General features: G+C 51.4%; 1 protein-coding gene across 5 annotated transcripts; it reads right to left on the reverse strand.

The window, feature by feature from the left end:
- Positions 1-10,852: 10,852 nt before the first annotated feature.
- On the reverse strand, positions 10,853-41,343 carry APEH (acylaminoacyl-peptide hydrolase). Of its 5 annotated transcripts, none has more exons than XM_039482385.1 (22): positions 40,989-41,342; positions 40,506-40,635; positions 39,289-39,415; positions 28,371-28,461; positions 27,750-27,825; positions 27,371-27,522; positions 26,911-27,048; positions 26,437-26,528; positions 25,950-25,990; positions 24,781-24,902; positions 24,193-24,316; positions 23,720-23,817; positions 23,499-23,550; positions 23,281-23,369; positions 22,627-22,762; positions 22,467-22,550; positions 20,846-20,926; positions 20,227-20,315; positions 19,765-19,955; positions 19,574-19,676; positions 11,541-11,647; positions 10,853-11,032 (listed from the first exon to the last, which is right to left on the reverse strand). In XM_039482385.1, the coding sequence occupies exons 1-22, from the start codon at positions 40,998-41,000 to the stop codon at positions 10,927-10,929; spliced, it is 2,241 nt and encodes a 746-aa protein (XP_039338319.1). In that variant the 5' UTR covers positions 41,001-41,342; the 3' UTR covers positions 10,853-10,926. The 5 variants fall into 5 exon arrangements, 4 of the variants coding, with proteins under 4 accessions (XP_039338319.1, XP_039338318.1, XP_039338321.1 ...); XM_039482384.1 differs by having other exon boundaries at positions 22,627-22,765; positions 40,989-41,341; XM_039482387.1 differs by having other exon boundaries at positions 22,627-22,765; positions 24,193-24,253; positions 40,989-41,339.
- Between the last annotated feature and the right edge of the window lie 29,694 nt (positions 41,344-71,037).

A 71,037-nucleotide genomic window follows, 5' to 3' on the forward strand; every position in this document is an offset into this window, starting at 1 on the left:
CTGCTCTCTCGCTCCAGTCCAGAACCTCCCACTCCTTCCAGCCGCTCACACTATATCACTTTCCCACAAGCCCCGCTTCTGTCGTTTTTCTTCGGTCCCGCTTCAACAGGCCGCTTGAGCCTTCTCTCATCTCTCACTCTGGGTGGATGCGGCTGGTCACATCACCAGTGTCCTCTCTCCTGAGCCCATTGTCCTTCCACTGGCCAGATCAGCTTGAATTCCGACATGTAGAGCCTCCAAGTCACCAGGTCACCAGTTGCAAGGATACCCAAAGTCCAGGTAATTGTCCAGGTTCCAGCTGCTAGGCGAGGGCATTGCTGGTCCCCTGCAACAACAAAAAAATCCCTCTCCCGCCAGCTCATTAAATGATTAACGCATAGGTAAACTGAGTACCACACTCTGCATGCAAACTATTGAAAAAAACAAGAAAATCCTTCACTTCGTCACAACAAGTAAATGTTCAGTAACAGCCACTACCTGGTGCATTGAATTTCCTGGTGGCTCGAGCGAGAGGAAAGTCGTGGGCTAGGTACAGTAGCCGCGGCGGTAGTTCTGGGATACCACCAGCTGCCTCCTGATCACCCACAGTCCCACTTCTCCTGGGAGCGCCTAGGGAGGCAGATCAGCACTGTATGTTGCTAATGCTGTTGTCAGCATTGCAAGGCATTTTATGAAGGATTAACAGTATGAATTGGGAACAAATGGCTCTTTTATAGGTGACGAAAGGCCAGAGGTTGGGAAGGAAAGGAGAAGAGACTAGATTAACTTGATGTTCCAGCTAAACCTGAAGATAAAGCGCTGACTCCAGCCCAAGGCCATTTCACACACGCTGCTACATGCCAAGAAAAAAGGGGGGAGTCCACCCCCCCGACCAGTCCTGAACAAAATTGCAGGGGCCCCGAAAACTGGCAAAACGGTGAAGGCGCGCGAGGGCAGGTATGCTTTGGAAACATTGAAGAGGCCACAGAATTCCGGTTTGGACGCGTACAAAAGCACAGAAAAAGAGGTCCCTGAACGAATCGCCGCTAAATAATCCTTCCTGTTGGAGATTACAGAGGACACTGGATGACCTATGCATGGGACAAGAATTCCCATCCACCGCTCCCCCTCCTCTTCCTACTTTACACCCATGCTTGGACAACCTCAGCTTCTGCATGTATAAGTATGATAGTGGTTTAGGGTTGGGGTACTTTCTTGCTTCATTAGAGTGACGTGGGAGCAGTCCCAACATTCAACACTGTTATTTTATTATGGAAAAAAGCTTTAAAATTCAGACATTTTGTGTGCTTTTCATCTCCTCCTCTAAAGATCCTGCAGCCTAAGCCTGATCAGCAGAGGCCCCAGCAAGATTGATAACATAAAGCTGTCACAAGCGCATTCCTGGTACAGAACTCCCTTCTCCCACAGGAATCTTTCCTAGCAACATTCCCCGAGGGATTTCGTTCTTTCTGTAAATTTGTCTGGCATTCAGCGGCTACCCTGCTGGCTTCCTAACTATCAGGATAGGCTACGCTCCCCAGTATCCAGGCAGGGTACCCTTTGCTAGCTCTGGCTACGGGTACTTCACTGCCACTGATCTTGCAGCCCAATGTCTTTGGGGCCCTTTCAGATGGATCTTCTGAACACGGGGGAACACAGAGAGCGACAGGTATACTAAAGCTTAGAGACCTGCGGTTCCAGGCAGTGGAGGGGCCCAACAGCCGAGAGAGAACATGGTCACCTGGAAAGGGCTGTCACACTGACGGGACTGATGGTACCAAGAGGTGGGCACGACCTGTGTGTCCATCACTACATGGTAGCAGCGGATGATTGGTGGATACAAACTGTAGACAGTTGGCTGCGAGCGCAGATGCTCTGAAGTGAGTGGCTGCCAACGATAAAATGAGGGAATTGAAGAACCAGTGTGGATCACAGAATCATAAACCTCCCCCAGTGCAACTTGAGACCCATGTCCCTTATTCTGTCTGCCACCACAGCCGAGCTACATTCTTTGGAAACCCCCCACCCCGGGTCAGGCAGTTGAAGTCTGCTACCCAATCCCCCCACTCTTCTCTTCTGCAGACTGAATAACTCAAGTTTCCTCAGCGTCTCCACATAAATCATGTACTCCAGTTCCCCTAATCATCTTTGTTGCCCTTCAATTTGTCCACATCCCTTGTGTATTGGGGGATACACAAAAAAGTGATAGTGAGACACTATCTCCCCTTTGACAAAGATAATCTATTTTTCCCCCCCAAAAAACAAAAAAAACCAAACAAAAACCAATATGAAATCTTTCATGCTATGAAAGACTCTACAGCCACTTTGCGCATATTGGGCACTTACCTGTCCCTCCCCAGGCGACAAGGGTAGCATCCTTACCAAAGGCCCAGGGCACAACAATATCACCGACTTCAGTCCAGACCGTATGACACTGGGAAAAACCACAACAGACTTCCTAGACATAGACAAAACCCAAGCTCAACCAACTACTTCGCACTATTGGATAACAAACAATTTTGAAGTGCTGGTCGGGCGTATATGCAACCACCCCTTGACCGCCACCTATTTGGCCATTTGGCTACCGCCTGCAGACTTGTGTGGCAAAGCTCACGCAAGACCGCTGGGTCCTGGAAATAGATTACTCCATCCCTTTCCTATTTTCCCCGCCCACCCTTTCTCCTTCCCAGTCCCTCTTAGGGACTTCTCTCACGTGCACCTTCTCTGCGTGGAGGTGGCTCATCTTATCCACCTAGATGCAGTCAAACATGTGCTGACACAACATCGGGGAAAAGGAGTCTACGCCCAAAAGAAAGGGGGAGGGTGGAGATCTACATTGGAGCTACGCCAACTGAAGAAGTTTGTACAGTTACAAACATTCAAGATGGTCACATTGGGCACAATAATACCCGCACTGCACAAGGGGACTGGTTCACTGCCCTCACCCTACAAGATACCTATTTCCATATATACAGTCATCAACCCAGCAGACATAGTTTCTGTATAACACTGACTCCGTCACCGAACATATTGGCCTCCCTACATTGGTAGACAAAAAAAAGGACCTAGACAGAGAACCTTCTATCCACACTCCCCAGTACTCATGCTAACCATGGTCGCATCCCAGATAGATTGCGGAGTGCACTTAGGCAACCACAAGGTACGGGCCCGCTGGTCCCTATCAGAGACGCGTCTGCACATCAGTCTGCTAGAACTTCGAGCTGTCAGGCAGGGAGGAGCACAATCTCACTCCCTAAGCACAATGACCATTAAACTATGGAATTGGTGGATACATCATCACATAAAAGTCACCACTTCCGCTGACACACTGAGCAGACACTTCTCCAAGAAACACGAATAGGAATTACATCCCTCAATACCCAAACAGCTGGCCTCCCACTGGGGCACTCCGTCGATAGACCTGTTTGCCGGTCCTCAAAACTGCAAATGCCATCTATTTTGCTCCAGAGCAGGTCTCTGAAACACACCTCATTCCTTGGAATATCGCCATGTACAATTTTCCACTGATTTCACTCATACACAGAATTCTACACACCATCACAGAGGAGAAGGCCCGGGTCATACTTATTGCCCCAGCCAGACATGGTATCCTTACCTGCTACGCATGTCCATCCATCCTCCCTGTACTCTCCCCGACAGACCACATCTCTTCTCCCAGAACTACAGTCAGCTTCTTCATCTGCAGCTCTGGAAACTCCATCTGATGGTGTTGTTCTTTCATGGTTTCAATCCCAGGAATTTTGGGATTTGTCTTCCCTTTGACAAAGATAGATTCTGGCTTCTATCCCACCAGGTGCAACTCATTTTACTGTTGTTAATTTGGCTCTGCTTTTTTTTTTCTGTCCTAGTTCACCCTGACTCCCAGTATCTTTTTGCCTTTTCTTACAAGGGGCAGCAGTACACATGGACCACATGCTCTCAGGGGTTAAGTGAAAGCCCATCTTACTTTTCCCAAGCATTAGCCCGAGACCTCGCTGACCTTGTTTTCCTGTCCGGGTCCACATTTGTCCACTGTGTAAATAATCTACTCCTCTGTTCCCCTTTGTTATCTGCCTCAGAAACTAATTCTTTAGTGCTCCTTACTGCCCTAGCAAAGAAGGGTCACAAGGCTTCTCACTATAAGCTCCAGCTCTGTCAAGCCTCTGTCACATACCTTGGCTTGCTCCTCTCCTAGGGTTCCCGAACACTTTCTCCTGCCCATGTCGAAACTATCGTTAGCTTTCCCCGACCCAGCGCCCTATGCCAGGTCCAAAAGTTTTTAGGCATGGCTGCTTTTTACAGGCAATGTATTCCTCAATATGCCTCCCTTGCAAAAACCTCTCCAGGAACTCACTCGGCTCTCTGTGCTTGACCCCATGCCATGGCCCCTTGAGGCCGACTCTGTCTTTGTTTCCCTCAAACAGCGTTTGGCTTCTGCCCTCGCTTTAGGGCTGCCTAACTATTCTAAGCCTTTTACCCTTTTCTGCCACAAACTTCTCACACAGATGCACACAGACATGAACCGCCCAGTGGACCCTGTTGCCCAAGGCTTGCCCCCTTGCCTGCGCTCTGTGGCTGCCGCGGCGTGCCTAGTCCAAATGTCTGAATCCCTTGTCGTCCACTCTCCTCTTACAATTGTCAAAGTTAGACTCAGGACTCACAGTTTGTCAGACCACTCTGTTTCATTAGCACAGCGCTCTGCTAATAACACTCAGATAATGTGAGCACCATGCAAGACACAAACTATCTTATTTATACAGATAAAAGGGTGAGCACTTAACAAGATAAGAAAGGAAGCAGAATCAGATACGTTTACCTGGGCTAGGCATGCATATCTTATTTCCTTACTAACTAACCATTACCGATCTTCTGTTAATGTTTCGCCATTAGCACCATTGTTTATGCCTAATGTTTCTTTTCCTGGCACCTGTATTTAAACATTTCTTATTTCTGCTTAAAGGTACATACAACATTTCTTTAATCCATTCTTATTTTTACAATATAATTCATTCTACTTTCACACGCTCATGGTCCCTCACTCTTGCTACAAGGTAACACAACCCACCTCTCCTCTGCCCACCTCACCAGGTGCGAACTTTTACTGCTGTCGGCTTCGTATATTACCTGAAGTGTTGTTCTCAGTTAAACCCTGCCACTATCCTTCCTTTGTATGATGATGGCAATGATGGTGATGGTGAACACCACGACTGCCTTGCAACTGTCTCTGCTGTCACCTCCCGCACCCAAATCTTTCTGATGTCCCTCTCCCTAATTCTGATCTTGTTTTGTTTACTGATGGTTCCTGTTTTCGAGACAACCAAGGTCATCTCCTTGCAGGATAGTCTGTGGTGTCACACTCTGAAACCCTTGAAGCGGCGCCTTTACCATCTGTAACCTAAGCACAAGTCGCTGAATTAGTTGCCCTCACCTGTGCCTGCTTTTTGGCAGAGGAACCACCCCCACCATTTACACTGACTCCCGCTATGCTTTTGGGGTTGTACATGACTTTGGCACCTTCTGGCAAGCTCTGCCGGTACCCCTATCAAAAATGACCCCTACATCGCTGCTCTCCTGGTTTTTTTTTAAAAAGCAGTTTTACGTCCGTCTGCTCTAGCTATTGTTAAGTGCCCTGGCCACTCGATGGCGGATACTGATGTTGCTAAGGGTAACGCATTTGCTGATGCCTTTGCTAAACATGCTGTTGCCATAGAACCTTCCCCAGATGCGTTTCTAGGTTCCCTTTCTGTTTCTATACCACCGCCGTCCCTCACTGACCTCACCATGCTCCAAGACTATGCCCCAGAAACCCCAAAAGACTCCTGAGTTGCCCAAGGTTGCTCTCTACAGCCTGATTCCCTTTGGCATTCGCCTACTCGTGCCTTTGTGGCCCCTTTTCACTCTACTTGTCTCTGGCCGCCCTGCTATATGGTGTTTCGCATGTTGGAAAAGAGGGGATGGTCTCTGTTGTAACTAAGGCAGGATGGTGGGCCCAGCATTTAAGCTCTTTTGCAGCCCGCCACTGTGATGCCTGTACCACTTGCCAAAGCCACAATATTGGTAAACCTGTAAAAGTGGCTCAGGGGTTCCGGGGCCTGCCCCAAGCACCATTCTTGTGTTGGCAACTTGATTTTGTACAAATGCCTAAGTGTTCAACTATATGAATTTATTTTGGTGTGTTTATTTTCTGGTTGGATAGAAGCCTTTCCTTGTCACAAGGCTGACTCACTGTTGCCAAATGTTTGTTAAATCATATTATGCCTGCCAAGGGAATTCCTGCCACTCTGTCCAGTGACCGGGGTACACATTTTATCAGACAACTTGTGACTGTACAGGGTTAAGCTGGTCAGCAGCCTTACCATTGGCCTTTATGGAAATATGATCCACTCCATCCCAAAGGCATAAATTGAGTCCCTTTGAAATTGTCATGGAATGCCCTCTGCGACCTATGGCTACCATTACTCCAGTCCCAGACTTGAACTTGACTCACAGTACCTTCCATCAATATTGCAAGGGACTAATGCAAACTGTGTCTCACGTCCATTCACAGGTTCGATCCGCCTGGCCGACAGAACCCACCTCTGACGCTTGCCACGACCTTGAGCTAGGTGATTGGGTCTATGTATGGCACCATCATCGAAAACATACCTTGGAGCCCCGGTGGAAGGGTCCTCATCAGGTACTGCTTACTACCCAGATGGCTGTTAAACTATCTGGCATCACAGCGTGGATACATGTTTCGCAGTGTAAAATGGCACCCCCCCCCCAGCGAACCAATCATCACCTCAGGACCACGCAGAGTCAATTTTGACTCCAGAAGAAGACAGAGGAACAGCCTGCAATACCTTACAATCTATGCTCTCGTAAGGGTTGCCAGAAGCAGGCGATGACCTAAAGCAAGGCCCAAGAAGAAGCAGTAGCGAGCCTGGTGCCTGCTACCTGGTGGATGTAAAATCGTGACTGTGGTTCCCTCAGTTGAGGTTGTCAGAACCAGAAGGGCCTTGCCTCCAACATGTGCCTCTGGTGGCGCCTGTTCCTCGGCTGCTGGTGTCTTAAGGTCTGGGAAGTCCACAATGATAATTCTTTTATCCAGCAGCAAGTGTGGATAGTTCAGACCCTTAATATCGCTAATTGCTGGGTCTGCAGCCCCATCCCAGCCCACTCTCAATCTAGTGTTATTGTCCTGGCAATCCCACTCAATTCCCCAGACTTCACTGGAGGACCTCATCCATTTAACAAAACATGGAACAGCAATGACACTTGGGAAGTGGTGGGACTAAATGTATCTAAGTGGATAAGTGTGGTGGTGGGAAAAGGTCATTGGTGTTGGGTGTGTAATGGGACAGGGTTGGATCTGGGAAGGAGCAGTTGCCTTCAGCATATTGTGGCCAATGGTCTATGAGATTATTCGAACAAAACTAAAAAGTGGCGGGCCGGGTATGGGGATGAGACTTTTTTCTCAACCTGGAATCAAACAGAGAAATCAATCTCATGTTCCCCCTAGAGCAACCTTAGTGAGAACAATGCAGTCTTTCAATGCCATGCAAACACCACCACTCCTCATAAGGAGAATTACCATGTGCCCTTTGGGGGATATTATTCCTCCTTTGAATGCACCTACATGGCAAATGGATGCAACTAACTTTTTCTGGCCTTGATAGGGCATCATTGGATTTGTGAGACTAAAGTGTATACCATGTTACCAGCTAACTGGTCAGATATCTGTTATCCCGCGCGGCTCGTCCCACAATTCTGAGTGCCAGAGTCCTTCCCACGAGAACACCTCCATAATTTCAGATGGAAAAGAAGGGAATTATCAGATGCCCAATAGTATGTAAATAACATAAGACCCTTAACCTGGAAAGAGGCTATTGGCAGTTCATTTATCCCATTTGGGGGAGTAATACACCATGCAAAAAGGCTCCTGAGGTTACAAGCAGTAGGTGAAATAATGGCAAATAAAACTGGATAAAGTTTAAGAGCCCTGGTCAAAGAAACAGTTTTCAGTTAATCTCCTGTTGTATCCAAAATTGTGTAAGACATCACGCAGGTAGCTGCCTGTCATAAACAGTTAGTTAAGGGTTAAGGTTTTTATCTACCCGTAAAGGGTTAACAAGCAGTACCTGTGGACACCTGACCAGAGGACCAATGAGGGACAAGATAATTTCAAATCCCGGTGGAGGGAAGTTTTTTTCCTGTTCTTTGTTTTTTGGAGAGTCTCTCTTGGGAATTAAGAGAGTCCAGACATCTTAATCAAGTCCTCCCAGGTTTCTGCAATAAATTCTTCTATTCAAGCTAGTGAGTATTAGCAAGGAACTAATATTCTGATACTTTTATTTCTGTATTTGCAATTCTGTGTTTTGCTATAGAATTTCTTTAAGTCTGTACTGTTATTGCTTTTACTGAGAAAGAAAGGAGGGGGAATTCTCTCCAGAGATTGATAAGTTTAGACCCTGTATATTGTTCCATCGTGGTTACAGAGACAGTGACTTTCTTTTTTATTCTTTAATAAATTATTTTCTATTAAGAACTTGGTTAATCTTTCCTTGGGTGGATTCTCAGGGAAAGGGGAGGAGGGAAGCATCCCTCTGTAGTTGGATCCCGGTATTTCTCCTAGGCAAAGGGAGGTGGGAGGAAGCAGGGGGGAATGGTTTATTTCTCCTGGGTGTAAGAACTCCATGGATTTGGGGCTCTTGGGATCCCCAAGGATTTTGGGGAAGGACTGTGTCCCAATACACGTACTTTATTGGGTGGTGGCAGCTTTGACCAGATCTAAACTAGGATTTAAGTTTAGATAAATCCATGCAGGTCCCCATATTGGAACCCAACAGCTCCAAGTGGGGGTGAGACCTATGACACTGCCCCAAACCAGAGTGCTAATATGATGAGCCTAAATATCACTGATGAACAAAGAGACAAAGAACAGTTGATATGTGGAAGCCAGTAATTGGTCATTGCGTAGCTTGACCAAAAGGAGGGATTGTGACAGTAGAATGAATTATATTGTAGAAGTAGAATGAATTAAAGAAATGCTGTATGTTCCTTTAAGCAGGAATGAGGACTGTTGAGATAAAGCCAGGAAGAGGAACATTAAGGTATTGAACAATGAGGCCACTTAAACTGATGGTGGGACATTAACAGGAGATTGGTGAGCATTAATAAGGACATGAGATATGTGTCTAGTCCCAGGTAAACTTATCAGTTCTGCGCCCTTTGTAAGCTTGTTAATTTCACGCCCTTTTATCTGTATGGCGCACACATTTTCTGGGTGTATTAGCAGAGCACTTTTACTCATAAACAGAGTGGTCTGACAAATTGGCAGGGCTCAGCAATGAGGGGCCAGGCCAGATGCTAGCGCAACTCCCCCCCCACGCACATCTAGATAGTGCAAGCAGGGGTCAAAGCACCCTGCTCAGGGCAGTTCTCTGCAGAGGGGTGTCACGCTGGCTGCACATGGCTCAGGGATGCTTTTTGTGGGGCTGAGAAATGGGGGAGCCACAACCCAGCAGGACACCTGGTAGGTGGGATGTGGGTACCCTGCTCGAGACCACCAGGGACAGATGGCTGGACTCAGCTGTCCTGTGCGGGGACTCAGTCCTGAGATAAGGACAAGGACTCGGAGCCAGGAGGGGCATTGACACCAGCTGTCATGGCCCTGGTGTGGCCAGGTTGGCCTATGGCTTTGCCTCTCAGGGCTGAAGACTTGCATCCGAAGAAGTGGGTATTCACCCATGAAAGCTCATGCTGCAAAACGTCTGTTAGTCTATAAGGTGCCACAGGATTCTTTGCTGCGTCTACAGAACCAGACTAACGCGGCTACCCCTCTGATAGAGGCCATGTAGTGCTAGTGCCTGTCCCCATTCTCCTCCCTCCCCAAGCAGCTCCAGCTGACTCGGCCCTGGGATACATGCCCAGCTGTGGTCCATGTACCAAGTGTCCTGCCCACAGGGCAGCAGCAGCTGCTGGCAGCAGGGCTGGGGAAATCTTGCTTCCTGCTACCACAAAGTGGAAGTTTTCTGCAGTTTTTCTGATGCCTGTGCATGCCTCAGTTTCCCTCTGTACTTTGCATTGCCGCCCTGTGGATGCGAAGGGGATGAAATGCCACTCTTGGGACAGAGAAGGAGCCATGAGGGGCAGGGGCAGTGAACCACCTGGAGGACCTGGAAAGATGCCCCAGGGATGTCACAATTAACTCCCAGCCCTGGGGCCAGGAGGTGGGGCGTCTGAAGTCAGCCTGGACCTGAGTTCGCTGGCCTAATATGTCAGGGATAAAAAACAACTGGGCAGTGCTCACCTGGGGCAGAGCCAACACCTGCCTGCAGGACACCATGGGTGGGTGAAGCTGTCTCAGCCCTGGCTGTTCCTAGTGACTCAGAAATCCTGCTCTGACTGGACAAGGCTGCTGTGTGTCACTGCCAACACTGGCTGGGTGCTGGGAGGGTGAGGGTGAAAGTCTCACCCAGGCTTCTGGCTCAGCAGGCCAGGGGAGGCAGGAGAAGGTGAGAATGTGTGGCCTGCCCTGAGGGAGGGGGGCCCCTTGGGGGCTGGCCACTGAGAGGTTCCTCCAGGGCCCGATCCTGGAGCTCTGAGACACCTGCCCATGCCCTGGCCTGGCAGGGCTGTGAGGCACCCCACGAAGGGGGCAGGCTCACAGGATGGGCTGTTCTCAAGGTGCAGTGTAAAGCCAGCCAGCTGGGGGAGGGGAGCGCTTGCATTGGAACACCTCCCACCTTCCTCCCCCAGGGCCCCTCCCAGTTCTGCAGGTGGCTCCTCCTCTCCCCACCCCAGCCCCATAGCCTGCTAGCGAAAGGGGCCCCTGCTGCGGCGGAGACCCAGCCCCTCCGCCCAGGGGCAGGCCACACCCTTGGGGATGAGGTGACTTGGACAAAAGATGAGCCGTGGGTTTATTGGAAACAGGTTACAGGGCTCGCAGATGCGGAGCACAGCCCGTCAGCACTGCAGGTGCTGGAGCAGCCAGAGCGCCATGTTCATAAAGCCGTCGGCCTCAGCCTCGATGCCAGAGAGCGCATGGCTGTTCCTAGGGTACATCAGCAGCCTGTGGAGAAGGAGAGGGCTTGGCAAGGTACCAGCTCTCCAGGACCGCCCCCCCCACACCTGGACACAGACCTGCACCCCCTGCCACCTCCCCATGGACCTCCCCCACCCAGCCAGGTATGCACCAGGACCCCCCACCAGCTCCCCAGGGACCCCTACCTGTCAGGGTACTCATCAGGACCCCCCATCCACCTGGGCACACACCAGGAGCCCCCGCTTGTCCAAGTATGCAACTGGGACCCCCCCCCCCCAGGACTCCTGCACCGAGACCCCCCCTGCCCATGTGGGATCTACCAACTCCTCGCAGCCATCTGAGCCTCCAGGAAGCTTCCCCCACATAACTCCAGCTCCCTCCCTTGGTGCCAGCCTGTCCATTGGTGATCCCAGCCCCACTGGCCTCACTACGCCTGAGGACCCAGCTTGTGTCCCTCCCACTCCAGCCACGACCCCTGCACCAATCAGTTCTCTCTCCCCAGCCAATCCCCACGTCCTGCCCCCCATGGACTCACCGGGTAGGAACGCCCCTGGCCTTGAGAGCACGGTAGTACTCCAGCCCCTGCTTGGGGGGGACACGCCTATCCTCTTCTCCCAGCATCAGGAGCACAGGTGCCCGGACCTGTAGGGAAAGCAGTGCAGAGACCTGGGTCCCACAGCCAGCACTGTGGGCCCACACCAAGATGAGGAGGGGTGTATGTGTCTCTGACCAGGGAGAGCAGGGCAGGGGCAGGGTCTCTGAACAGGGTGGGACAGGTTCCCTGGGGTGCAACTGGGTGGTGGCTAAGAACAGTTAAAGTTTGTTATTTTCTGTTTGCTTATTTCAGGAAAGGGAAATGTGGACAGAAAAGCAGAAAGATGGTGAGAGTGAAGCAGTTGCAAAATTGATGCTGTACAAACTGCAAGCAACAGAAAAAGAACATCAGAGACTTTTGGAACTAGAACAGGGTGCAACTGGGGTACCCCTAAGCCCTCTGTCTTACCAACCTGGGCTCCCTCTCACACTGCTTCTGTGACAAACTGCAAACCTCTCCAGGTATTGCACTCACACAGCCATCCACAGGCAGGGACGCACCCAGCTCAGTTACATGAATGCTTTTGCCAGCCACTCATGAACCAACAATAGAAAGACTTCAGCCTATTCCCCCCTGCTCCCCAGCCTAGGACCCCAAGCCTGGCCAGTGTAAATTCATTGCCCAGTCTGATACTTCTACAAATTAAAGTGGATGAGCACCAGCCCTTACAACCTGAGCAGATTTTCCAAGCACTTCAACCAAGATGCACTGTTTTAGGGAAAAAATTAAAACTTATTTCTTAGGTAATCAACTTTCATCTGTATGCTTACTGCTTACAATCACTTAAATCTAGCTTTCTGTAGTTAAGTAAATAAGTAAAATTGCAATATGAGTTCTAAACTAGACAGGATTTGAATCAAGTGGTGTCTCACCTCGACAGACAATACAAGCAGGTTACAGATCTTCCATACACAGGCTGGAACTTTCCTTCAGCCTGGGACCATCTCCCCAGTTCAGTCTTTTTCCTCCAGACGTACTTCCAGGTGTTGAATTGTGCGGGGAGAGAGGCCAGGTTGGTAAGCCAGACTGGGCTCAGCAGTACCCTACTTCCAGGTTGCACCCTGGGGAACTGGTCACAGCGAGCAGGGTGAAATGCAGAGTTTGTTGTTCTGAGTGAGATTTGCATTTCATACACTGGTATAGAGATTTTAAGTGTGGTGGCTAAGAACAGTCGAAGGGAGGGTTTGTTATTTTCTGTTTGCTTATTTCAGGAAAGGGAAATGGGGACAGAAAAGCAGAAAGATGGTGAGAGTGAAGCAGTTGCAAAATTGATGCTGTACAAACTGCAAGCAGCAGAAAAAGAATATCAGAGACTTTTGGAACTAAAACAGCTGGAAGTTGAGGCTCACTTAAGGGCTTTAAAGGAGAAGAAAGTAGAGGCTGCCAGAGAGGAAGCCCCAAAAATGACATTGGATTGAAAATCTATACTGAAGGGGACACTGAAGGGAAATAAAAAACAGTAACTGAACACATGCTGAGGTTCAAGGAGGAGTTGGAAGACACAATGGGTACTGAACAAACTAGACTATCTAAACAGAAGGCGTGGTATGATAAAAAATACTTGGAAATGCCTCCTTGTGAAGAAAGATTTGGTGTTACTGTTAAACTTTGTGAAAAGAGTTTGATGCTAATGGTTAACCTTATGACAAAGAATTTGGTTCTGACGGTAAATTCTATGAAAAGGTGTAACATGCATAATTTTTGGGAAACGCTCTTGGACATATTAGAAGTGGTAAATAAGAACACAACCTGTGTTAAGAAGCCATATGATAATGCTGCTTCTCAGCTAATACCCATAAACAGTCTTGAAGCTTGTCATAGTAGACATACCTGGTCTGCTGTGTGGAAGGGGAAACATCAATGGCTAAATGCCAAGATACCTACACTCTAGAAGACACTAATATGTGTCTTGAGTTAACACCACTTTAAAAAGCAAAATGGTTAACAATGCTGCATAGATTAAAAAAAAAAAAAAAAAGTTAGAGAAGGTACACAGAAATGTGCAAGAGCTCATGAGGGTACCACTGCAATGTTTAGCAACTATTGCGAGTTGTATGGTCAAAATCTAAAAAGGACCTTAGGCCCACTGCCTCCACATCAGTCAGTGACTAACCCTCCTGCAGTAACATAAGGGGGAGGTGTGACATATTGTGCTCAAAGCAGCGCCCTGGCACCCCCATATTCTCCACTGCCATATCATTATGATGTGTTTTGTAGAAAGTATACCTTGTAAGATATCATTTTAAAACATTAATATCCTGTTAGATTGTATGTGCTATCACTGTATGCATGGGTGGAGTTTGGGGGGGCAGGGAGGGGCATTGCACCTCCAAACTGCAAGCCTCGGGCAGGAAGGCACTCTGAATGTGCAATATAATGAGCTCTGCAGAGGAGACAGGAGACTTCTTCCATCTTGGGACCCTGAGGCAGGGAATCAGAATTTTGTTTATAAACAGTGTGATTTAATACGTGATTAAGATAAGAAAGGGCAGTTAGGATGTTTCCTAAAGTTAAATGATCTGTTTCAAGCTTGGTGAACTGCAAAAAGTGAGTAGCCTAAATGATAGAAAGTAATTGTAGATTTTTCTACAATTGTTTCAATTGTTGGATTCAAGAGGTGGTACAAAATTACTAATTTCAGAGGGGTAGCTGTGTTAGTCTGTATCAGCAAAAAGAATGAGGAGTACTTGTGGCACCTTAGAGACTAACACATTTATTTGGGCATAAGATTTAGTGGGCTAAAACCAAATTTATCAGATACATTCCGTGGAAAATACAGTATATACACACACAAAGAAAATGAAAAAATGGGGGTTGCCATACCCACTCTAATGAGACTAATCAATTAATGTGGGCTATTATCAGCAGAAGAAAAAAAAACTTCTGTTGTGATCAGGATGGCCCATTTCCAACAGTTGACAAGAAGGTGTGAGTAACAGTATGGGAAAAATTAGCATGGGAAAATGGTTTTTAGTTTGTGTAATGATGCATCCACCCCCAGTCTTTATTCAAGCCTAATTTAATGGTGTCCAGTTTGCAAATTAATTCCAGTTTGGCAGTTTCTCATTGCAGTCTGTTTTTGGAAGTTTTTTTGTTGAAGAATTGTGACTTTAAGGTCTGTAATTGAGTGTCCAGGGAGGTTGAAGTGTTCTCTAGCTTGTTTTTAAATATTATAATTCTTGATGTCTGATTTGTGTCCATTTATTCTTTTGCATAGAGACTGTCTGGTTTGGCCAATGAACTGATTTTTTAGACAAAGGAAATGCAGTAGATCTAATCTACTGAAGGCATCTGATACAGTTCCACATGAGACATTATTAGTTAAACTGGAGAAGATGGGGATTAATATGAGAACTAAAAGGTGGATAATTGTAACTGGTTAAAGGGGAGACTGCAACAGGTCATACTGAAAGGCAAACTGGGTCAGGCTAGAGGGAGGTTACTAGAGGAGTTCCTCAGGTATCAGTCTTGGGACCAATCTTATTTAACATTTTTATTACTGACCTTGATACACAAAGTGGCTGTGTGCTAACAAAATTTGTGGATGACACAAAGCTAGGAGGTATTGCCAATACGGAGGATAACCAGAATATCGTACAAGATCTGCATGACCTTGTAAACTGAAGTAATAGAAATGGGATAATATTTAATAGTGCAAAGTGAAAGTCATGCATTTAGAGACTAACAAGAATTTTTGCTATAAGCTGGGGATTTATCATTTGGAAGTGACAGAGGAGAAAGAGCCAGGTGTAGTTGTTGATCACAAGATGACTATGAGCTGCCAAAGTGATGCTGCTGTGAAAGAGGGTAATGCGGTCCTGGGGTGCTTCAGGTGAGGTATTTCCAGTAGAGACAGGGAAGTGTTAGTGACATTATACAAGGCACTGGTGAGAGCTCATTTGGAACAGTGTGTGCAATTCTGGTTGCCCATGTTTAAGAAGGATGAATTCAAACTGGAACAGGTGCAGAGAAGGGTCACTAGGAGGATCTTAGGAAAACCTACCTTATGAGAGGAGACTCAAGAGCTTGGCTTGTTTAGCCTAATCTATAGATGGCTGAGGGGAGATATGATTGCTCTCTCTAAATACCTCAGAGGGATAAAATACCAGGGAGGGAGAGGAGTTATTTAAGTTAAGCACCAATGAGGACCCCAGAACAAAGATATAAACTGGTCATTAACATGTTTAGGCTTGAAATTAGGCAAAGGTTTCTAACCATCAGAGGAGTGAAGTTCTGGAGCAGCCTCCCAAGGGGAGCAATGGGGGCAAAAAACCTAACTGGCTTCAAGACTGAGCTTGATATGTTTATGGAGGGGATGGTGTGACAGGACTGCCTACAATGGTGTGTAGCCCATCAGCGACTGCCTGTAGCAAAAATCCCCAACAGCTAGAGATGGGGAGGGCTCTGAGTTTCTACAGAGAATTATCTCCCAGGTATCTGCCTGATGGGGGTTGCCCACATGCTCAGAGTCTAACTCAGGGGTAGGCAACCTATGGCAAGCGCGCCGAAGGCGGCATGTGAGCTGATTTTCAGTGGCACTCACACGGCCCAGGTCCTGGAGACCAGTCCGGGGGGCTCTGCATTTTAATTTAATTTTAAATGAATCTTCTTAAAAATTTTAAAAACCTTACTTACTTTACATGCAACAATAGTTTAGTTATTTATTACAAGAGTTATAGAAAGAGAACTTCTAAAAACATTAAAATGTATTTCTGGCATGTGAAACCTTAAATTAGAGTGAATAAATGAAGACTCGGCACACCACTTCTGAAAGGTTGCTGACCTCTGGTCTAACTGATCATTATATTAATGGCTGGGAAGGAATTTTCCCCTGCGACAGTTTGGCAGAGACCTTGGGGCTTTCTTCACCTTCCTCTGCAGCATGGATCACTTGCAGCTTTAAACTAGTGTAAATGGTGGATTCTCTATAACTTGAAGTCTTCAAATCATGATTTGAGGATTTCAGTATCTCAGTCAGTGGTTATGAGTCTTTTACAGGAGCGAGTGGGTGAGGTTCTATGGCCTGCAATGTGCAGGAGGTCAGACTAGATGACCACGATGGTCCCTTCTGATGTTAGCAAGAGTATCTGAGTAAGAATATACATTACTATATACAATTATATAAACCTAACCAGTGTCCCTTAAGTGACTTGCCACAAGATGTCAGAACATGTTAGTATTAGAGCTGAGTGGGTCTAATGTTTATTTAATTTTCTTTCTTGATATAGGAATTAGTTACAGTGCTCCTATCAGATGATTTCTAAATTATCTGCCAAAAAAAAAAAACAACCAAAAAACAAAAAAAAACACCCTGGAGTTTTCAGTTACTTAAGTTGCTCCCCCATCCCCAAAAAAATCTGAAATGGCACCCCTGTGGGCTGGCACAGAATTTGCTCCCCCCATGCGTGGCCCTGTTGTCTTGACTGGAGCCACCCACCCAAATATAGAAGTCAAACTACCCCATGATTGTATGTGGAGTTATGAAGTTTTGAAATGTGTGTGTCACTGAAATATGTTGTGAGCTTGGGAATACCCACAACCAGCCTTTCAGGTGCCATAATGGAACAGCCAGACGCTGCTGATGGTCCCTTAAAGGAATCCACACTCCCAAGGACAATTCCAGTATACAATGGATACCTCTCAGAGATAGCATGTAGATAATGGAGACTGCTTGACCCATATCATAGCAAAGGATCTTTCCAGCAAGCTGGAAGAAGCTATAAAAGGGGGAAGTGACATCATCGCTTGGCCTCTCTCCCCCCACAACTCAACACCTGGAAACACATCTGGAGAACAAAGACTGAACTGGGGAGGAGGTCCCAGGCTGAAGGAGTCCCACCCTGTTTACAGAAGATCTGTAACCTGCTTGTATTATCTATCTGGGTGAGACACCACTTGATTCAAATCCTGTCTAGTTTATAGACCTCAGATTGTGATTTTACTTTTATTTCCTAGGTAACCAACTTTGATCTCTATGCCTGCTACTTAGAATCACTTAAAATCTATCTTTCTGTAGTTAATAAATCTGTTTTATATTTTACCTAAAACAGTGCATTTTGGTTGAAGTGCTTGGGAAATCTGTTCAGGTTGCAAGGGCTGGTGCACGTGCACTTTCCTTGCTAGAAATGGCAGACTGAGTAATGAATTTACACTGAATCATAGAATCATAGAATTCAAGATCAGAAGGGACCATTATGATCATCTAGTCTGACCTCCTGCAAGATGCAGGCCACATAAGCCGCTCCACCCACTCCTTTAGCAAGCGACCCCTGCCCCATGCTTCGGAGGAAGGCGAAAAACCTCCAGGGCCACTGCCAATCTTCCCTGGAGGAAAATTCCTTCCCGACCCCAAATATGGCGGTCATTACCTTCCCTGGTATTTACCCCTCTGATATATTTAAAGAGTGCAATCATATCTCCTCTTATCCTTCTTTTGGTTAAGGAAAACAAACCAAGCTCCTCAAGTCTCCTTCATACGACAGGCCTTCCATTCCTCGGATCATTCTAGTGGCCCTTCTTTGTACCTGTTCCAGCTTGAATTCATCCTTCTTAAACATGGGAGACCAAAACTGCACACAATGACCTCCAAATGAGGTCTCACCAACGCCTTATATAACGGGACTAGCACCTTCTTATCCATACCCTCTGGAAAAAGGTTATATCATATCATTGACCCATTGTACTATTTACCAGTGTGGCACTTAATTGACCTATTGACTAAGCCCGTTATCCTATCATACCATCTCCTCCATAAACTTATCTAGCTTAATCTTAAAGTCATGGAGGTCCTTCGCCCCCACTGTTTCCCTCGGTAGGCTGTTCCAGTATTGCACTCCCCTGATGGTTAGAAACCTTCGTCTAATTTCAAGCCTGAATTTCCTGACTGACAATTTATATCCGTTTGTCCTCGTGTCCACATTAGCACTGAGCTGAAATAATTCCTCTCCTTCCCTGGTATTTATCCCTCTGATATATTTAAAGAGTGCAATCATATCTCCTCTTATCCTTCTTTTGGTTAAGGAAAACAAACCGAGCTCCTCAAGTCTCCTTTCATACGACAGGCCTTCCATTCCTCGGATCATTCTAGTGGCCCTTCTTTGTACCCGTTCCAGTTTGAATTCATCCTTCTTAAACATGGGAGACCAAAACTGCACACAATACTCCAAATGAGGTCTCACCAACGCCTTATATAACGGGACTAGAACCTCCTTATCCCTACTAGAAATACCTCGCCTAATGCATCCCAAGACCGCATTGGCTTTTTTAACGGCCACATCAGATTGCCTACTCATAGTCATCCTACGATCAACCAGGACTCCTAGGTCCTTCTCCTCCTCCGTTACTTCCAACTGGTGCGTCCCCAGCTTGTAACTAAAATTCATGTTAGTCATCCCTAAATGCATAACCTTACACTTTTCACTATTGAATTTCATCCTGTTACTAATACTCCAGTTTACAAGGTCATCCAAATCTCCCTGGAGGATATCCCGATCCTTTTCCGAATTGGCAATACCTCCCAACTTGGTGTCATCCGCAAACTTTATCAGCCCACTCCTACTCTTGGTTCCCAGGTCAGCAATAAATAGATTGAATAAAATCGGACCCAAAACCGAACCTTGAGGAACTCCACTGGTAACCCCCCTCCAACCAAGGCTTCTGACCAGGGCAAGACAGTACAGCCCTGGGGGTCCTAGCCTGGGGAGCTGGGAGGAATTGGTTGGAGACTCTCTGTTGTTGGATCATTAGTGTCTGTCAAAAGCATTCATGTAACTCAGCTGGGTGTGTCCCTGCCTGTGGATGGCTGTGTGTGCGCAGTACCTGGAGAGGTTTGCAGTTTGTCACAGCATCACAGTGAGAGAGGAAACCCAGCTTGGTAAGACAAAGGGGTCAGTAGTACCCCAGTTCTAGATTGCATCCCAGGGAAGCCATCACAGGGGGGTGCAGAGTCTCTGAGCGGTGGTGGGGCTCCATACCTGGGCGATGTATTGCATGGGTGACTTGTGGAGCATCTCTGCCCAGTGGGAGGCATCCGGGAGGGTGTTGGGTGCATAGGGAAAGCCGGCCTCAGTCAGACACCTGCGGAGGCAACAGAGCCTGGCTCAGGGCGGGACCCAGGCTGCGCCTGGTACAGGGGGTGGGGAGGGTCTCAGCCCCAGGCACTCACCAGTCTGGGATGTCAGTGCCGCTGATCATGGAGGCCATGTTGACGACTGGGTTCCTTGCCACACAGGCCTGGTAGGTGCTCGGGTACTGGCCGATGAGGTGGCAAGCAAGGAAGCCCCCATGTGAGCCACCCACTACTGCCACCCGCGCTGAGTCTAGGGGCTCCTCCTGCAGCACCTGCTCCACGCAGTACTGCAATGGGATGAGATGGGCAGTGCCATGGGGCAGCCAGGGCTGTCTCAGGGAGGAGGAAGTCAGGCCTGGAAGGGGGCACCCAGGGTGGGCAGGGAGGGGGCAGACGGGAAGCGCTGGGATGGGGCCAGGACCTGACAGGCTGGCTGAGCCCACCTCTTACTACTAAGTTTCTGGGCGGCAGGTGCCCAGAGGGAACAGCCTGGTCCCCTGGCTGTGGGTCACACACTGTCCCAGCCCCTGTGGAGGAGGTTGGGGGGGCAACCACTACCTGTACGTCTTTGACATCCTGGCAGCCCACGTGGCCGGGCAGGGAGGCGACGCTGTCCTGGCCAAAGCCCAGCGAACCGCGGTAATTCACTGGGGAGAGAGTTCAGTGTGACGGGAGAGCCCCTTCCAGTCCCCCTGCGCAGGGATTCATGAAAGTACAGGGCTGGCTTGCCACAGCCAGCCCCCAGCCAGGCTCGGGGAGCAGGGTGCCTGCCAGGAGACCCCACCCCTTGCCAAGGGGCACCTGCAGGCCTTTGACGCAGGGAGAGGGGAGGAGCAGCCAAGTGCAGTGGGGCTGGGCCGGGCAGGGCACCCTCCTGTTGGCTGCCCCAGGGATGTTGATGGTGCCCGGGGCGCTGCCCCGAATGGCCATCCCCATGTTGGTGCTGCATTCTAGGAGCTCAGCCTCCCTGTGCCTCGGCCCAGCTGTGCCCTCAGCCCTCTCCAGGGGGCTCCAGGGCACCAGGGCTCCAGCCTTGGCCCAGCAATTCCTCCCCAGGGTTCAGTGCCCAGGGAACTGGCAGAGGCCGAGCACGGCCAGACCTAGGGCGCCCACAGCCACCACTTCACCAGGCCTTGGCTGCATTATGCCTGCCTCCTGTGGCTCCAGCAGGACTCACCCAGGAGCACGGCGAAGCCGATCCTGCAGAGCGCCGCAGGGTACAACATCCAGCTGGCCGTGCAGACGGAGTGTGGGCCTCCTGCAAGGTGAGGGCAGAGGAGTGAGGGGCTGGAGCATGGGGTAGAGCCCAGAGGGAAGGGGGTTGAAGGTAGTGTGTAGTGTAGTTGTTTGGACATGGTGTCTGGCAGGGAGGGGGAAGAGCTGGGTGAGCAAAGTGGTCATGCTGCTAGGCTCCCCCAACATACGACTGCCTTGAACAGGAGGCTTTCAGGGTAACATGGACTGGGGGGGGGGGGGGGGCGGCGGCTGGCCCCGCTCACTCCCTGAATGGCAAATGAATGACACTGTTGGCACGAGGGGCTGTCTGGGAACTGGGGACAAGACACGCTCAACAGGGCAACAGAGCTCTGGGGACCAGGGCAAAACTGGAAACTGAGACCCCCCAACCCTCCAAAACAATTACTACGGGGACAAAAAAAGAGTAAAAGAAGAGGGAAGGGGCTGTGGGATCGGGGGGCCCAGGCCTGTGGGGTGGCTGCGCTCCCCGTGGGGCTGAGTTTGGGGACCCAGGTCCACAGGGTGGCTGCACTCCCCGTGGGGCTGGGGGGTTGGGGAGGGCCCAGGCCTGTGGAGTGGCTGTGCTCCCTGTGGGGCTGAGGGGTCAGGGGCCCAGGCCTGTGGGGTGGCTGTGCTCCCCGTGGGTCTGTGGGGGTCTGAGAGCCCAGGTCGGTGAGGACGCGGTGCTCCCCATTGGGCTGGGGGGTTGGGAAGGGCCCAGGCCTGTGGGGTGGCTGCACTCCACGTGGGGCTGAGGGTTTGGGGGACCAGGACCATTGGGTGGCTGCACTCCCTGTGGGGCTGGGTGGGCTCTGCCCTGCATGCAGCCAGGGGACAGTTCTTGGTCCCACCTCTCCTGAGCTCTGTCCCTACCACGAAGGGTGCAGTATCCCCACCCTGACCCTGCTCCAGGCTCGGCCTAGCAGGTGCTGGTGGCCCACTGTGATGACGCCAGCTGTGCTGAGGGTGGGATCCTGGCCTGGGCCGGCAGGCATGTAGCTCCCTGCACTATTGATGGCAGGTGCCAAAGCCGAGCAGGGCTGCCACCCCATACGCCAGGCTGCAGTGCCTCACTCAGATCTGACCCAACCGCCTGCCATCCTCCTAGGGACCAGTGCAAGCTGCCTAGGGAAGGACTCTCCATGGACACGACCATCAGGGCAGAACCTTGCCCCCCCCCGACTCGAATCCAGAGGGACCCGCCTGTCAGCAGCTGGCACTGGTTGGGTTGGCGCTGCTCCCCTCCCCCTGCCATGGGGAAGTGGGGGAGGAAATGTGCTTGCCAATCAGCATCCAGTGAAGGGGCAGTGGCCTGCAGCCACCGTGACAACCTATGGCACAGGAGGACAGTTGGCCCCACGGCAGGAGGGGAACAGCTGCAGATTGGTGGGCATGGAGACACCCCCCCCCCCGAGCAAGGTGGAAGCACTGATGCGGGTCGAGGACAGCCAGATCTGATAGCACAACACTCAAAATTAGGCTTCAAAATTAGGCCTAATCAGATCTACACAGCCGGGGAAGGCAGGGGTCTTGGGGAGGGGCACACTGGGCAGGGGTCTCACCATGGGGCATGACCACCAGGGGCAGCTTCCTCGGCCCTAGCCCCTTGCTGGGCTGTAGCAGGATGGCTTCGAAATCGATACCCTCTGCAAAGGAAGAGTGTGATGTCAGCGCTGGAGCCAGCCCTCCAGGGCCTAGCCCCCAACCCCCGACGGCACTCACTGTACTTCGGGTTCTCCTGGTCCGGGGGGGGCTGCAGGGGCCGGATCACCCAGCTGATCTCCGGGATGGGGGTCACATCCTCCAGACACACCCAGTGCACCTGGGCCTCCCGCCCAGCCCTGGGGAGGAAGGCCACCTTCTGAGGGGGGAAAGAGCCCATCAGTGGCAGGTGCAGCATGCTCGGGAAGTAGGAACATGACCCTGCTGGGTGCGGGGGGGTGGGGTGGACAGGAGCTCGGGGGGCCTTTGCAGACATCTTCTGGCAGCATACGGGGAGGAAATGGCTGCAGCTGGCAAGGGGGATTGACAAGGAAAGACTGACAGCATTGAATGAGTAAGCAGCCTGCATGCAGCGCCAGTGACTGCAGCCCCCTGCTAGCCCAGCCTTGGGCTCCACCCTCCAGCTCTGCTGGTGCCCCTCACTCCTGTCCCACTGTCCCCTACTAGCCTAGCCTTGGACTCCACCCCCAGCTCTGCTGTTGCCCCTCACTCCTGCCCCACTGCTCCCTGCTAGCCCAGCGCCTGAGCAGGGAGATGCTTTGGGATGCTGGCTGGCGTGTGGTGTGGATGCAGCCAATACATTTTTATTCCTGAGTCTGCATGTGGGGTGACAGGTCATAGCACAGCCTCCCACTCCAGCCCATTCCCCCTTACCAATGTGGGGGGGCAGCTGGGGGTTGAGAACCTGGCCACCAGGAGATCCCGGTCAATGGTGAGCAGAGACCAGCTGCCCAGGGGGGCACCTGCAGAGGGACAGATGTCTAGGTCATGGTCTGGAGCTCACTGGAGGAGTCTGCGGGCAGCAGGGCTCCCAGCCCCTCCCACTGGGCAGCCAGGGACAGCGCGAGCAGAGCAGGCTGCTGGGTACTTACCTGTCGTCAGGGAGGTCACGCTGCCACCCAGCATCTCCACCACAAGCAACTCCTAGAGTGACACCAAGAGCTTTGTCAGAGCTGGGGCTGAGCCAGAGCCAGGGAGGGCCCAGCGCACCCCCAGTCTCTCTGCTCAGGGCTAGCCTAGGCCCCAGGCTCTGCGTATGCCTGCAGGCAGCATAGCTGTGGGGCTGCCCTGCCCCAGTCCCCCACCCCAGTACCTGTCGGCTGCGCTGAGCGGTGTCCAGGACGACCCTCTGGCTATCGGCTGCCCAGCACAGGCCCGGCAGCGCCGGGCAATAGATCCCTGTGAACGTTCCTGCAAGGAGAGGGCTCCAGGCTCAGCGCGCTGTCTTCTGCACACCAGCCAGGCTGACACAGGGCACACGCACCAATGGCCAGCAACAGGGAACCAAGCTTCCCACACAGCTCCTGTTCAGCTCCCTGCCCCCACAGCTCTGCCAGTGCCCCTCACTCCCAACCCGCAGCCCCCTGCCCCCCCAACCCTGCCGGTGCCGCTCACTCCCACCCCACAGCCCCTCCTGGTCCCAGCAGCCCTGGCCCCTCCTGAGCAGACAGCGCCACGTGCTAACTTTCACATGGGGAGAACGCCAGTCCCTCGGTGCCCAGCCTGCTTCATCATCCCGCTGCACAGCTCCTCCCTCATCCCCAGTGAACCTGGCTGGCTACTCACCCTGGCTGTGCCGGGGCATGACATCCAGCACGGTGGAGGTGATCTTCGTGTACCAGTCATACTGCAAGAGATGGCCGGGGGCACTCAGCATGGGACTCTGTTCTGCAATGCTGTCCCCTCCTTTCTGGGGGATCCAAGGCAGGGCTGGCAGCCGCTCATGGGGAGGCCCAGCACGCTGGGGAGCCTGCCCTGGGTTATCTAGACTCCAACAGGCCTCTCCCAGCTCCCCCCAGGCACCTGAGGAAGCAGCAGCACTGTGCGACGGGCACCATCTGGTGCCTTACTGGGGGGCAATAAGTGCGACCCTGTGGGGAGCAGGGGGCACCAGCAGAGCGAGCAGGGCCAGGCCCATGTATCAGGGTGACATGCCCAGGGAAGATGGTTCTCGTTGTGCCGCCATGGGCACAGACACTTGGCTATGGCAGCACTGGAGAAGCCCAAGCACCCAGCCTACGCAACGTGACCGATCACTGGTTCCCAGCAGGATGTGCCACTGGCGGACATGGCCCACACGGCCTTGGCTGGGTGGCAAAGAGCCTGACGCCCAACCCCTGGTACTGACTCCCCAGCCTGGTGGGACCCACTCACCACGCGGAGGCGGCTGCACTGCTGGTGGGGCCCGAGTACGCCATTCTCCAGGTACACGATGCGGCACTGGTCAGGGCTCAGGCGTGGGGACCACACAGCTTTGGTGTCATCTGACAGCAGCTCTGCAGTGGGATGGAAGGCCGGGAGAGGAGTGTGGGCACAGGCAGGATGGGGGCAGGTAGGGCGGAGGACGGGCAGGTGGGCAGGGTGGGGTAGGGCAGGGCAGGCCTCGGGCTGGATGGGGGCAAACGGGCAGGCAGCAGGCTGGGCAGGGGCATTGGAGCATGCAGACCGGGAAGCACACAGGCAGGGTGGGAGGCACACGGGCCAGGCACGGGCAGGACGGGGCACGTGGGTAGAGCGGGTACCACAGGCAGGGGGCATGTGGGCAGGGTGCAGGCAGAATGGGGGCACATGGCCAGAACGGGGACTGAATGCGCAGGGGGAGAACACAGGCAGGGCGGGGCATGGACACACCTGGAGGTACACGGGCAGGGTACAGGGAGGAAGGGGACACGTGGGCAGAACGAGGACCATGGGCAAGGCACGCAGGCAGGACAGAGTATGTGGGCAGAGCGGGGACTGTGGGCAGGGGGCACACGGGCATGGTGGAGAATGGGGAGAGCGGGAAGCACATGAGCAGGGCACAGGCAGGACGGGGACATGAGGGCAGGGCAGGGAACAGGCAGGATGGGGCAACGTGGGCAGGGCAGGGGGCATGTGGGCAGAGCGCACGTGGGCAGAGCAGGGGGCACGGGGGCAAGGCACCGCCAGGTTGAGGGGACGAGGGCAGGGGGCATGTGGGCAGAGCGGGGACCGCAGGCAGAACGGGGATCACGGGCAGGGCAGGGGGCACACGGGCAGGGCAGGGGGAGGACAGGGGCATGTGGGCAGAGTGGGGACTGCGGGCAGGGGGCACACAGGTAGGACAGAAGCACATGGGCAGTGTGGGGACCTCAGGTAGAGCGGGGGGCACCAGGGCAGTGCGCAGGCTGGATGGGGGCACATGGGCAGAACATGGACCGCAGACAGGACAGGGGGCATGCGGGTAGGATGTCGTCAGGTTGGGGGCATGTGGGCAGGGGGCACATGGGCACAGCGGGGACCATGGTCAGAGTGGGGGGCAGGCAGGCAGGGCACTGGCTCAGAAAGCAGCAGCAGCGACTCACCACACCTTGCTCCCGTCAAGTCCACATAGAACAGCGCTGACCTGGGAACCAGAACAGTGCAGCCGTCACTGCATGGGCTCCACAGCTGCCCAACCCTCCTGCCCTACACCCGATGGGAGCAGCCAGCCCCGCCCCCACTCCTGCCCCTGCTCCCAGCTGGCAGATCTGAGCTGCAGCTCCCCAGGCTGAGTCTGGCAGCCGCTGCCCCCCGCAGCCCCTCCCTTTGCAGTGGCCTCTTTCAGAGGCGACTGCAGCAGATGCCCGCAAGCTGGGGCCAGCTCTCGGAGCAGGGCTGGGTCAACCCCAGTCTGGCCCTCTGCCCTGGCAGAGCAGCCCCAGCCAGCAGGCGCCTCAAAGGGCATTTCTCTGAGAGGTCCCACTGGCCTAAGCTACCTGGATACGGCTCCACACCTGGACATGGGGAGGATCCTCTCCCCCGTGCCGGTCGCTCAGGCAGGGGCATCTGGCAGCAGCACAGGGCACTCACCTGCGGTTAGTGCAGTGCCGCAGGCCCAAGCGGAAGGGCTCATGCCACCAGCCTATGAACACCACACCCGTGTCACCAGGGGACCAGAAAGCCTGCAGGCAAAGTGGGAGAGCGCCAATGAGCAAGAGGGGCAGGGAAAGAGAAGGTGTGGGGAGAACCTGGTGGCGGGGGAAAATGTGTCAGAGGTGGCCCAAGAGCAGCTAGAAACTCTCCCACTCTGTTTAAGGGAATGAAGCCATGAGTGGTGCCCTCCGGAGAACCAAAGCATGGCCCCGCCCTGCTGGTTGGCGTCCTGGGGGGCAGATTCCCCTGCTGAGGCACATCAGCCCCTCATGGAAACTGGGTGACCTATGGGTGCTGGCAGGGGCAGCTGGCATGAGGGAACAGACAGAGAGGTATTTGGGGGCTGCTTTGGGCAGCTAGCAGGTGCCAGTCGGGCACTGCCAGTGCCTGGCTCCCCACACCCACGCTGACCTGCCCAGGGGAGATGTGCTCCGGGACACCCTCCAGCACCGAGACATTGCCACTCTCCACGTCCAGCACGCATAGGGCCGGGATGCTCTTGCCCACCAGCGCCTCGCCCCAGTCATCGTGGTACACGAACTGCTCCCCCTGGAACACAGAGCCATGAGTGTCCCCTCCCCTGACCCCCAGCCCTCCTGCTTTCTGCAGCAGGATAGCCCTGTGCCTCAGACCCAGGGCCGATCTGGCTCTAATTGCATTGCCAGAGCCCACAGGACAGCCATCCCCTGCCCCACAGGCCCAGCATCCCCAAGGGAAAGCAGGGCACAGTACTCAGTGGCAGAGTCAGGAATTGCTCTGAATCCCTGCTCAGGTCCCTAGCACCATGCCTGGATTTCCAGCAGGTTGTGGGGGTGGGGCGAGTGGCCCACCCACAGCTCCAACTCGGGACCTCCAGCTACGCCCCACACACCTTGACAGCCTTGTCGCGTCTCTCATCAGCACAGCCGCTGCTCAGCTCCGAGGCTCTGCTCTGGAAGAAGGACTCGGCCTTGGGCCGTTTCCTCTCGGCCACGTAAAGCAGGTGAGTCTCCGAGTGCGACCAGGACAAGCAGCCAAACTGATCTGGGGAAGTGCTGGTCAGACCCTATGGGGCGGCACAGCCCAGTGCCCCCACCATGGGCCCTGGGGACACCCTTCGCCACCCTCCCCACGCCCAGCCAGATGGCTGTGGGGCCTCCTTCACTGCCCTCCCCACGCCCGGAGAGCCATCCTCCATCCTGCCCCACGCCACAGCCCCAACCCCTCCCACAATTCAGGGAAAAGGCGGATCTGTGGGGACCCAGCCTCACCATCCTCATAGACATTGCCATGCTTCTCCAGCACCGTCAGGTTGATGCTCTTCACCTTGCGATTCTGATCCCAGATCTGGGGGAACAAAGACATCAGGGGCCAGGCCCCAGGACTGTGGGGTCATAGAGCAGATGGCAGGGGAATGGCAGCACAGGGCAGGGAGAACAGGCAGCTGTGCTAGGTATTGCTGGCAACAGCTGCCAGCTGGGGTGGCAGTTTGCCTGGCTGCAGAGTGGGAAGCAGGGCCCACCTTGCACTGGCTTGCTCCATCCACGAAGGGAAGGAGTGGGCTGGCCATGGCTCTGTCCATCCTGATCCACACCAGCCCGGGATCCCACGAGGATCAGGTCTGCTGGCCGGGCCCCAGTGTGCCATGAGCAGTGCCTGGTAAATGCTGAGGGGAGAGCCACAGGGATTCCCACCCCAGCGGCCTGCTGGAACTACAGAGAAGTTCTGAGGAGGGGCCGTCAGCAGTAGAGGCTGACCTCTTCCTTGAGTCCCGAGCACGGTCAGGCCAGGGAGGGACCTCAGCCCCAGACAGCAAGGATGCTGAGGGCTGCCCTCACTCTGCCCAGGGCTTTTCCCACAGCACCAGCAGCTCCAGACTCCTACTGACTCACCTCAAGGAACTGCTTCTCCTCGCCTTTGCCAGGGCTGGCTTTCCGCAAAACGGCCTTAAGTGCCCCACTGGGAGATTCCCTGCTCAGCTGCCTGCAGGGGGAGACAGGCTGGAGTGGGCCTGGGGGCATGGCGTGGCTTGGGGACAGGAGACACACGGCCAGGGCTCAGGGAGTCCATAGGATCCTAGACCCACATGTGCTAACCCACCCCCACAGGGGTGCTGGGAGGGGTGGAGCTGGGGCTTGTTGTGATAATTTGGCCTGCAATTGACCCTGACTGTGAGCTCAGTCGTGCAGGAGAGTGAATGTTCCCAAGCTGTCACAGTGACCTGTCATCCAAAACGGTGCAAGAAAATATGTACAAAAGTCCCCAAAGGACTGGGTGTTCTGGTCACACCTGGTAACTACGAGGAGGAGGGGACCAGAAATCAGTGGACCAAACCTGGTGTTGGAAATTTGGCCTAATTGGTGGTCAATGGGCTATTCTACCCCTCAGACTTGGGGGAAAATGAGGTGTCAGAGTTCTAGAACAAATTGATAAACTAAACACCAAGACCAGATGGTATTCACCCAAGAGTTCTGAAGGAACTCAAATGTGAAATTGCAGGACTACTAACTGTAGTCTGTAACCTATCATTTAAACCAGCGTCTGTACCAAATGACTGGAGGATAGCTAACGTGACGGCAATTTTTAAAATCGGCTCCAGAGGTGACCCTGGCAAATACAGGCCAGTAAGCCTGACCTCAGTACCGGGCAAACTGGTTGAACATGATTTGTTGGGGAATAGTCAACATGTTTTTTGTAAAGAGAAATCATGCCTCACCAATCTACTAGAATTCTCTGAGGGAGTCAACAAGCACATGGACAAGGGGGATCCAGTCGATATAGTGTATTTAGATTTTCAGAAAGCCTTTGACAAGGTCCCTCACCAAAGGCTATTAAGCAAAGTAAGAAGTCATGGGATAAGAGGGAAAGTCCTCTCATGGATTGGTAACTGGTTAAAAGATAGGAAAACAAAGGGTAGGAATAAATGGCCAGTTTTCAGAATGGAAAGAGATAAACAGTGGTATCCCCCAGGGGTTTGTACTGGCTCCAGTGCTATTCAACATATTCATAAATGATCTGGGGAAAGGGGCAAAGAGTGAGGTGACAAAATTTGCAGATGATACAAAACTACTCAAGATAGTTAAGTCCCAGGCAGACTATGAAGAGCTACAAAAGGATCTTGCTGAACTGAGTGACTGGGCAACAAAATGGCAGATAGTATCAGAGTGGTACCATGTTAGTCTGTATCTACAAAACAATGAGGAGTCCAGTGGCACCTTAAAGACTAACAGATTTATTTGGGCATAAGCTTTTGTGGGTAAAAAACCCACTTCTTCAGATGCATGGAGTGAAAATTGCAGATACAGACATAAATATATATTGGCACATGAAGAGAAGGGAGTTACCTTACAAGTGGAGAACCAGTGTTGAAGGCCAATTCAGTCAGGGTGCATGTAGTCCACTCCCAATAAATGATGAGGGAGTTACCAAGAGAGGGAAAACTGCTTTTGTAATGAGCCAGCCACTCCCAGTCCCTTTCAAGCCCAAATTAATGGCGTTAAGTTTGCAAATGAATTGTAGCTCTGCAGTTTCTCTTTAAAGTCTGTTTTTGAAGTTTTTTTTGTTGAAGAATGGCTACTTTTAAATCTATTAGCCTGGTCTACACTAGGCGTTTAAACCGGTTTTAGGAGCGTAAAACCGATTTAACGCCACACCCGTCCACACTAAGAGGCCCTTTATATCGGTATAAAGGGCTCTTTAAACTGGTTTCTGTACTCCTCCCTAACGAGAGGAGTAGCGCTAATATCGGAATTACCATATCGGATTAGGGTTAGTGTGGCCGCAGATCGACAGTATTGGCCTCCGGGCGGTATCCCACAGTGCACCACTGACCACTCTGGACAGCAATCTGAACTCGTATGCAGTGGCCAGGTAGACCGGAAAAGCCCTGCGAACTTTTGAATATTTCCTGTTTGCCCAGCGTGGAGCTCCGATCAGCACGTGTGGTGTTGCAGTTAAAAATCAAAATAAAGAAAGAGCTCCCGCATGGACGATGCGGACGTGATCGCTGTAAGGGCAGGCAAATCTGTTCTATCAGCGCTCCGTTACAGAAGATGAAATTCAAAATCATTTTTAAAAAATCTCCAGACAGACGCCATAGCAGGGGCTCAGCGCACTGCTGCGTGACAAACGTAACGGAAAGCCCAAGAATCAAATGGACGCTCATGGACTGGAGGACTCAAGCTATCCCACAGTTCCTGCAGTCTTGAAAAGTATTTGCATTCTTGGCTGAGCTCCAAATGCTTCTAGGGTCAAACACAGTGTCCGCGGTGGGTCAGGGCATAGCTCGGCAATTTACGCACCCCCCCACCCACCCCCAGAAGTGAAAGGGAAAGCAATCCTCTCTTGACTCTTTAACATGTCACCCTATCTTTACTGAATGCTGCAGATAGACCCGATGCTGCAGCACTCAACACCAACATCCTTGCTCCCCCCCGCCATGGGTGGCTGATGGTGCAATACGACTGGTATCCGTCCTCGTCATCAGCCTATTGGCACATGGGGCAGTGCAAAAGGACTGGTAACCATGCTGACTAGCATCGGTGAGGTCTATCAAGGGTGCCTGGCCCTAATTTTTCATGGTAGATGGTACAGTATGGCTGATAACCATCATCGTCATAGCAACAGGGGGCTGAGTTCTGTCAGCCCCCACCCTTCATGTGTAAAAAAAAAGATTCAATTGCCCCTGGACTAGCAGAGGGATGCTGGGCTCCTCTGCTCCACACTCCTTACTGTCCTGTCTGGACTATCATAGCAGCTGGAGGCTGCCTTCCACTCATTTCTCACTAACAAGTCAGTGTGTCTTATTCCTGCATTCTTTATTACTTCATCACACAAGTGGGGGGACAATGCTACAGTAGCCCAGGAAGGCTGGGGGAAGAACGGAATAAACAGGTGGGGTTGTTGCATGCGCACCCCCTGTGAATAGCATACAGCTCATAATTTCTGAAGGATCTGACACAGAGCAGCTGCACTCTCTGATACAGTGGTTCTCTAGTACACTTGCCCATATTCTAGCCAGGACTGATTCTATTTTTAGATACCAAAAAGGAGGGATTGACTCTGGGAGTCATTCCCAATTTTGGCTTTTGCGCCCCTGGCTAAGAGCAGCCAGGGGCACTTATGACAGCAGCAAATGGTGCAAAACGACTGGTAGCCATGCTCATCTTTTTACCAATTTATGGATTGGTAGATGGTGCAGTATGGCTGATAACCATCTCTGCTGTCATGCAAAAGCAAAAGCATGCTGCTGTGTAGCGCTGCTGAATCGCCTCTGTCAGCGGCATCTAGTACACATACGGTGACAGTCACAAAACGCAAAACAGGCTCCATGATTGCCATGCTATGGCATCTGCCAGGGCAATCCAGGGAAAAAAGGCGCGAAATGCTTGTCTGCCGTTGCTTTCCCAGAGGAAGGAGTGACTGACGACATTTACCCAGAACCACCCGCGACAATGATTTTTGCCCCATCAGGCACTGGGATCTCAACCCGGAAATTCCAAGGGGCGGGGGAGGCTGCGGGAACTATGGGATAGCTACGGAATAGCTACCCACAGTGCAACGCTCCAGAAGTCGATGCTAGCCTCGGACCGTGGACGCACACCACCGATTTAATGTGTTTAGTGTGGCCGCGCGCACTCGATTTTATACAATCTGTTTTACAAAACCGGTTTATGCAAATTCGGAATAGTCCCGTAGTGTAGACGTACCCATGTTGAGGGAGATTGAAGTGTTCTCCTACTGGCTTTTGTATGTTACCATTCCTGATGTCTGATTTGTGTCCATTTATTTTTTTATGTAGAAGACTGTCCAGTTTGGCCAATGTACATGGCAGAGGGGCATTGCTGGCACATATCTATTAGATGTGCAGGTGAATGAGCCCCTGATGGTGTGGCTGGTATGGTTGAATGAGCCCTATGATGGTGTCGCTAGAGTAGATATGGGGACAGAGAAAGCAATGGGGTTTCTTACAGGGATTGGTTCCTGGGTTAGCGTTTCTGTGGTGTGGTGGGTAGTTGCTAGTTAGTATTTGCTTCAGGTTGGGGGGCTGTCTGTAAGCACGGATTGGCCTGCCTTCCAAGGCATGCGAGAGTGGAGGATCATTTTCCAGGATATGTTATAGATCGTTGATGATGCGCTGGAGACGTTTTAGCCAGGGGCTATACATGATGGCCACTGGTGTTCTTTATTTTCTTTGTTGGGCCTGTCCTATAGTAGGTGACTTCTGGATACCCGTCTTGCTCTGTCAATCTGTTTCCTCATTTCCCCAGGTGGGTACTGTAGTTTTAAGAATCATAGAATCTCAGGGTTGGAAGGGACCTCAGGAGGACATCTAGTCCAACCCCCTGCTCAAAGCAGGACCAAACCCAACTAAATCATCCCAGCCAGGGCTTTGTCAAGCCTGACCTTAAAAACCTCTAAGGAAGGAGATTCCACCACCTCCCTAGGTAACCCATTCCAGTTCTTCACCACCCAACTAGTGAAAAAGTTTTTCCTCATGTCCAACCTAAACCTCCCCCTCTGCAACTTGAGACCATTACTCCTTGTTCTGTCATCAGGTACCACTGAGAACAGTCTCGATCCATCCTCTTTGGAACCCCCTTTCAGGTAGTTGAAAGCAGCTATCAAATCCCACCTCATTCTTCTCTTCTGCAGACTAAACAATCCCAGTTCCCTCAGCCTCTCCTCATAAGTCATGTGCTCCAGCCCCCTAATCATTTTTGTTGCCCTCCGCTGGACTCTGTCCAATTTATCCACATCCTTCTTGTAGTGTGGGGCCCAAAACTGGACACAGTACTCCAAATGAGGCCTCACCAGTGCTGAATAGAGGAGAATGATCACATCCCTTGATCTGCTGGAAATGCCCCTACTTATACAACCCAAAATGCCATTAGCCTTCTTGGCAACAAGGGCACACTGTTGACTCATATTCAGCTTTTCGTCCACCGTAACCCCTAGGTCCTTTTCTGTAGAACTGCTGCCCAGCCATTCGGTCCCTAGTCTGTAGCAGTGCATGGGATTCTTCCGTCCTAAGTGCAGGACTCTGCACTTGTCCTTGTTGAACCTCATCAGATTTCTTTTGGCCCAATCCTCTAATTTGTCTAGGTCCCTCTGTATCCTATCCCTACCCTCCAGCGAATCAACCACTCCTCCCAGTTTAGTGTCATCTGCAAACTTGCTAAGGGTGCAGTCCACACCATCCTCCAGATCATTAATGAAGATATTGAACAAAACCGGCCCAAGCACCGACCCTTGGGGCACTCCACTTGATACCGGCTGCCAACTAGACATGGAACCATTGATCACTACTGTTTGAGCCCAACCATCTAGCCAGTTTTCTATCCACCTTACCGTCCATTCATCCAGCCCAGACTTCTTTAACTTGCTGGCAAGAATACTGTGGGAGACTGTATCAAAAGCTTTGCTAAAGTCCAGAAATAGCACATCCACTGCTTTCCCCTCATCCACAGAGACGGTTATCTCATCATAGAAGGCAATTAGGTTAGTCAGGCATGATTTGCCCTTGGTGAATCCATGCTGACTGTTCCTGATCACTTTCCCCTCCTTTAAGTGGTTCAGGATTGATTCCTTGAGGACCTGTTCCATGATTTTTCCAGGGACTGAGGTGAGACTGACTAGCCTGTAGTTCCCTGGATCTTCTTTCTTCCCTTTTTTAAAGAAGGGCACTACATTAGCTTTTTTCCAGTCATCCGGGACCTCCCCCGATCGCCATGATTTTTCAAAGATAATGGCCAATGGCTCTGCAATCTCATCGGCCAACTCCTTTAGCACCCTCGGATGCAGTGCATCCGGCCCCATGGACTTGTGCTCGTCCAGCTTTTCTAAATAGTCCCAAACTACTTCTTTCTCCACAGAGAGCTGGTCACCTCCTCCCCATACCATGCTGCAGAGTGCAGCTGTCTGGGAGCTGACCTTGTCTGTGAAGACAGAGGCAAAAAAAGCATTGAGTACACTAGCTTTCTCCACATCCTCTGTCACTAGGTTCCCTCCCTCATTCAGCAAGGGGCCCACACTTTCCTTGACTTTCTTCTTGTTGCTAACATACCTGAAAAAACCCTTCTTGTTACTCCTAACATCTCCGGCTAGCTGCAACTCCAAGTGTGATTTGGCCTTCCTAATTTCACTCCTGCATGCCTGAACAATACTTTTATACTCCTCCCTGGTTATTTGTCCAATCTTCCACTTCTTGTAAGCTGTTTTTTTGTGTTTAAGACAAGCAAGGATTTCACTGTTAAGCCAAGCTGGTCGCCTGCCATATTTACTTTTCTTCCTACACATCGGGATGGTTTGTTCCTGCAACCTCAATAAGGATTCTTTAAAATACAGCCAGCTTTCCTTGAGAGAGGAAAAGGTTCAGAAAAGAGAAACAAAAATGATTAGGGGGTGGAATGGCTGCCATATCAGGTTAATAAGATTGGGACTTTCCATCTTGGAAAAAAGAGGACTAAGGGGGGGGATATGATAGAGGTCTATAAAATCATGACTGGTGTGGAGAAAGTAAATAAGGAAGTGTTATTTATTCCTTCTCATAACACAAGAACTAGGGGTCACCAAATGAAATTAATAGACAGCAGGTTTAAAATACAGCCATGCTTGAGAGATCTTGTAGGTGTTTGTCTCTCTCTGAGGGATTGGATCAAATGCAGTTTTATCTTAGGGCTTGGCTGTAGACAATGGATTGTGTGATGTGTCTTGGATGGAAGCTGGAGGCATGCAAGGTGTAGGGTGGTATTTATGTGACTATCACTTATTTTCACTTTAGTGTCCAGGAAGTGGATCTCTTATGTGGACTGGCCCAGGCTGAGGTTGATGGTGGGGTGGAAATTGTTGAAATCCAGGTGGAATCCATATGATGAAGATGTCATCAATGTAGAAGAGGGGCAGTAGGGGACGAGAGCTGAGGAACTCCCTTCTCTTCATGTGCCAATATATTCTCTACATGTGCCAATATATATTTATGCTTGTATCTGCAATTTTCACTCCATGCATCTGGAGAAGTGGGGTTTTTACCCACAAAAGCTTATGCCCAAATAAATCTGTTAATCTTTAAGGTGCCACTGGACTCCTTGTTGTTAAAATGACAGATGAAATTTGATGTTGATAAATGCAAAGTAATGCACATTGGAAAACATAATCCCAACTATACACATAAAATGATGGGTCTAAATTAGCTATTATCACTCAAGAAACATGTTGGATTGATAGTTTTCTGAAAACATCCACTCAATGTGCAGCGGCAGTCAAAAAAGCAAACAGAATCTTGGGAATCATTAAGATGAAAACAAACAAAAGGAAGTATTTTTTCCACACAACGCAGTCAGTCTGTGGAACTGCATGTCAGAGGATGTTGTGAAGGCCAAGACTATAACAGGGTTCAAAAGAGAAGTAGATAAATCCATGGAGGATAGGTCCATCAATGGCTATATGCCAGGATGGGCAGAGATGGTGTCCCTAGCCTGTTTGCCAGAAGCTGGGAACGGGCGACAGGGAATGGATCACTTGATGATTATCTGTTCTGTTTATTTCCTCTGGGATACCTGGCATTGGTCACTGTCAGAAGACAGGATACTGGGCTAAATGGACCTTTGGTCTGACCCAGTATGGCCGTTCTTATGAAATTAGCTGGAGCAGCAACTGTCTGGTGACAACCACTGCAGCGAGCTTCACCATCGTGGCTGGGTTGCCTTGGAACCGGGCCTTCCTCCTCCTCCTCCTCCTGAGAGCTGTCCTGACCAGACCAGGCCAGGCCAAAGAGAGGGACCAAGAGGCCAGCACCACCTCCACTGGCTTCGGCTGAATCGCAACCCCCATCTGGGACGTGAGACTTTGTCCCTCCCTCATTCCCCCATGTGGCCTTTGCCCTCCCCACCTTTTTTCTCTTTCCTAGCCTTTTCTGTTTTCTTCCTATTTAACAAGAGTGTGGCTGAGCCAGCCATGCCTGCATACATCTCTACCCCAATATAACCGCAACCCAATATAACACAAATTCGGATATAATGTGGTAAAGCAGTGCTCCAGGGAGGCGGGGCTGCATACTCTGGCGGACCAAAGCAAGTTCGATATAATGCAGTTTCACCTATAACGCGGTAAGATTTTTTTGCTCCCGAGGACAGCGTTATATAGAGGTAGAGATGTATTTTGCAACACCACTGTAAGCCCGTGATTGATCGGCAGCAAAAAGCACTGTGTCAAATCGCCTCTTGCTAGGACAAGTTTGCCAGTTCTCAGCATGGCTGATCAGAGCATGGGCTGGGCCTGGGTTTCTTCAGCAGTGAGGCTGCAATGAAGTCAGCCCCAGAGACAAATGCTGAATCTCTCTTTTTGTCTTTCTTTTCTGCTCTATCTTTGGTGTGTTGGGCTTGTCGTCTTCTTAGCAAACAGGATCAGACTTGAGCAGCAGCAGCAGTTACCCTAGTCCATCTCAGCTCACTGCTTCTCTTTTCCCCAAATGCAGTTATTTGCCAGCTATAACCCTGTCTACAAGACTGTCTGGCACGGGGAGGCCCCTCCTGCCAACGGGAAAGGGAACATGGGTTGTTGTTACAATGAAAGCCTGACTGAATGCTTTCCATTTCAAAAACTTCAGCTGGTTTCCCTTCCTTCCTGGATGTTCAGTAAAAGTTAAAGGGGTGTTTGCTGGGCTGTTTGCCCTGGAACTATGCAAGTGGAGGTCTCCAGATCCTAAAGCCCAGGCCATGGTTAACACAGTTTACTGTTGGCCAGGGACTGGGTCATATGAACCCTTCGGCTCCTATATTCCATCTAAACACACACCAGGACATAAGAACATAAGAAAGGCCGTACCGGGTCAGACCAAAGGTCCATCTAGCCCAGTATCTGTCTACCGACAGTGGCCAATGCCAGGTGCCCGAGGGAGTGAACCTAACAGGCAATGATCAAGTGATCTCTCTCCTGCCATCCATCTCCATCCTCTGACGAACAGAGGCTAGGGACACCATTCTTACCCATCCTGGCTAATAGCCATTTATGGACTTAGCCACCATGAATTTATCCAGTCCCCTTTTAAACATTGTTATAGTCCTAGCCTTCACAACCTCCTCAGGTAAGGAGTTCCACAAGTTGACTGTGCGCTGCGTGAAGAAGAACTTCCTTTTATTTGTTTTAAACCTGCTGCCTATTAATTTCATTTGGTGACCCCTAGTTCTTGTATTATGGGAATAAGTAAATAACTTTTCCTTATCCACTTTCTCAACATCACTCATGATTTTATATACCTCTATCATGTCCCCCCTTAGTCTCCTCTTTTCCAAACTGAAGAGTCCTAGCCTCTTTAATCTTTCCTCATATGGGACCCTCTCTAAACCCCTAATCATTTTAGTTGCTCTTTTCTGAACCTTTTCTAGTGCTAGAATATCTTTTTTGAGGTGAGGAGACCACATCTGTACACAGTATTCGAGATGTGGGCGTACCATGGATTTATATAAGGGCAATAATATATTCTCAGTCTTATTCTCTATCCCCTTTTTAATGATTCCTAACATCCTGTTTGCTTTTTTGACCGCCTCTGCACACTGCGTGGACATCTTCAGAGAACTATCCATGATGACTCCAAGATCTTTTTCCTGACTCGTTGTAGCTAAATTAGCCCCCATCATGTTGTATGTATAGTTGGGGTTATTTTTTCCAATGTGCATTACTTTACATTTATCCACATTAAATTTCATTTGCCATTTTGTTGCCCAATCACTTAGTTTTGTGAGATCTTTTTGAAGTTCTTCACAATCTGCTTTGGTCTTAACTATCTTGAGTAGTTTAGTATCATCTGCAAACTTTGCCACCTCACTGTTTACCCCTTTCTCCAGATCATTTATGAATAAATTGAATAGGATTGGTCCTAGGACTGACCCTTGGGGAACACCACTAGTTACCCCTCTCCATTCTGAGAATTTACCATTAATTCCTACCCTTTGTTCCCTGTCCTTTAACCAGTTCTCAATCCATGAAAGGACCTTTCCTTTTATCCCATGACAGCTTAATTTGCGTCAGAGCCTTTGGTGAGGGACCTTGTCAAAGGCTTTCTGGAAATCTAAGTACACTATGTCCACCGGATCCCCCTTCTCCACATGTTTGTTGACCCCTTCAAAGAACTCTAATAGATTAGTAAGACACGATTTCCCTTTACAGAAACCATGTTGACACAGCACAATGGAGAGGTGCTCCCAGCAGGTGCAGCAAAAGGCAGGGACAGCAGGCCTGGCACCTGGAGCTCCCCATTGCAAAGTTGGAGAAGCAGCGGGCACAGGGGGCCTGAGGTGGCCCAGATGCCTCCTCCAGGAGGCGGGAGCAGGTGCAGCCAAGAGCCCCGCCCTCTGCTAGTGGTCTTTCGCAGGCAACTCAGCCTGGAGCCCCCCCAAGGACACAGGGGAGGGGCAGCTGCAGGGAGGGAGCAGGACAGTGTAGTGGAACACTCTGCCTCCCCAGCCAGCAGCCTGGGAGCTAGGGGTGATTCATGGCTACACGTAAGGCCCCCAGGACATCCCACCCTCCACACTCTGAGCAGGGGGCCAGGTGCAGAGCCACACTTTGGTTCTGTCCCTCCTGCTGGAGCCCCCTGGCAGGAGGCAACGCAGCCCAAGCTCTTCCCCAGCTGCCCACATCCCACGGCACGGCAGCCCCCACCTCCCGCCCAGCCATGCCCACACTGGGCAGCCAGCCAAGCCAGCCAACAATGCAGCTGCCCTCTGCTCCTAGGGCCCCTCTAGCAGAGCTGTGGGGATGGCGATGGGCACATGGTGGGCACTAGCAAAGGCACAGGGCGGAGACACTCACTCTCCCTTGATCTCACTGCAGGTGCCCGAGGGGCCAGAGTACACGATGGCCTGGCTGTCATGGAAGATGAGGTATTGGCGGCAGAACTTCACGCTCTCAGCTCTCTCCAGGTCCTGCTGAGACCACTCTGGAAGGAGAGGGCAGTCAGCTGCTGCCTGCACCGGGCCAGCACCGCTCCCCTCTTCTTTGGCCTTAGAGCAAAGATACCAGATGGGATGGCCCGTGTGCAGAGCAGGGTACCTTGCCTGCCTGCACTCCTGGCACTCTCTGTGCTACCTGGAAGCAAGCTGGGCTTGAGGCAACAGCTTAGGGCTCAGGAGATCTGGGTTAAGCCCTAGCTCTGTGCGATCCTGGCCCAGTCCCTTATGGCTTGATGGTCAAGTATACTTAGTGCTTTGCAGCTGGGATGGGGGACACCTCTGAAAACCAGCTGTCACTGTCTGTGCCTCAGCTCCCCAGCTGGCACATGGGGACTGCAGTCTAGCTTCTGTTGCAGGGAGCTGGGGCCAGCCCCACCTGGGCACACTTCTCCCACCTCTCCAGTTGGAGAAAGGGATCAAAGTCACGTGGCAATGGGCAGGTCCCATCGTTCAGTCAGGCCTCTGAGTAGAGAGAAGACAGAAGTCTGGAGAGCCAGGAGCAGTGACTCAGTAAGCAGGACTGGCCAGACCGGGGAAGCCACACAGAAGGCCGTAGAACCCTTAACTGGGGAAGGCAAGGGCTGGATGCTGCTGTGACAAGTGGAGGGAGTTGCAGCGTCTCTGCTGACTGTAAGAGAGGGGGCTGCAGGTAACAGACAGGCAGCACAGTGCTCTCTGCTACAACAGAGCATCCCATCATGCACTGCTTCTTCTGCTGGAGCCAGCTGCAGGGATGGGAGGGCTGAGCCCAAGCCCAGGGAACCTGCCCAGGGGGTGCCGTGCTGATCCGACAGAACCCAACTGCCACAAATCCCTTCACACGCGTGAAGAGCCCCAAGCGGGGTCTTGGTGTGGTTTCCGCTGAGACTGACATATGGCAAGCAGACCGTCTGAGCACATTACCTCCCCAGTGCCTCACCTCAGAGATGAGGGACCTAGGGGGCCTCCCATGGCGAGGCCGAACCAGACCTAGGAACAATGCAGCTGCCCTCTGCTCCTGGGGCCCCTCTGCCCCCAGCCCTCCCTGCACTGGGACAGAGGGGCCCTGGAACGCGCAGGGCGCAGCGGAGTCAGTACCTGTATAGACATTGCAGTATTTGCCCCCATACTGAGTGGTGACCTCGGGCCCGATGCAGGCACTGCAGAGCGAGGGGCACTGGCTGAGCTCGCGGTACAGCGCTGCTATCTCTTCCGGGCTCCTCAGCACCTGCGCAGGAAAAGCCCGTCAGCATAGGGAGGATGGCAGCGGGCGCCGAGCCAGGCACCGCTCAGGGAAGGACCAGGGCAGCGGGGCGCATGCGGAGTTCGCCGGCAAGGAGCGCTGGGCTCAAGGGTCAGAGCTCGGCATGCCGGAGGTGCAGGGACGGGGAACAGAGCCGGGGGGGGAGGGGGGGGACTGTGTGCGCAGGAAGAGGTCATGGCCCTGGGGGTCACACGGAGGTCACGGCGGGGGTGGAGCTTTCGCCCCCAGTCCCTGCATCCCCCTCTCCCCCCGCCTGGCTGCCAACCAAGGCCTCTCCCGCGGGGCACTATGGGAAGGCGGCGGACCCAGGCCCTCACCGGTGACTCCATGTCGCTGACGCTAGTCCGGACGCTGGGGGTCCTGACGCGACACTTCCGGACCGGGGTGCGGGGCCTCCACTGGCCAGGGTCCGGCCCCGCCCCAAGAGCGCTGCTCGGGCAGGGTCGGGCGTGTCCCTCTGCGGCTACCGTCCAGCCGCGCCCCCGTTACTCGGCAACAACGAGATCGTGCGCTGTCCCCATTTGTGGGCAGCGGGCCGGACCTGGCTCCGGAGCGAGCCCCAGGCGTGGCGATGAACGGAACGCGGTCGCCCTGCGGAGCCCAGAGACCAGCCGGGGGAGCGGGGCTAGGCGCTGGAGGCAGGGCCGGGTGCGGGGCGGTGGCTGGGAGCAGAACTGGAGGCGGGGCCGGGCCGGGGACTGAGGGGGCAGAACTGGAGGCGCGGCGAGGCGCTGGCCGCTAGCGGGTTCCGGCGTTGGGGCGGCCCCGAGGTGGGAGCTACTCGCGCACGCATCTTCTCGGCCCGACGAGCCCGCAGGGGGTCGCCCGACTCACTGTTCTCCCGTGCCCTCGGGGTTTCGGGCTGCGACTCCGGACCTCCCCCCTGTAGTGTCAGCCGGTCTCTGCCCTCCTGGCCCAGCCTACGAGCGAAGCTGCCCCGGCAGCAGGACGGGTCACACTCTGGGAGCCCAACACCCCCAGGTCCGGCTCAGCCCTAGACAGTCCCAGTTCTGTGCTGCCCGTGGCGACGCCGGGCAAGGCCTGGGCTGGCTGGGACGGTCTCCAAAGTCCGCTGGTTCTTGGCACCAGAGCACTGCTAACCATAGGCGGCAGGTTTGTATAATTTTTGGTGGGGCCCAAAATGGTGGGCCCCCCCCCGCTCCCGCCCTGTAAGCCGATATAAAATGAAGCTACAACACGTCAGTGCCACAAGATTACAAGGGTCAATTAAAAGTGGAAAGTCAGAAGCAGCACTTGCCTACTTCAATATACAGTATTATATTTTGTTGCACCTGTTGTGATGAAGTGGGAATGTTCTTAATATTTTCTCTGAATACTGTGTGGGTGCCTCAGTTTCCCCTGCAAGATGCCAACTGAAGGTGTTGGGGACAAAGAGATCAGGTGGCCTCCTTGTCCAGAAGAGACACAGAGGCCAGAGGAGTGAGTGTCAGTTTGGAGCTGGCTGGGGAAATGGGGAGAGACCCAGAACTTGGTTCTGGGCTCCCCACCCCCCAAGATGGACCTGACAGAGGGGTTCTGTTTTCTGTACCAACAAGCTCTGTTTAAACTGTGTTCCCGTCATCTAATAAACCTTCTGTTTTACTGTCTGGCTGAGAGTCACATCTGACTGTGGAGTTGGGGTGCAGGGCCCTCTGGTTGCCCCAGGACCAGCCTGGGCAGACTCGCTGTGGAAAGTGCATGGTGTGGAAGGGCATGCTGAATGCTCTGAGGTCAGACCCAGGAAGGTGTAAGCTTCTTGCCCTGGAGACAGTATGCTCCAAGAGAGGAGGCTCCCCCAGAGTCCTGACTGGCTTTGTATGGAGTTGTTCCAAAGCATCACAGCATCCCCTTCCACACCGTGCACTTCCCAGAAGTCCGCACAGGCACTGACACTCCCTCCTCCGGTCTTTGTCTCTTTTCCAGGCATTAGGAAGCCACCCAATGTCTCTGTTCTCCAACACCTTCAGTTGGCACCTTGCAGGGGAAACTGATTTGGGAGAAATGAAGTAAAAGCTGCCCAAACCGAGCTTGAGCACTCCTGAATTTTGAGGTGTTCAAATCTGGAAGGCAGGTGCTGGAGGTGGGAGAGGGCTGTGGGCTCCATGGGGGAGCATGGCAGCAACTATCTGGAGCTGCACGGAGCCAGACACGCTGGTCTGAGTGGCACAATAAGCGGTTTGGGGGTTGGAGAAGAGGTAGGGAGTTCCAGGGGGCAGCCAAGGGACAAGGAGCAGGGGGGGTTGGATGGGGCAGAGGTTCGGAGGGGCAGTCAGGGGACAGGCAGCAATTGAATAGGCATGGGAGTCCAGGAGGTTTATCAGGGGACAGGTAGGGGGTCCGGTCCTGGGGGGGAAGTTGGGTGGGGTCTCAGGAGGGGCAGTTGGGGACAAGGAGAAGGGAGGCTTAGATAGGGGCTGAGGTCCCAAGGGGCAGTTAGGGGTAGGGGTCTCGGGAGGGGGTAATCGGGGAACAAGGACCAGTGGGGCTTAGATACGGGGTGGAGGTCCTGGGGGGCAGTTGGGGCAGAGGTCTGGGGAGGGGGCAATCAGCGGCCAGGGGCTGGGATTCAAAGGGCTCTGGGCTGCTGGCAGCCGCGGGGATCCCGCGGCCGGGAATCAGAGGGCTCTGCTGCCCGCTGCGGCGGGGAGCTCAGGGCCCTTTAAATCTCAGCCGCGGCTGGGATTTAAAGGGCTCGGGGCTGCCTGCAATCGCGGGGAGCCCGCAGCCCTTAAAATCTCAGCCATGGCTGGGATTTAAAGGGCTCTAGGGAGCCCAGAGCCTTTTAAATCCCAGCCGCGGCCGGGAATCAGAGGGCTCTGGGCTGCCCGCTGCGGCAGGGAGCCCAGAGACTTTTAAATCCCAGCCGCGGCTGGGATTTAAAGGGCTCTGGGCTGCCTGCAACCGCGGGGAGCCCAGAGCCTTTTAAATCCCAGCCGTGGCCGGGAATCAGAGGGCTCTGGGCTGCCCGCTGCGGCAGGGAGCCCAGAGACTTTTAAATCCCAGCCGCGGCTGGGATTTAAAGGGCTCTGGGCTGCCTGCAACCGCGGGGAGCCCAGAGCCTTTTAAATCCCAGCCGGGGCCGGGAATCAGAGGGCTCTGGGCTGCCCGCTGCGGTGGGGAGCCCAGAGCCTTTTAAATCCCAGCCACGGCTGGGATTTAAAAGGCTCTGGGCTGCCAGCAGCGCAGAGCAGGGGAGAAACCTAGCTCCAAATATTGCTGGAGCAGAGCCCCTGTCTGTGAATATTCCTGGGGCTAAAGCCCCAGGAGCCCATATAAGTTGGCGCCCATGCTGCTAACCAGGCTCAGGCACGGCCGCTGCACACTGTCCCCAGTGTCCAGGAGCGGGTCGGGATCCAGTATGCACAGCTTGCTGCTTGAGTCCCTTTTTGGGGACTGCGCCGACCAGTGTCTGCCCTGCCTGAACTGGTCACTGAGGTGCAGGGCCGAGCACACGTTTTGCCATGTCAGAGGGAAGGCTCGCTTAGAGTGGATGTCTCCTAGTCTGTCTTTCAATATAGTCAACAGCCCTAGTGGGAGGCCTGTGTGCCAATTCTGGGTTTGTGCAGTGGCTGCTTCTACACTAGAGATCATGTCCTGTCAGCTCTCCCCAGGCTGTGCTGCAGCTTGGGCAGCCCTCCTCTGAGCAGATCTTTGTGACGTGCTGGCCAGACCCCGAGTCTTTGCACTGGTGCCACCCGGGAGTATGTAGAGCTGGCCAGGGTGGGGCTGCCCAGCCATTTTAATGGGAGAGGGCCATGGTGTGCTTGTTGGAGTGGGTCCAGCCCCCTTTTCTGTTAGCTGTGGGGATCTAGTTTCCTGGGGGGCTCAGGCAGTTTGGCTGGGACAATGCAGCCGCATGCTTGCCCTGCACTGTGGGCATCTCACATGGTGTTGAGAGTGCTGTGTGTGGGTCTGTCTGTCTGTGTGCCAGTGCTAAACTGGGAATAGCACAAGCGGCGCCACGCCCACAGGAAAGCTGTGCAGCCTCTCGGGCTTGCTGTGAATTCTAATGAACTGGACTGTAGCAGAGAATGGCTTCAGTCAGTCTCTTTGTCCCCAGCTTGCTGATGACAGAGGTCTCCAGGACCCCTGAATGCTGAGTTGGAGTTTCCACCACTGCTCCGGCCAGCAGCATTGCAAGGTTAGGCCTGGAACTGGGAAGCCAAGTGGGAAGCTGCCATGGGCACCTGGCAATCCATGTGGACACTAATTTGGCATTTCCTCACCAGCCTGCATGTCTCTAACCAGAGCTGAGCAGCTGATGCCAGCCAGATGGCTGTGCAGGGGCTGAGCAAGAGCTGTATCCGCGTGGGGTGGGCAGGAGGAGCGCAGGCCAGGGATGGTGATAAACAGCAAGTGCCAGGGCTAGGGGCGAGGGGGGGAAGAAGCAGGAGCGGAGCCTCTTCCAAGAAGCAGGGAGCTGTAGGCTGAGCAACAGGAGCACAATGGCTGAGTGGGGGAGGGTTGGACTTCTCCTGGCCCTGAGAACTAGCACCTGTTCCCCCAAGCAAAGTGTCCCCATTTTCTCTCTGCCCTCCCCTGCCAGTGGCAAGCAGTCCCCAGCTTGGAGCACAGGGAGAGCCCATTGCCATACCGCTGAGGACAGCACTGTGGGAACCAGTGATCGCACACATCTCCCCCAAGAGAACTGCACCAAGGGACAGAGTCCTGGGATGAGCAGCACTTTTTGCTCCTCTAGCCTGTACCACGGGCTGCCTAGCTTCCACTCCTAGCTGCACTGCTGTGCTTCCACGGACTCCCCATGCACTCTGCCTTGGTGCAGTCCATCTCCTTGGAGTCAGAGCAGAGTTTGTGATGGCCATTTCTCGGCCTCACCACCCTCATGATGTCACAGAGGGCAGTTCCTGGTTAGAAGGCCTCTTGGGTGGAATCCTGTGCCCTACCTAGCTGGTTGGTGGGGGTTCTGGAGTTGGCACTTAGGGTCTCATGGATAGTTAGTGGCTGCCACAGCCTTGGTGCATGCGAAGTGGCCTGAGGCCAGGGAGTCTGCACAGGAGATTGCACTGGGAAGCACTGGAGAAGTGTCAAGTGCCAACAGGCTTTTTCTGATGGTCACTCCCAGCCACCGAGCAGCAGCCTCCTCCAGGGTGGACACAGCAGCTGATTGCTGGGGTCACAGGAAGGAAACATCTCTTGTGACCTGCCAGGGCCCATAGGGAGGCAGAGTGGGGGAAGCAGGGCTGATCCCCTTGCGATCGTTGATGAGCTCAGGGGGCTGGGGCCTTGGCTAAGTGCCATCCAAGGTCAGGAAGGTGGAGCTGCAGATTGTATCTGTCTGCCCCATTGCCGGCAGGGGCAACAGTAGAGCTCCTTTGCCCTTCGGGATGATGAGCTGTCTATGCCTGGGGGCCTTGATGAGTGGAGCAGGCAGCTCTTAGGGAGTTACCCTCCTTGATTTGGGGGAGCAAGTTTTAAGTAAAATTTGCAAACAAAATAAATTTTGATGACTTTTTTAGTGACTCGCCCCCTCTGTATGCATGTGGGGCTGGATTGTCTCAGTCACAGTACAGGGGGCACTGAGTCAGTGGAACACCATCCAGCTGCATCAGTGCCAGAGTCCAGCTAGCCCAGGATCCTGTCTGACATGTCCAGTCCAGGTGCCTCAGAGGAATGTGCAGGAAGCCTGTGGTGGGCAGTGCTGGGCTAGCCAGTTGGGGGCAGAGCCCCTGCGAACAGTCTCCAAACAAGGTTCTTTCCAATGTAGTATACCCTGACAATCTATAGGGTGAGTATGTGGGAGCAAAGGAGACTGAATCCATGATAAAAAAACAGCTGCCTGTGGGACAGTTCAATGAAGCAGCAGAGAGGAATGATGATCGGAGCCCAGGCAGCATGCTCTGTAACGCACGTGGCACAGAGAGCTGCCTAGAACTCCCTACGCAGCATCTGCTGTTTTGAGGTACAATGCACTGCCTAGAACAGCTCTGCTCACAGGGAACATGCAGAGGAAATGGACTGGTTCAGAGAGATGGAGCTAAGGTGCCTGGCTCAGTTTGGAGCAGGCTCTCCATCCCTGTTCTGAAATGGCCTCCAGTGTTGAGAGATCAAAGGAATTCCATAATAAAACATCTTGAGCTCTGCTCCTTCCCAGGCGGTGCTGGGCTCATGAGAGAACAGTGCTGAGGTCTGAAGAGGGGTTCTGGTCCACCACCCCATGCACATGCTGGTTACAATTTAAGCTCTGTGGCAGCTGGGGGACAGCTAATGACCAGTGAGGTAGCTGCTGAATTCAAAGCAATGTTTGAAACTGGGACTTGTCAGCACCCTCTTTGTGACTCCTCATTCTGAGTGCCCTGGGGGCATAGCTTGGATGATGCATGGCTGTTACCGTGACCCGGTATGGCTTTTGGGGGCCATAGGGAGCCCATGGTTTAACTCATCTGAAGACCCACGTGGTTTCAGAACTGGATGGGTCCTGAGATAGCTGTCACGAGTCCCATCTGACTCCCTTTGTTCTGCTGCTTTGGTTCACGCCTCCCTGCCATGCAATCCCCAACAATCTAGTGGCTTTGGCCCTTCGTCTCTCTCCCAGAGTTGCATGCCTGGGGCTGCTGTTTAGCTGGGGCAGATGAATCATCTGCGGTCTCCCTCCCTTAGGGCTTTCTCAGCTGTGGCAGTTTTCTGCTGAGACACCCTAGTCTGAGTGAGTCAGTGCCTCACTGGCTGTGATCAGTCCCGGCCAACAGCATTCTGCAGTCCAGCTATGGGCCAATGTTTTGCCCTGGAACCCAACCGTACATTAGTGTTTCATTCACCACGGGCCAAGTGACAACAGGAGAGGAGTCCATGTTGCTTTTTATTGAGAGCTATTTATAGAGGTGCAGCAACTACATAGCAGAGAAGAGGAGGGTCAAATGATGTTTAATATCCTTAGACAGAACCCACACAGTAGAAACATCTGCCTCCAACCTCTCTCACCTACACTGGTTTTTGCCACTCCTATCTGCTGCTTAGTGAGTGCAATTCAGTTGAGGGTGAAACACTCAATCAGGGCATGCCAAGCACAGTTCTGCTGCCCTTTATTCACACAAGGATAAGACCCTTTATTACCGCTGCCCCAATAACAAAGTGATTTGTTAGCCAACACCAGCCAAAAGTGATAATTTGGGCAAAGCAGCTCCATCATGCTGCGGACCTAGGCAGAGTGGACATGTCTATGCAAACAAGGTCATCTCCTGAAGTCCTCTCCCCAAGCTCATCACCAGATATCAGGGAAGAGCTCATTCAGACCCTGTGTACATTTTATTAAAAGTTTTATACCTGTCTCATTTACTGCTTTGTTGTTTAATGAACCCCAAGACCATTTCATGGTGTCAGAAGTGCTGAATGAGAGAGACTTGCAGGAGTTTTGAGGTTAACTCCTGGGTTTGAAACTGAAAGCAGAGGGAACAGGAACACATGGAGCAGCAAACAGAGAATGGCGAAGGCTTTTGTATGTATTTTATGAACACAATAGTAGCTTGACTAGCTTAAGACAGGAAGAAAGCCAAAATGGATGCAGTCTGCAAATGTCAGACAATGTTGCAGAGAACCAGAAAAAAATTCCAACATAGATTTGAATTGTATTTAGCAGCCCTAGGGGCAGAGGAGAAAAATGACAAAGTGAAATTATCTATCTTTTTGCATGTTGTGGGTGAGGAAGCATTGGAAATTTATAACAACTTTAATTTTAACAAATTTAAAATGCTACAGTGGCACAGCTGCTCTACTGCAGCTTCAATCTAGACACCGCCTATACCAATGGGAGGTAGTGTCAGCATAGCTGATCCACCTTCCTAAGAAGCAGTAGCTAGGTTGACAGAAGACTTCCGATGACCCAGTGCTATCTACACGGAACTTAAGTTGGTTAACTATGCTGCTCATAGTACTGGGCAACATAGTTATGCCAACCTCATTTTGTAGTGTAGACTAGGCCTAAGTTGGAAGAAGGTGAAAGCATGAAGTTTAATAAAATACTGACTAAATTTGAGGAACATTGAATGCCAAAAAAGAATGAGACCTTTAAGAGAGAGAATATTTTTACATGTATGCAAAAAACTGATGATACCATAGAGCAATATGTCACAGAATTAAGATGACTCACTAAACCTATGATTTTGGTGAGCTGATAGTTTCTGGTCAGAGATGGAATCATTCGTGGCATTGAAGAGAATGTGTTAAGAGAGAGACTGCTCCATGAACAGGACAGGAAGCTGGATATGAGTCAACAGCGTGCCCTTGTTGTCAAGAAGACTAACGGCTTATTGGGCTGCATTAGTAAGAGCATTGCCAGCAGATCGAGGGAAGTGATTATTCCCCTCTATTCTGCACTGATGAGGTCACATCTGGAGTACTGTGTCCAGTTTTGGGTCCTCCACTACAGAAAGGATGTGGACAAATTAGAGTCCAGTAGAGGGCAACGAAAATGATTAGGGGGCTGGGACACATGACTTATGAGGAGCAGCTGAGGGAATGGGGCTTATTTAGTCTAGAGAAGAGTGAGGGGGGATTTGATAGCAACCTTCAACTACCTAAAGGAGGGTCCCAAAGAGGATGAAGCTAGGCTGTTCTCAGTGGTGGCAGATGACAGAACAAGGACCAATGGTCTCAAGTTGCAGTGTGGGAGGTCTAGGTTGGATATTAGGAAAAACTATTTCACTAGTACGGTGAAAAGAATGAGGAGTCCTTGTGGCACTTTAGAGACTAACAAATTTATTTGGGCATAAGCTTTTGGCTAAAACCCACTTCATCAGATGCATCGAATGAAAAATACAGTAAGCCGTGTATATATATATATTACAGCACATGAAAAGATGGGAGTTGCCTTACCAAGTGTGTGGGGGGTGTCAGTGCTAATGAGGCCAATTCAATTAAGGCGGAAGTGGCTAATTCTCAACAGTTGACAAGAAGGGGTGAATATTTAGCACTGACCCCCCACTTGGTAAGTGCCACCCCTTCCCCAGCTTCCCCCTCCAGCAGCCCCCGCACTGCCCTGCCGGGCCTGTTCAGCTCGGCCCCACCGGGTCCTGCCCTGCCTCATGCAACCCGCCCCTACCGTGGGGCAGCCCGGCCCAGGGACATTGGGGGAGCCGCAGCAAAGCCCCGCCTGGAGCTGGTGCAGGAGACGAGCCTGGCTCTCAGCCCAGGCTCTGGCATTAGCCTGCAGCAGGGATCGGAGCCGCCTCTTGCTGGCTCAGCTCGGCCCAGCCCCGCTCTTAAAGGGACATGGACACCACCGCGTGGGAGGTGCTCGGCACCGTAGCAGCACAGAGGGGAGGCCAGCGTGGAGTGGACCCCATGAGGGCGAGGGGGGGGGGCGGAACAGCCGGAGGAGGAGCCAAGAGGGGCGTGGCCAGAGGAGGAGCCAAGGGGGGGCACCTTTTTTATGTTTGCTCCCCCTGCTCTTAGAATCTGGCTACGCCACTGGTCATGACTACTATTCCACCAAGTTTCTGTTATCCCTATAATATTTGGTTTCACTTCCTGCACCAGTAACTCTAGTTCCTCCATTTTGTTACCTAGGCTCCTCGCATTCGTGTACAAACATTTTAATTTTTGCCGTTTGGCTTTACTGACATCGTTTACCCAATTAGGCACAGACATTCTACCACCAGTATCACCTATTAGACTGGTATCTACACTACCCTTCCTCCTTATGTCCATTCTCATATCCACGGCTGTATCCTTTCTTACTTTGTTTTCTTCCCTCTTGATGTTAAATTCCGGCATGGAGATTACCTGGACATCTCCCAACCATCTCCCCCAAATTCCTAGTGTAAAGCTCTCTTAATTAGTTGTGCCAGCCTCCATCCTAGAAATCTATTTCCCTCCTTACTCAGATGAAGTCCATCCCGAGAGAAGAGTCCTCTGTCCATGAATGCTTCCCTGTGGCCATACATCCCAAAGCCCTCCTTATAGCACCACTGCCTGAGCCATCTGTTGATTGCCATAAACTTCTCACACCTTTGTTGCCCTTCTCTAGGAACAGGCAGAATCCCACTGAAGATCACCTGAGCCTCGATTTCCTTAAGCGTCTTCCCCAGTCTGGCATAGTCTCCCTTGATACGTTCCAGCGAGAATCTAGCCATATGAAGGACAATCAACGGATTCTTTCCAGCTCCCGTTAGGATCCTTTTCAGCCTCAGGTCCACATCCCGTATCTTAGCACCCGGCAGACAGCACACCCTTCTGTTCTCTGGATCAGCTCTAGTTACAGGCCTATCTATTCTTCTCAGTAAGGAGTCCCCTATCACGTAGACCTGCCTTTTCCTGGTGATGGTGCGATTCTCCGATATCCTCTGTTCCCTCTGGCTGCAAGTCCTCTTGATTTCTATTGTCCCTTGCAATCCTCCGCAACCCATCCTGTATCCTCCTCTGGCTCATATTTGGTGTTGTCTCCATTGACTCTTCCCCTCTTCCTATAGGACTAGCTGATCTTCTCTTCTTCCTTACCCTCTCACCTTCAGCGACCACCTGCTGTGCCCCTTCTTCATTTTCCAACACCGCAAACCTGTTCCTGAGTTCTATTTCTCCTTCACTAGCTCGTCTTTTCCTCTGCCTGGTTCTCTTAGTCACATGCTTCCACTGTCCACTTTCCTCATGCAGCAGTCTCCCCTCAGAATTCTTTGGTCCTGCTTCCATCTACAAGTCTGAGCTTTTCCCTTCAGCCTCCTCATGGCTTTGCTCCATCATCTGCTCGAATCCCCTTCTAAACTCAATCAGAGTTTCCACCTGCATCTCCAATCCTCGGATCTTTTTTTCCATCAGCTCTATCAGGCGGCACTTCATGCAGACAAAACTCTTTTCAGGTACCCCCTCCAGGATCATGTACATGCCGCAGCTTCCACATCCAGTCATCCTCATTATGTCTTCCACTGCTGCCACATAGCCTTCCCACCTAAAACCTGTTAGTCCAGGAAACACAAACCAAAGCAAACCACCACCACTTACAGCAAAACAAATCCCCAACAGGCACCAGAACACTGGCAGAACACCACCCACTCCTTTCACTTGCCTGTCTATTCCTCTGCCTAGCTCTTCTCCGCAAAATCCCCTTGCAAACTCCCCTGTTTGTCAAGGCCCCCATCATTGAGTTTCCATTTAAGTGTGTAGCTTGGCAAAAATGTCTGTCAATGCCTGGCTCACGCTTTTAGCCCTGGTGTTGCTTAAAGCTACTGCTTCTGGCCATTGGGTGGCAAAATCTCAAAGCTGGAGAGGGGCCTTGACCTGGTCTTGGGGCTTTCCCACCCTCTGGCACACCTCACAAGACCGGACATAGGTAGAAACATCTTTGCACATTCCTTCCCGGTGGAATGATTTCCCCAAAGGGTCCTTGGTCCTGTTCACCCCAGGGTGACCACTACGGTGAACATGGGCTAAGCTCAAGGGCTTTTCTCTATACTTAGTTGGAACTACTGACTATCTCTGAGGATGCCAGTCCTCCTTGTGCCCACCAGAAAGAGTATCTTTGTATAAGAGTCCTCCTTCTATAACAAACCTGGACCTGGTAGAAGAACTGAGAGGCGGTGGGTCACTCCTTGCTGCTGTCCAAGTTCACTTGAGTCTCTCATCTGCTTCCTGCTGTACTTGGAACTGCTCCCTTGATGCTGGAGACATTAGTTCCTCGCTGGGTTTTGGACTTGGGCTTGGCCTCATTGGAGGTGAGGCAGATGGTGGAGTTGTTTCCGTTAACCATGAACCACTCTCTGTTGGTGCACAAGATGTTATTTCAGGCTCCAGTTGGGCCTCTTGTGCCGGTCTAGCTGCTGCTGCAGGTGCAGACTCTGTGGCGCCCTTTGGTGTTGGCTCCCCTGACTCTGGTGGGGTTGCAAGCAGGGGCTCTGGTGCTGACTGGTCAGACCGTAAATGTTGAAATGGCCCACAAGCCCCCGATAACATCATCTGGCAAACCACTAAATGGCTGCACCTTAGGGATTTAAAAAATGATGATAAAGTTGCAAAAGTATGATATGGGCGTGCCCTACAGGCTGGCAAATTCATGTTTACTGCAGATGCACTTTCCAGAGCAGTGACTCCCACTACAAAACCAGAGAAGACCTTAGAGATAAAGATGCAAGCCTACGTAGATACGATTGTAAAGTCAATTCCCATAGCTAACAGGAAAATGCAAAAAAATATGAAGGGAAAGGGAGAAAGATGAATCACTGGGGATCATTAAAGAAGTGATAATTAAAAGATGGACTGAAGAATTAAGCATTTGCTGTCAAAGTATAAAAGACTATTGGAATTGCAGACATGATCTTACCAGGATGGAGTGATTTTCAAGGGCAGCAAAGTTGTAATACCAATAAACTTCAGGAAAAAAATGCTACAGAAGATCAATGAGGGTCATTTAGGAATTGAGAAGTGCAAACAACGAGCATGAGAGATGCTGCATTGACTGTGCATCCATCATGACGTTACTTATGTGGTAGGAAACTGCTTTTCATGCTTGAAATACAAGCTATGCCAACAGGCGGAGGTGCTGAGATCTTGTCCAGTTCCACAAAGGTTTTACGAGAAGGCAGGCACTGACCTATTCATCTGGCAATCAAAACACTATTTAATAGTCACAGATTATAATTTGCTGTGTATCCAGAAATTTGCACACTGCACAGTATTAGTAGTAAATCAGTGATAGCTGGCATGAAAGGAATATTTTCCAGACATAGAACTCCAGCCCAGACATCAACACAGGAATGAAACAGTCCCACAACCCGAGCCCCATGAGTCTGAGTCCGCTCTCATGAGCCAGCCGCAGGTTGTTTTCTTTTGCTGTGTAGACATACCCATAGAGACTGGCCAACCTGCCTGGGGAAGGGTTATTTGAGAAATGACAGCGGTGACACCTCACTCCAGGGTGATGATAACATTGCCTCTCTAGGTAGTGACATGGTGGGTATATGGAGTGTAATTTATGGCAATGCACTAGTTGAAATGAGAATTTAAGGTATGCATTATTAGATAGTTGTTAGCTGTTTATATATGTCACTCTTCTGCCAGTTGGCGTTGGCAGCAATAAGGGCTACATCTAGGGGTTCCTCTTAAAAATACAAAACAGAACAGGCTTGTGCCACCCTCCCCCCATAATAATCTAGGAAAATGTAAGTCTGTGTATAAGAAAATATAACTTTTCATAAAAGGGAAAGGGAACCCAGCATTAGTTTGGGAAAACACCATACCCACATTGAAAAACAAGCAATACTAATAAAAAACCCATCTCCACAGTGTGTCAGTTTCCCACCTTGCAATGGGAAAGTGTAACGATGCTGCCTCTGGCGGGACACAACTGAAACTATCAATTCAGGACAAATTGCTTAGAGCAGGGCAGTTAAAGCCCAAGGCTGGGTTTTCTTTACCATTAAGGCACGCTAAACCAGCCAAACAGAGAGGACTTTGGTTTCACCCCACTGCCTAACCATAAGGGTACGTCCATACTACCTGCCCGGGTCGGTGGGTAGCGATTGACTTCTCGGAGTTCGATATATCGCGTCTCATCTAGACGCGATATATCGAACTCCGAATGCGCTCCCGTCGACTCCGGAACTCCACCACCACGAACGGCAGTGGCGGAGTCGACGGGGGAGCCACGGACTTTGATCCCACGGCGTCTGGACGGGTAAGTAGTTCGAACTAAGGTAGTTCGAGTTCAGCTACGCTATTCGTGTAGCTGAACTTGCGTACCTTAGTTCGACCCCCTCCCCCCAGTGTAGACCAGGCCTAAGAGAAAAGTTCATAGCCACTATTAATAACTTCAACTACAAAAATGATAGACACCTCACACAACAAGCTTTGTATAATATTTGGTGCAACTATATAACAGTGGATGCAACAATGATCTATACGGTCACAGTTCATGTAAATAATGTCACAGAAAGTCCAACAAACTGACCTTGCTTAGCAAAGACCCAGAGTTTAGAATTGTGCTTGAAGGGGTTCCCCTCCCATCTCTGTGGAGGGTATTGTGATGGGTTCGGTCACAGAGACCCCCCTTGGGACTGTCACCTATGTGCTGAAATTAACTCCGAGACTGTTTCCCCTGACAATTTGGGCTTCCAGAACCCTGTCTTGTTGAGCCAGACATGCTAGCCTGCTGCAACACAGACCCAGGGTCTGGTCCATGCCCCCCAAAGCTGCAGACTTTAACTAAAAACAGCTCATCAGATTACCAGCCTCCAGCACTCAGACACCCAGCTCCCAATGGGATCCAAACCCCAAATAAATCCGTTTTACTCTGTATAAAGCTTATAAAAGTTAAATTCATAAATTGTTCAGCCTCTATATCACTGATAGAGCGATATGCACAGTTGTTTGCTCCCCCAGGCATTAAGCACTTACTCTGGGTTTACTAATAAACAAAACTGATTTTATTAAGTATAAAAATAGGAATTAAGTGGTTTCAAGTAATAGACAGAACAAAGTAAGTCATAAAGCAAAATAAAACAAAACACACAAGTCTAAGCCTAATACAGTAAGAAACTTATTACAGGTAATATGTCACCCTCAAAGATGTTCCAATAAGCTTCTTTCACAGACTAGTCTGGGCCTAATCCTTTCTCCGGTACAGTCTTTTTTAGTTCCAGCAGATATCTCACGTGGTAGGCAGGGGTTTTCTCACGACTGGCCCCCTTTGTCCTGCTCCACCCCCTTTTATAGCTTTGGCACAAGGGGGAGTCTTTTGTCTCTCTGGGTCCCCACCCCTCCTTCTAAATGGAAAAGTACCAGATTTAAGATGGATTTCATTATCAGGTGACAATGGAAGGCTTTCAAGCAGCTAAGGCCATTTACAACTAATTATTTCTAGAGCACCCTTAATAGCCTCCACTTAATATATTTAAATCAGTGATACAAGTTAATATCTTATTCGCCTAACTCCAGATATTATAGAAATAATACAAGCAAACAAATAGGATGAATGCACTTAGTAGATTATAAGCTTTCTAATGACACCATACAAGGGGTATTTAGCATAAAGCATATTCATAGAATCATAGAATATGAGAGTTGGAAGGAACCTCAGGAGGTCATCTAGGCCAATCCCCTGCTCAAAGCAGGACCAACTTAGAGGCCTTAAAAACCCTCTAAGGATGGAGATTCCACCACCTCCCTAGGTAACCCATTCCAATGCTTCACCACCCTCCTAGTGAAATAGTGTTTCCTATTCCAGTTATGTCATATTCATCAGCATATTTCCATAAAGCATATGGAACTTACTGCCAGAGACTTGGACACTGTCTATGGTGAAGGAAGTATACCTAAAATTGCTCTTTTCTAGACAGGGCATCTGCTACCCAGTTCTCTTTTCCTTTAATATGCATAATTTCCATATCAAATTCCTGCAGGACCAGGCTCTAGCATAGGAGTTTGGTGCTCTTAGTCAGGTTAAGCCATACCAAGAGTGAATGGTCTCTTAGAATCCTGAACCTCCTATTAAAGAGGTAAGGCCTTAGTTGCTTGACGACTCCCACAATGGCATAGCACTCCTTCTCTATGACAGAGTAATTCTGTTCAGCAGGGGACAGCTTTTTGCTTAGGAAGGCAATGGGATGCTTCTTGCTGCCCTCCTCTGGCTGCATCAGCACAACACCCAAGCCTGTGTCTGAAGCATTAGTACACAATTCAAAAGTCTTATCAAAGTCAGGGTTGGCCAGCCCAGGCTCCGCAGACAAGAGTGCTGTCCTGACTATAGGGGGAAAGGTAGCAACCTTTATGTATGCAGAGCATAAAATCCCTCCTTGGCAGCTGTACGTTAAGCAGTTCAAATAACCTAGTTGGCACCTGACCAGAAGGACCAATGAGGAAAGAAGATACTTTCAAATCTGGGGGGAGGAGGGGAGGATTTGTTTGTTGTTTTCTTTTGTTGTTCCCTCTCCAGACAGAGGGAGAAGCCAAGCAGGTACAATATCTCCTGAAAATATACCTGGCATAATCCATCTATAAACCACAGACATTATACGTAGGGCAAGGAAATGCATTAGGTTATCTTTTGTTTTGGCTTGTGAATTTTCCTATGCCACAGAGGTAGTTTTATTCCTGTTTTTGTAACTGTGAAGCTGAGCCCAGAGGGGACTCCTTTGTGTTTTTAATCTTTTTATTACCCTGTAAAGTTATCTTTCATTCTGATTTTGCAGGTGTGATATTTTTTTATAGTTATTCTTTTCAGGATCTGATTGATTTTAATGTTCTGAAGACAAAGGGTCTGGTCTGTTCTCACATTGCTAAGGCAACTGGTTGGTATATTATTCTCAAGTGTCCCCAGGAAAGGGGGTCAAGAGGCTTGGGGGATATTTGGGGAGGTAGGAATTCCAAGTGACCCTTCCCTGAATTACTGTCCAAGGACAAGGGAAGGAATTTGTGCCTTGGGGAAGTTTTAACCTAAGCTGATATATTATAAGATTAGGGGGTCTTTCATGTGGGTCCCCACATCTGTACCCCAGAGTTCAGAGTGGGGGGGCCCTGACAAGTGCTTTTACCTCATCGAAGTCTTTCTGGCACGCCTCTGACCAAATTACCTTATTAGGTTGATGCTTTTTACATGTCTGTGATAGAAGACGCCATGTCACTGAACCCCTCCACAAACCTCCTGTAATAGTTTGCCAAGCCTATGAAGGATTGGACTTGTCTTTTAGTTTGGAGTACAGGCCATTTTACAGTGGCTTCCGCCGTAAGAGGGTTGGGAGATATTTCATGCGCCCTCCCTCCCCCACCCCCAGTGTCCTAGATAAGGGACTTTGGCTGCCCCTATCTTGCTCTTAGAGGGTTTCACAGTTAGCCCAGCTTCTATGAGCTTTGAGCACAACTCCCAGGTGCTCCTTGTGGTCACCCCAGGTGTTGCTGAATACAGCAATGTCATTTATGTATGCCCTCGCATAATTCTGCAAACCATTTAATACTTTGTTGACCAGTCTCTGGAAGGCTGCACCAGCATTTACCAAACCAAAAGGTAGCACCGTAAATTCATAGAGCCCTATATTAGTGATAAAAGCTAATTTTTGTTGTGCCACCCCCGCCAAAGGGATCTGCCAGTAACCTTTAGTTAGATCAAAAGTACTGAGGTATTTGGCTTGGCTCAGCACATCCATCATGTCATCAATTCTTGGCATGGGGTATGCATCTGTTACAGTGATAGCACTGAGTTTCCTATCGTCTACACAAAATCTTACAGTGCCATGCCTTTTGGGGACCAAGACCACAGGAGAAGCCCACGCACTGTCAGCTTCCATAATCACCCCCAGGTCCAACATGCTTTATATCTCAGCATGAATTTGCTCCTTTACCTTGCCGGTGGCCCTGTAAAGCCTGCAAGAGGGAACTGTGTCTCTTTCATGAGGATTCTGTGGGACAGCAAGTGTGTCCTCCGTGGTTTGTTGGAAAATACCTCACTGTACCATTGCAGTGCTGATAACACTTCCTCCTTTTCGACTGGTGTCAACTCGCTACAGATTTCCATACTTTTCAGAGTTGACCCATCTTGGCATTCAGCCATTAAATCAGTGAGTGGTTGTGGTTTCCCCTTCAACACAACAGATCATGTTTACCCTGGCCACTCTACTGTGATAGGCCTTGAGTCTGTTTACATGTACCAATTGGGGCACAGTGTCGTCAAGGGGCTTTTAAACTTTATAAGCAGGGCCAGCTCTAACTTTTTGGCCACCCCAAGCAAACAAAAAGAGTGCCGCCCGGCCGTAACACCCGCCCAACGAGCGCCAGGCCGCCCGAAGCCCCACCCCCCAGCGCTGCACCGCCTGAAGTGCTGCCCCCCCCTGAGTGCCGTGCCGCCCAACCCCCAGCCCCCCTGAGCGCCACGCCGCCCAACCCTCCCAGCACCGCACAAGCCTCCGCTCCCCGGAGTGCTGCGCCGCCGAGCCCCCCAACGCCACCCAACCCCCCGCCCCGAGTGCCACGCCACCCGAAGCCCGCCCCCGCGCGCTGTGCCGCCCGAAGCCCCACCCCGAGCGCCACACAAGCCTCCACTCCCCCAAGCGCTGCGCTGCCGAAGCCCCAACCCCGCCCCCGAGTGCTATGCCGCCCAAGACCCCGTGCCCCCGAATGCCGCGCTGCCCAGGCCCCGCTCCCCCGAGCACTGCGCTGCTGAAACGAAAACAAACAAAAATACCCCTCCAGTGCTGCCCTGCTGAAACAAACAAACAAAAAAAACCCCAAGCGCCGCCCCACCCCAAGGTGCCGCCCCAAGCACGTGGTTGGTCAGCTGGTGCCTGGAGCCGGTCCTGTTTATAAGTGTTCTCATTCACCACTTCCACCTCTTCAAAGGGCCCCTCCCAGGAATTTTGCATGTTGAACTTTTTCTCAGGACTGAGTACCATTACTAAATCTCCTACGTCAAAAGTGCGTTTACAAGTATTTTTATCATACCATGCCTTTTGCTTGGCCTGACTGCTCGGGAGGTTGTTTTGGACAATTTCCATCATGTCCTTTAACTCCCTCCTGAACCTCTGAACATTCAGTCACGGGTTCTTCCCTCACCTTGTTGCATCCTTCCCAGGTATCCCTAATGAGATCAAAAGGTCCCCTCACTTTCTTCCCATACAGAAGGTCAAATGGGGAAAATCCCGTGGACTCTTGGAGTACCTCCCTGTAGGCATACAGCAGGAATGGCTATAACTTATCCCAACTCGGGCCCCTTTTTTGGCATACATCCCCAGCATTGGATTTTAGGGTCCCATTGAATCCTTCCATCAGCCTATTGACCTGGGGGTGGTAGGAGGCCGTCTTAAGCTGGCTCACTCCACACACCTTCCATAGCTCATTGAACAACTGCGACATAAAATTTTTCCTCGATCAGACAAAATCTCCACTCTGCTGAATATGATGAGCAGGGCTCTTACCACTGTTTCAGCTTCTATGTTAGACAGCACGATTGTCTCAGGATACCGAGTGGTGAAATCCACCACCACTATGTCCATCACCACCCTTTGAAATGCCAGACAAAAAAAATAAGCAAAATGAGTGAAGCTCAGAAGAAGCTAGAACTGCACAGGTTGCAGATCGCTGAGAAGGAAAATGAACACAAAAGGCAGATGGAATTAAGACAAGTGGAGATTGATGTGCAATTTGCCAGGGAAAAAGCTGCTCATGAAAGAGCCATGGAAGCCCAGAGATATAGCACAGCAAGCTGCTCAGGAGGAGAAGGCAAGAGAGAGGCAGCAAGCCCTGGAGTTAAGAGACAAAGAAATTGAGGCCCAGAAACAGGCCCAAATTTAGACCCAGAAGCATGAACTGTCTGTAATGGAGTGGAAGAAACAGAACCCTTCAGCAGCTGGCTCCACTTCCCCCAAAATCCACAAATGGGAGTGGTTATGCCCACCATATGATGCATCCAGTGATATAGCCAAATATTTCCTTACCTTTGAGAGACTGTGCACTCTCCATGTGATTCTTGAAAAATCAAAAGATGCCAACTTTGGTTGAAAATTGATGGGGAGCGCTCTGGACATATTCAATAAGATGCCTATTGCTGATGTTTCAAACTATGGAATTTGTTTTGAAACAGTTTAAGATTACACCTGAAACCTACGGGGTTAAATTCAGGAGCCTTAAGAGAGGGACTAGATTAAGTATTGTGGCTTATGTATATGAAATGAGGTGGATGCAGTGGGTGAATTAGCTGTGTTTGCAGACTCTTATGAGCAACCGTTGATGGAAAGCAGAATCACCGATTTACCCCTGGGAAAAAGGAGGCTGGGCATTCACCTCCCCATTCCCCTGTTACTCATTCCAAGTCACCTGTACAAGCAGAGGAGCCCAGAAGGTACTATCATTGTAATTCCACTGGGGACTTGAGCAATAAATGTTCTGGGCTAAGTGGGAACAACCTGCAAGTAACACATGGAACTGCTGCTTCCCAAAGCATGGGATATACCAGGCTATTGCCTCTTACTACACAGGATTTGTAAAGGTTGCTTCTACACAAACAAGCAGTGATACTATGCATGCTGTTAATGACAAAGTGCTCCAAGGTTGGCGGGATACTGGCGCCAAGATTTCTGTGGTCAGGAGGGACCTGATCCATGAGAAGGATTTGTTACCAGGAAAAATGGCAGAATTAGAATTGGTGGGAGGTTACAAAATCCTTGCATCTATAGCTAAGGTGCACATGGAAACTGGTGATTTGCAGGCTGAATTGACTGTTGCAGGAGTGGCACACAATTTTGCACCGTTTCTACAGAGGAATGACTTTTTTGATGTGGCAGAATCTGTGCCAGGGTTTGTTAGCCGCAAGAAGGAATCTTGTCCTGAAGCCCCAGAGGAGAGGGTGAAGTCACAGGTGCTGCTGGGGAAACAGGACAGTGTCTTTTTAATTCCTCTGTAGCAGTGGAAAATGAACCTTTGGGGGCAGGGATGGTCGTGATCAGTTCCTGTAGCCCCAGGGCTCCAGGCAGATCGCTGTGGGAGGGGGTGGATAGAACCAGCTCCTGTCCTGTGATCAACTCCCTGGCGGATGGGAATGTTCCACCTGTAACGGGAAGACCGTCTCAGCTGCTGACTGCCAGGAAGTTGCAGGTCAGCAGGGGACAGGTCCTGCCCTACTGTGCACCGAAACATGTATCCTGGTTGGGGTCCTGATGACTGATGCGATCGGAAGAGACCCCCAAGGGCTCTGTAGCTGGAAGCAAGCCCAACCTGAGGGAATGGGGAGATTTTGCTGGACAGTGAAGGGTCTGTGGCAGCTGTGAACCCACAACTAGATCAGGGTCACATTCCCTTTTGAGGGACACAGGAGTGTCTGCCACAGATGGGAGCCCAGAGAGGGAAGTCCAGATGGAAGGTGAGGGGGGACAGGAGGGTCTGCCTGCCTTTTGTAGGACTTTTCTCCAGGACAAGGGTGAAGGATCTGCATCTGAAATGCTAGACCCCTCACCTATGGATCAGATTTTAAGGAAAGACTGGGGGTCAAATCTCCAGTAGGGGAGAGTCCATCCAGCTGAACTTTTGGGAACAGAGAAGGGGGTAACTGAGGGGATCTTACCTATCCAAAGCACTCTATTGAAAGATGTTCTTGCTATGCTTGTAATAGATACTCTCTCTTCAAGGCAGGGGGAGGAAAAACTTTGCATTTGGAAAGCCTCACAAGCTGGTGGGGCCCAACACAAAGAGATTCCAGAGGGAGGGGCTGAGGGCAGGCATGGTTGCAGTGCACCCTTTCCTTGCCAAAACCCCAAATACATACCTGAATTGAAAGCCTTCTCCAAAGAAACGGAAGGATCTGTATCTGAACACCTACCATGGTACACAAAGGGATTCGGAAATGCAATAGACTCTGAACAAGCCAAACAGTGTGAACAGAGTCTGTCTGTCATAAATTGGCTGTTAATCTTGTGTCTTTTGCTACTTCATCTATGAGTCAGGACAATGGAGCTGATGCTATGGACAAAACCTGTGAAAATGTGTAACACCTGATTTTTGGGAAAAACTTTTGTACATGCTAGGGATGGTAACAAGACAGTACCACAAACATGATGCTCCTCAGCTAATACCTGTAAACAGGCTTGGAGCTTGGCGCAGCAGCAAGAGCTTAACAACCTACACTGCTGTGTGGAATGGGAAACTGAGGCACATCACCTCGTGGAATTGGAGGCTACATGCCAAGATACCTAACTTTAACAGATACTGCTATCTGCATTCATAAGAAACCTTTACAAATCCTGTGGGGGATGTCTAGCAATGTCTCTGTGGTTGCTGTGTGCCTCTTAACTGGCTGCTTGACACTGCTGCCACTGTCGGATGCTCACCACCACTTCTGCGAGGCCACGTTCTGAGGTTCCACGGCTTAACCCTGGTTTTTAGTGAGTTCAGTGGGGAACAGGGAACCTCATGGCCAGGCAGCCAATGGCTTGTCTTTCCTGGCACCACTGGCCCTACACCAGTGCTAAGGCAAAGCCTTTAGTGACTGAGCTCCAGACATCATGGAACAGAAACAGTGATGCTCACCTGAGCTGAACCCACTCTGCCTTTAAACACTGGAAAAGGGAAAGTCAAAAGGGATCATGCACCCAGCTAGACACCCCTGCCCCACCCCCCTCTTAGCTCTACTGGGACTTGGCATCCCCACACCTGCTTAGTAAGTGAGATTGAGTTTAGGGTGATCTCACACTGCGGCAGCCTAAGTGTAGATCTGCTGCCCTGTGCTCATACGATAACGACAATAACATTTCACTACCACAGCACTACAGTGATTTGTAACCCACCACTAGGCAAAAGAGCCCACAGGGCAGTAGCCTTGCAGCCACACAGCAGAGGAATTGACAGTTTCTCAGCAACGCAGAGGCAGTTGCCCACCAGCACCCAGTATTGAGCTGCTGCAGCCAAAGTGCCCCTGGGCATGGCTCAGTGCGGTCAGAGCAGGTATAGCTGGGATCTGAGGTCGGGTGAGATGGCACTAGCGCTGCCTGGTGGTTGGTGAGCAGGGAGCAGGGCGGGGGACGGGGGGAGCAGGGCAGGGGATGTGGTGCTAGCCCTGCAAAGATGTTGGTGTGGGAGGATCAGTGGGGTGTGTGTGTGTGATGGGATGCCTCCCGGGGTGCATCCTGGGATCGTGGGACTGCTGTGCCCCCTTAACTCTCTCCAGCCTGAGCTGTCTCTCACAATGCCCAGCAGCAAACCCCTCCAAGGCTTGTGCTCACTCAGCACAACAGCATGTGTAGCCCCACACCCAGCTATATTGCATGAATCACACAGAGAAAGGCACCAGAGCCAAATCCCTCCAGCTCCTAGCACTGTCCCTCAGGAATATACCATCTTGCATTGCGCAAGATGGGCAGTGCAAATTCATTAATTGACTCACCGCTTCAACAATGGAAAGTGGATGTACATCAGCCTTTGCAAAACCTGAGCAGATTTTACCCACACTTCATACAAGCTAACAGTTAAAGAAAATCAATTAAACAAATTTATTGACTATAAAAGGTAGATTTTAAGTGATATTAAGTGATAGGCAAGAAGTTAGAGTTAGTTACCAAAAGAAATAAAACATAAACACAGTCTAAACTCTCAACCCTACTAGACTGGGCAACAACTAGATTAAGCATTCTTTCTCATAGACTCATATAGGGTATGTCTACACTACAAGAGTAGTTCGATTTAACTTAGGTCGAATTTGTGGATTCGACCTTATGAATTCGAATTTGTGTATCCACACTAAGGACACTAATTCGACTTTGTGAGTCCACACTAACGGGGCAAGCGTCGACATTGGAAGTGGTGCATTCTGGGCAGCTATTCCACAGTTCCCGCAGTCCCCGCTTCCCATTGGAATGCTGGGTAGAGCCCCCAATGCCTGCTGGGGGAAAAATGTGTCGAGGGTGGTTTTGGGTAACTGTCGTCATTCAACCGTCACTCCCGCCCCCGCCCTCTCTCCCTGAAAGCGCCGGCGGGAAATCTGTTACCGCACTTTTCTGGTCAGTGACAGCGCGGACGCCACAGCACTGCAAGCATGGAGCCCGCTGCGATCATCGCTGCACTTATGGCCGTAGTCAACTCCTCGCACCTTATCGTCCACCTCTTCCACAGTCAGCTGCTGAGAAATCGGGCGAGGAGGCTCCGGCAGCGCGGTGAGGACATGAAGTGTCAGAGTGGCACAGACCTCTCACAAAGCACGGGATCCCGCGCCGCGGAGATCATGGTGGCAATGGGTCACGTTCATGCTATGGGACGGCGATTCTGGGCCCGGGAAACAAGCACGGACTGGTGGGACCGCATAGTGCTGCAGATCTCGGATGAATCACAGTGGCTGCGAAACTTCAGGATGCGTAAGGGCACTTTCCTTGAACTGTGTGACTTGCTGGCCCCTGCCCTGAAGCGCCAGGACACCCGGATGCGAGCAGCCCTGACTGTGCAGAAGCGAGTGGCCATAGCCCTCTGGAAACTTGCCACGCCAGACAGCTACCGGTCAGTAGCGAACCACTTTGGCGTGGGCAAATCTACCGTGGGGGTTGCTGTGATGCAAGTAGCCCACGCAATCGTTGACCTACTGCTCTCAAAGGTAGTGACCCTGGGAAACGTCCAGGTCGTCATAGATGGCTTCGCCGCGATGGGATTCCCAAACTGCGGTGGGGCTATAGATGGCACTCACATCCCTATCCTGGGACCGGCCCACCAGGCCAGCCAGTATATTAACCGAAAGGGCTACTTTTCAATGGTGCTGCAAGCACTGGTGGACCATAGGGGACGTTTTACCAACATCTACGTCGGGTGGCCGGGCAAGGTTCATGACGCGCGTGTTTTCAGGAACTCTGGTCTGTTTAGACGCCTGCAGGAAGGTAGTTTCTTCCCGGACCACCATATAAGTGTTGGGGATGTGGAGATGCCTACAGTGATCCTCGGGGACCCAGCCTACCCGCTAATGCCCTGGCTCATGAAACCCTATACAGGCGCCCTGGACAGTGACAAGGAGCTCTTCAACTACCGGCTGAGCAAGTGCAGAATGGTGGTGGAGTGTGCTTTCGGACGTCTCAAGGGGAGATGGAGGAGCTTACTGACTCGCTCGGATCTCAGCGAAACCAATATCCCCATTGCTATTGCAGCTTGCTGTGTGCTCCACAATCTCTGTGAGAGCAAGGGGGAGACCTTTATGGCGGGATGGGAGGTTGAGGCAAATCGCCTGGCTGCTGATTACGCTCAGCCAGACACCCGTGCGATTAGAAGAGCCCAGCGGGAAGCGCTGTGCATCCGGGAGGCTTTGAAAGCTAGGTTCCTCAGAGAGCAGGGTAACCTATGACTGTCCAGTCTCTTTACAGAGAAGCTGAACCTGCCCCTGTTTCACTTACTATTCACTTTTTTCAGCGGTTACATACCCCGTTCCCCAGGTTTCCCCCCTTCCAACAGACATTTAAAAATAAATTTATTGGAACATTTTTAATTCACAAAGTTTTCTTTACTAACGAATTTGCGTTAAAGGGTTCAAACAGGGATGCAGACTGTGGTGGGTACGGTGTGCAGTGATGTACAGACCGCTTCTACACTCGACGACTGACAGGCTCCTGCTCCTACAGCGGTCTCTGGGGGAAGGACGGTTACAGGAGGGTGTGCAGGAAGGGGTGGGTTTGCAGGAAGGGGTGAGGGGTGTGTGGGAAGGGTGAGTAGGTGTAGGGGGATGATGGCTCTGGCTGGGGCTCAGGGCATCGGAGAGGTTCATGGCTAGGGTGGAAGGGCATGGTACGGGCAGCCTGCCTTGCCATTTGTGGATGCCAGGCGCTCGGACCCTGGGGCAGCATACACCTCCCAGACTGACCTGGGGCAGCAGACACCTCCCACAGTGACCCGGGAGCCTAGTGACTGCACTCTGTGTGTGACCTGCTGTTGATCCTGCCCCCATGTCTGTACCCTGTTAATGGTGGCTGTCCTATGCAATTAACAACCCCCTCCCCCCCCTTCACACAAAGTCTTCTGCAAAGAAACATGACGGAAACAGTAATGAACAGCAAACTATTTTTAATACTCAACTACACAGTTGGGGGATGAAACTGGGATTTGGGATCGGGTGAGCCAGGAAGGGAAGCAATTCTCATACTTTAGGGAATGAGAGCTGTTTGGTACATGAGCGCTCTGCTGGGGTGGAGTGACAGTTTTCACGGCCCCTAGCGCCCCTCCTTCTTGTGATTTTGGGTGAGGGGGGGACAGGACTTTGTGGCGGGGGAGGGCGGTTGCAGATACAGTTCAGGGGGGCTCTCTGCTCCTGCCTGCGGTCCTGCAGAACATCCACAAGGTGCCGGAGCGTGTCTGTTTGCTCCCTCATTAGTCCAAGCAGCGTTTGAGTCGCCTGCTGGTCTTCCTGCCGCCACCTGTCCTCCCGTTTGCTGTGTGAGCGCTGCTGCTGAGAGAGGGTCTCCGTCCACGGGCTCTGCTGGGCCGCCTCGGCTCTGGAGCAGGCCATCAGTTCAGCGAACATCTCGTCCCGAGTCTTTTTCTTTCGCCGCCTAATCTGCGCCAGCCTCTGTGAGGGGGATGCCGGGGCAGTTCGGGAAACAGCCGCAGCTGTGTGATGGGAAAAAGGAAGTGATTTCCTTCCAAAGATACATGTTTGCGAACACTGAACACAGTCTACTCGGTTTCTGTGAACAAGACCATACAGGGCACCTAATCTCATGTGCTCTCAGGACAAATTCGAATTTTCGGCATTCGCTTTCATTGCCTGGGGTCTTGCACTGGAGATCGGACAAGGGGGGGCAGGACAGCAGAATCCGTGTAGCAGCCAGGCCTGGTAAGCCGTAAACTTTAGGCTGCTTAACAGTTAATGGATAGCAGTGCCCTCCTGCTGCAGGCAATCTGGAAAGCATAAAGTCTGACCCTGTTCCAGCCCCTCGCGGCTGTCCCCGGGAAAGATCCCTGTATGCTTTTCCTCTGCAGCCTCTACCACGTGGGTGTTAAACGACGGTCATTGTTATGCAAAGGAAAAGTCAAGCATTCACAATAGTAACATTAAAGTAATTCCCCTAATTAGATGCAGCAGTCGCCGAGCGAGATCACCCTGAGGCGGGTCACCAGGAGAAACAGAGAGCGCATGCTGCGTGAATCCCTGCACAGACCAGGGCCCTATGCTGCCATGCTGGTCGAGGCAATGCTCCCACTATACCTCAGGATGGCCTGGCGTGGAAGAGTGTGCTTCCACGGAGCACCCAATAAGGCACCTCTCCCCAGGAACCTCCTGCGGAGGCTTTTCGAGTACCTCTACGAGAGCTTCGTGGAACTGTCCCAAGAGGATTTCTGTTCAATCCCTATATGCATTGACCTTCTTTTCATATAGTTTTTATTCCTGTTTTTTAAAAAATAAATGTTTACATGTTTATAGCACTTACCAACTGATCCTTCCCCTGATTCAGAGTCCGGGTTAACGGCCGGGGAGGGTTGGTAGGGGATCTCTGTGAGGGTGATGAAGAGATCCTGGCTGTCGGGGAAAGCAGTATTGTAAGCGCTGTCGCCTGCCTCGTCCTCCACAAACCCTTCCTCATCTTCCCCATCGGCGAACATCGCCGAGGAACTGCCCGTCGACACTATCCCATCCTCAGAGTCCACGGTCGCTGGTGGGGCAGTGGTGGCAGACCCACCGAGAATGGCATGCAGTGCCTCGTAGAAGCGGCATGTCTGGGGCTGGGCTCCGGAGCGTCCGTTTGCTGCTTTGATTTTTTGGTAGCCTTTTCTCAGGTCCTTGATTTTCACGCGGCACTGCGTTGCATCCTGGCTATATCCTCTGAGTGCCATGGCTTTGGAGACCTTCTCGTAGGTCTTTGCATTCCGTTTTTTGGAGCGCAGCTCCGAAAGCAGAGACTCATCGCCCCACACAGCGATCAGATCCAAGACTTCCCGGTCAGTCCATGCTAGGGCCCTCTTTCTACTCTGAGATTGCATGGACTCCTCTGCATCGCTACCAGAGCTGCTGAGCTCGCCACGATGTCCAACCAGGAATTGAGATTCAAACTGGCCAGACAGGAAAAGGAATTCAAATGTTCCCGGGGCTTTTCCTGTATGGCTGATCAGAACATCTGAGGGACTGCTGTCCAGAGCGTCAACACAGTGGTGCACTGTGGGATAGCTCCCGGAGCTACTAATTTTGGTTTGCATCCACACCTAGCCTAATTCGACATAGCCATGTCGAATTTAGCGCTACTCCCCTCGTCGGGGTGGAGTACCGAATTCGAACTAAAGAGCCCTCTAGGTCAAATTAAATGGCTTCCTGGTGTGGACGGGTGCGCGGTTAATTCGAATTAACACTGCTAAATTCGAATTAAATTCCTAGGGTAGACCAGGCCATAGACTTTAAGGTCAGAAGGGACCATTATGCTCATCTAGTCTGACCTCCTGCACAATGCAGGCCACAGAATCTCACCCACCCACTCCTGTAACAAACCCCTAATCTATGTCTGAGTTACTGAAGTCCTCAAATTGTGGTTTGAAGACCTCAAGCTGCAGAGAATCCTCCAGCAAGTGACCCATTCCCCACGCTGCAGAGGAAGGCGAAAAACCTCCAGGGCCTCTGCCAATCTGCCCTGGAGGAAAATTCCTTCCCGACCCCAAATTGGCGATCAGTTAAATCCTGAGCATGTGGGCAAGACACACCAGCAAGCACCCAGGAAAGAATTCTCTGTAGTAACTCAGATCCCATCCCATCTAACATCCCATCACAGACACTGGGCATACTTACCTGCTGATAATCAAAGATCAATTGCCAAATTAATTGCCAAAATTAGGGTATCCCATCATACCATCCCCTCCATAAACATATCAAGCTTAGCCTTGAAGCCAGATATGTCTTTTTCCCCCACTACTCCCCTTGGAAGGCTGTTCCAGAACTTCACTCCTCTAATCATTAGAATCCTTCGTCTAATTTCAAGTCTAAACTTCCTAGTGTCCAGTTTATATCCATTTGTTCTTGTGTCCATATTGGTATTAAGCTTAAATAATGCCTCATCCCATTGGCTATGGCAGTCCTTAATTTACAGGTTTATTCTTTAAACCTGAGCCAATCATCTCTGTTGGAATCTTGTCTTCTTCTCAGTGTCATAGGGTATGTCTTCACTGGCAACATTAAACCACAGCCATGAGGGGAAAAGCTACCAGCGATGGGAGCGTGGCTCCCAGCACTGGTGCACTGTCTACACTAGCACTTTAAAGCACTGAAACTTGCAGCACTCTGGGGGTGTTTTTTCACACCCCTGAGTGAGCACGTTGCAAAGCTATAAAGTGCCAGTGTAGACAAACCCTTAGTTGCTTGCAGTGTGGGTGGGAGCAGGAGAAAGGCCTCTGTGTCTGTTTTATACCCTCAGTCCATGTGCTTGTAGGACACAAGTCCAGGCATGTCTGGGATCATTGCTGAGTCCCCAGGCACGGTTGAGCAATTCCCCTGGTGTGGCCTCATGCAGGTGAGTCATTGAATTGTAGCACCCTTGGTGGACAAAGGACAGTTACCTGTTCCGTAACTGGCGTTCTTCGAGATGTGTTGCTCAGGTGTATTCCATTATAGGTGTGCGTACTCGCCACTTGCACCCGTGCCGGATGTTTTTCCCTTAGCAGTATCCGTAGCTGGGGAGCACTGCTGTGACCCCTGGAGTGGTGCCGACATATGGCTCCATAAAGGGGGCTGCGCGCTCCCCCCACCCTCAGTTCCTTCTTGCCAGACAACTCCGAAAGAGGGGAAGGAGGGTGGGACGTGGAATACACCTGAGCAACACATCTTGAAGAACGCCAGTGACGGAACAGGTAACTGTCCTTTCTTCTTCAAGTGATTGCTCATGTGTATTCCACTTTAGGTGACTCCAAGCTATACCTGATGGAGGCGGGTAGGTGTTTAAATGTAAAGTTTTAAGGGTTACCGGGGCGGAGCACCACCCTACCAAACCCGGTGTCATCCCTCGTTTGGGAGACGATCACATAGTGCGATGAAAAGGTGTGGACAGAGGACCACGTAGCAGCCCTACAGACGTCCTGGATAGGGACATGAGCCACATAGGCCGCTGACGAGGCCTGGGCTCTGGTGGAATGCGCCTCTACAATAGAAGGCGGGGGAACCCCTGCCAGGTCGTAACAGGTGCGAATGCACGAGGTGATCCAGCGGGAGATGCGCTGGGTGGACACTGGCCGTCCCCTCATATGCTCGCCCGAAGCGATAAAAAGCTGGTGGGACTTCCTAAATGACCTGGTTCTGTCCAGGTAGAAGGCCAGCACTCTGCGGATGTCCAACGTGTGCATGCGGCGTTCCTCATTGGAGAAATGGAGTTTAGGACAGAGGATCGGGAGGAAAATATCCTGATCCATGTGAAAAGCCTTCGGCAAAAGAGCGAGGTGAGGGCGGAGCTGAACCTTGTCCTCATGGAAGACCATATACGGCGGTTCAGAAGTCAGGGCCCTGAGCTCCGAGATGCGGCGGGCTGAGGTGATGGCCACTAGGAATGCCACCTTCCACAACAGGTGGGACCACGAACACGTGGCTAACGGCTCAACACCAGGTTCAGGTCCCAGAGCGGAGCTAATCCTTTCAGAAACCGGGCTGCCATGTGATGCGAGAACACAGACCGCGGCGGGGGGTGGAAGGCCGAAATGGCCGCCAGGTGCATCCTGACTGAAGAGGGTGCCAGCCCTTGGGTCCTAAGGGAGAGGAGGTAGTTGAGGACAATCTGGATAGACGCAGAGGAGGAGGAACGCCCACAAAGAGAACCTATACCATTTAGCCAGGTAGGTTCAACGTGTGGAATGTTTCCTACTTTCCAGGAGGACCTTCCTCACATCCTCAGAACACCTCCCTTCCTCCTCATTTAACCATGGAGCAGCCACGCTGTTAGGTGGAGTGCGGCTAGGTTGGGATGGAGGCGACGACCTTCCTCCTGGGAGAGGAGGTCCCCAATCTGGGGCTATGAGACC

The sequence above is a fragment of the Mauremys reevesii genome, linkage group 7, assembly GCF_016161935.1.
Source record: "Mauremys reevesii isolate NIE-2019 linkage group 7, ASM1616193v1, whole genome shotgun sequence".
Lineage (NCBI taxonomy): Eukaryota > Metazoa > Chordata > Testudines > Geoemydidae > Mauremys > Mauremys reevesii.

What these genes read in the sequence shown, in the direction of transcription:
- APEH (XM_039482384.1), bottom strand. An exon ending in TGGCAATGTCTATGAGGATG is followed by an intron (nt 27,523 to 27,749) that starts GTGAGGCTGGGT and finishes GCACTTCCCCAG; the next exon opens with ATCAGTTTGGCTGCTTGTCC. An exon ending in CCAGCTGCCCCCCCACATTG is followed by an intron (nt 22,766 to 23,280) that starts GTAAGGGGGAAT and finishes TTCCCCCCTCAG; the next exon opens with AAGGTGGCCTTCCTCCCCAG.